Source organism: Protopterus annectens, chromosome 9.part0, assembly GCF_019279795.1.
Source record: "Protopterus annectens isolate FY-2018-M chromosome 9.part0, PAN1.0, whole genome shotgun sequence".
In the NCBI taxonomy this organism is placed as follows: Eukaryota; Metazoa; Chordata; order Ceratodontiformes; family Protopteridae; genus Protopterus; species Protopterus annectens.
The window spans coordinates 182,134,807-182,206,895 of NC_056743.1; positions in this window are offsets into that span (position 1 = coordinate 182,134,807).

Genomic DNA, 72,089 nt, shown 5'->3' on the forward strand with positions numbered 1-72,089 from the left:
AAAGACAATCCTACATATAACCCTGCAAAATGCCTTGACAACATCCCACCCTTTACACTCTCACCCGTTCCTATATCCACAGTTAAAAAACTCCTCCTAAAACTAAAACCTACCACCCTTGCCGCTGACAACTTACCAGCTAACTTCATAAAAATAGCTGCTCAATCCTTATCCTACCCTAGCTCCATCCTTATTAACTGTTCCATAGAGGAAGCATGTCCGACAACTCTGGGAAGAATCCTATAGTATCCGCTTCACAAAGGGGGAAACTCTTATGAATACTCAAACTATCGCCCCATTGCCATTCTATCACCCTTATCTAAAATACTTGAGAATTGTATACATTCTCAAGTAATGAAATTCCTAAATTCACATAATCTCCTCTCAGCCACACAGCACAGTTTCCGGCAACACCATAGTACAACAACTGCTCTGTTTTCCTTCACTGATTTAGTAAATCAACACAGAAATAATAATAACTTTGTATCTGAAATATTTTAGACCTCTCCAAGGCATATGACATGGTCTCACATTCCTTACTACTTGACTCCCTAGCCTCCCTATCTTTCATAATCAATGCCTCAATAATCTGGTTTAAAAGTTACCTGTCAGATAGGCAGCAATCTGTCCAATGGCAAAGTGCAGTATCCCCCTTACTCCCAACTACCATAGGCATACCACAAGGCTCAATATTAAACCCACTTATTTTCTCCATATTTACCAATAATCTTCATAAACATACTAGACTGGCTGTATTTTTTGGTATTCCCAAAATACAGAACAATGAAACTAGACCACCATTTAGACCTATTATTTCCGCTAAACAATCTAAAACGGAAAATATTTCCATTTGGCTGGACAATATATTAAATCCTATAGTCCAGAGGTCTGAATTTTTCATCAAAGATTCATGGAACCTTTTAGAAGTACTAAGGGACATCAAAATAGGTAATGAAGATTTGTTCTTCGGTAGTCTAGATGTAAAAAATCTTTACACAAGTATAGATCAAGAAATAGGCATTGAGTTTATGAGGGAATATCTAAATACACACACCGATTTTTCAGGAACAAAGGTAAACTCACTCTGCACCTTAATGGAGTTAGTTTTGGACAATAATTTTTTCAAATTCAACAATAACATTTACAAACAAGAGTTGGGAGTAGCCATGGGCTCAAGAGTAGCTCCTTCCTTCGCTAACATTGTAATGGCAAATTGGGAGACGAGATTTTTGAAGACACACACATTATTCAAAAAAGTCTCCATGTATCGTAGATACATAGATGATTTATTATTTTTGTCGAAGGGAGGAAAGCATGAATTTACAGAATTGGTACAATATTTAAATCAGACAACTAATTTTTTGTCCTTTAAAATAGGGGATTTTGGTAAAAGCATCACCTTTTTAGATTTGACCCTCAGCATAAACAATGATGTAAAAACTTTTAGTAGCAAAATTTATAGGAAACCATATTTTGCTAATAGTTATTTACACAAAGATAGTTTACATCCAGTACACATGAAAAGAGGTGTCATCAAAGGGCAGATAATCAGACTTAGTAGATTAACATCTGATGAAAATACTTTTCTGAAAGAACTGGCTCTTTTGAGAAGTTTATTTATGAAAAGAGGGTATACAAAGAATTTTTTAGAAAAAATAGAAAGTGAGGTGATACCCCTGAGGAAAGGAGTAGCTAAACCAATTCTGTATTCAGAAGAAATACTAGTAGGTGAACCAGTGATTTGTATGAATGTAACCACTACTGACAAGCAAGTCAATGACTTTTCGATAGCGTTTCCATTACCAATAGTTAATGAAATGTGGAACATTAAATCAGTTATTGAAAATAATTGGAAAGTTATAATGGGTAATAGGGACTTGGTTTCAGTAATTGGACACAAACCCAAATTCACATACAAAAAAGCAACAGATTTAAAACAGTTGTTAGAATCAGGCAAAAATGATAATAGAAATTTGGAAAGGAGTTGTACCAACAAGAAGGGTACATACAGTTGCACTAACTGTAAACAATGTAGATATATGAGCAATACCTCATTTGTAACAGTTGAACACCTAAACTATACTTTTTGGGCAAAGGAATACTATAACTGTAACAGTGAGTTAGTAGTATATCTGGCTACGTGTGTCTCCTGTAAAAATTATTATATTGGGAAAACAAAGAGAGTTTTTAAGCGAAGAGTATATGAACACGTTTTAGCAATGAAAAAGAAAGATAAAAACAATGCATTGGCCAGGCATGCAGCAATATGCAAAGATTTTAAGAAATTTGAATTCTTTATTTTAGACAGGATTAGAAAAGAAATGTTTTCTGGGGACCTGAATAACTTTTTAGAATGTAGAGAATCCCTGTGGCAGTTGGTGTTTGGGGCTGACCAAACACCAGGGCTAAATGAGGTAATAAATTTAAAATGCTTCTTAATTTATAGATAACTGGTCAAATAACATTACAGACCAAGAGGTGTTGATTACAAAGAAAATGAACATCCAGATTTCTTTACATAATAAAAATAAAAAAGAGTTCTTTGTACATGAAAAATAGTATATAGGGATATTTATCTAATAGTAGGAAAGTGACATAACATGTGTATGACTTGTTTTTTAAGAAAAGAATAATGAATGAGTTTTATTCATTAATTTTGTAATTAAATGACATCATTTCCTGTGGAAATAGTATTTAAACAACAGTTTTTTTATACAAATTGTTTCTGAGGAAGTTCACGCAAATAAAAGTGGATGAAAGCGCTTAAAAATCTGATTTGGAGAGTGAGAGTTTTTCTTTCAGAGCCTATTCTGATTATTTGCCTGGTTTTAGTGAGTTTTTCAATAATCTTCATACTATCACACAGCATGCTTCACTCATGCAGTACGCTGATGACTCTATGCTTATCTGTTCTGCTCCAACTCTTGCAACTTTACAACAACTCACCTAGGAATCTTTTAGCTCCACGGAAAGCTGGATCAGACAAATCCAACTTATCCTAAACCTAACAAAACCAAATTGCTACTTTTCACCCCCAACAAATCTATGTCTACCCCTCTATCCTTCATTATATCTTCGAATAATGGCACTATTATCTGTCCGTCTGATCATACCAAACTCCTAGGCGTAGAAATTGACAAAAATCTACTCTTCGATGTCCATATTTCACAAACTATAAAAAAGGTGCACAAAATATGGGAAATCTATACAGACACAAGAAATCCCTCTCTCAACAAGCATGAGTTACCCTAGCCCAAACTCACCTTTTGTCCACTCTAATGTATGCTTCACCATTTCTTACCCACCTTAGAAAATGTGACCTTGCCAAACTCGAATCATGTTATAATAAAATTGCTACATTTGCCAATAATTCCAGCTTTAGAACTCACCACTGCCAAGCTCTACAGGAACTAAAATGGCTAGAATTTCTCCAACTCCTACACAATTCACCAACTAGTCATTGCATGTAATGTGACAAGACATCCTGAAAAACTCCTGCGCTAGGCCAACCTCTTACCATCTATAAAACAAATCGTCCTCTCTGCTCTTACGACAAATCCCTCTTCTGTATCTCAAGGAACAACAATTCTGCTGTAAAAGCTCTATTCTCCCACACCATAGTTAAAATCTGGAACAATCTTCCCTCTGCTCTGACCTCTGCCTCCTTTACAACACTCTTTAAAAACTCATTTAAAATACACTTACAGGCAAACTGGTTGTGCCCTTGTAGTACATAAGTCCTTCTTCTCTGCCCCTCTAGACACCCCCCTTACTAATTGCTCCTACTGTATCTCATACTACAGTCTAGGATACTAATACTGCTGATTGAAATCGTAGATGTAATGTATTATTAACCATGTACTTTTTCCAATAAATAACTTTGTTTTTCATTGTATATATGTTTTTATTGTATATAATTGCTTTGTTATTGTACACTACTGTACACTGAAATTTATTTACTTTTGTTTAAACTTTTACTTAATGCTGGAGCTTTTCTACCCGGGCTTCTGCTGAAAATGGATCTGTGTCCAGTCGGATATATATATATATATATATATATATATATATATATATATATATATATATATAAGATCACTCACCCTTCAGATTTGTAGTGTAACAACTAAACTATAAAACACATCCTCCCCTACAGTGGCTAGTGTGCCAATACTATATGTGTTTTTTTAGTATTTTTTTTATATATATTATGTATTCTATAAATGTAATTAATAAACATTTTTTGTAATAATTATGCCAAGCTGAATGTAAACTGAAACACATCATATAACATATCTATCATATATATATATATATATATATATATATATATATATATATATATATATATATACATACACACACACAAACACACACACACACACACACACACACACACACACACACATATGGATACACTTCATAATCTCGAACTACTGAATTATCGAATTTCAGTATCTTGAGACCATGAAGTTGAAATTCCAAATAACTGAAACCACAAAATCTCGAAACCCAAACTCCCGAAACCACAAAACCACGAAACCCAGTCTCCCGAAACCACAAAACCGTGAAAAGACACTACACAACACATACAATCATAAACATACACATCTCCCGACACTGTACAAAAAGCAATACAACACACAGGCACACAACTAAACAAACACACACACCTACCCTGTTGGGGGCTGCACCCCCACCCCCCCCTACTAATATATACTAACTCCGAGGTTGCATTACACTCCATAATACAGACAACCCAGCACCACACATTCCACCCCCCCCGCACAAACACACATCACAGACATACAAACACCACCACTCCCAACACTAACACACTCTCACTCTGACCTATCTACCCTAACCCACACATAAAACATCCCAACACACTCACAAACACACAATCCCTTCCCAAAACCCTAAAATAAATAACACTCACCTAACGTGCTATCCACACTGTGGGTTCGACATTGTTGGAATCGACATTTCAGGGTTCGCGATTTCCGTCCGTTCGACTTTATAGGCTCGAGATTCTAAAATTCGATATTTCAGGATTTCAAGCTTATGAAGTGTTTCTATATATATATTATATGTAAAGAGTGCAGGTGAGCACTCCCTATTTAATGAAAGTGCTGCTGTTCCTGCCTGCAGCATCTGTCCGCAGGTATGTCATGATGAAGCCAGCTGGCAGCAACCAGGTGGAAGGTCATGGTAAGGGTGCTGTTTAGTCATCCGTACACTGCCGATATTTCATAAGCATTATTTGGTTAAAAATAGATTTTATTTTAAAAAAGAGAATTATATGGGTTTGTTTCATGAGTTGCTCAGGGTGGCCAGGTGTGAGGGATAATTTAAAGGTATACTTCTACAATAATTAAAAAAAATAAAAAAAAATGATATACAGTACATACATTGGGATATATTTAATAACATTAAGTCAGGGTAGAAAATAAAAAGAAATATATATATATATATATATATATATATATATATATATATATATATGTGTGTGTGTGTGTGTGTGTATAGAGACATGGTTGGGCAGGTGATATTGCCTATTTAAGGTGTTGTACTCTACATCTGAAAGGTGTGTTAACATATTACAAAAAAATAAAACAACACATACATAGCTATATACACTCAATTAAGTTATTAATCTAATATTTTCAAATACAAGGGTAACTTTATACTGTGGTCATAAGGAATACTAAGTTATGGGTACTTGCAGCAAACTTTTATAATCTATTTGTATAAAGAATTTTATTAGTTACATAAATAAATGTCTGGTAACAGCAGGTTAATAATAAAACATGCAAAGTGTAAACATATAGAATGCACTATTCCCTTTTCAGCTATGCTGACTGTCGTACTAAGAATGTAGTATACTGTAGTTTTTGCCAGAAATGTATGTTTTTTTACATAGGGAAGACAAATAGAATGTTGAAGGCCCGAGTGTTAGAACACAACAGAGATATAATAAATAGAAAATAGAATAGTGCATTAGCCAAGCACGTTGAGGCAGAAGGGAGGGACCATACATGTAAATTCTTTGTTCTAGAGGTTATTACAGAAGGGATAAGAGGGGGCGATAATAGAACTGAAGCAGCTGAACAAAGGTGGATTATTAAGTACAACACAGACACACCACCAGGCATAAATGAAGCAGCATCATTAAAGCCATTTTTTAAAGCTAGAGCCCTTAGACACTAATCGTACAGTCTGTGTTTTTAAGATTGTGTATAGATATGTTTTTAGTCTTGTCTTTATTTAAAGTTTTGATGAAAATTTTTGATTAATTATGTATGCACTATTATCTATACTGTTTCCATGGATTTTAATTGGTATACTGATTGCTATTAATGATTGATTAGTAAGCATATATAAATGTAGTTAAGTCATTTAGTTGTTGTCTGAGGAAGCAGTCACAGAGATCGTGAAAGCACTTATCTTTGTTTGTGTTTTTATTAAAAGTTTATACTTAGCTGTGGTGGACTAGGCTCTATTTACATTTTTTTTCACAATATACTGTTGGTTTTGATAGAGCCTGTCTTTTATCCAAAGTTCTTGATTTGTTCTTGCCTCCAGGTTTAGTTTTACATTGTAGTGGGGCTTGTACGGAGGTTAAGTGGTGTTATATAATATATTATATTATTTGTGTGATGGTATCTAGGGTGTCAGGATTTTATAATACAGTTGTAATCTTAGTGTCTACTTTTATAACATTTTGGGCATGGTATTTTGGATAACCGGTAGTATGTAATGCTTACCTCAGAATTTGATCCTTAGATTGTACACATTCTTGGTTTTGGCAGACTGGTTATGTATGATATATTATGGCATTCCAGAACCTCCACAGCAGCTCAACTGGTTTTAGTCACAGTGGAATTTTTAACGAAAAGCGGAGCAGGGAAACATCCTGAGAGCTTTACATTCTAGAACCTCACAGCAGCACAGCATCCAAGCATCCATTCTTTTATTATTAACTGGGACTTTGCATGGTTCTTAGTTTGCCATATTTTCCTTTTCCCCTATTTTTTTTTCGTGTGTTATTCCCTGTGCTAATTCCTTTTATCTTTCAGGTTCAGCCATGGTTCATACTTCTCAAGTGAACAGATTTTTGCAGAATGTCCAGATGGGTACTTAAGTATTATCGCAACCAGATTTTCGAAGGCACATAATTTGTTCAGTTTTGAAGAAAACATGTCATTGAACCTAACAAGGAGTGTGTAAAGTCTTAACTACTATTGTGTCATCTTGGTTTTTACACAGGGATATGAATAACGAAGAAATTCATGTTACTTTGGTAGCGGTTTTCTCGACCTTTACAGTTGAGTGCTGCTTTGCAGGCGTCCTTAATGTTACATGTCATGGCAGTCACGTCGTTCCCAAGAAGACAACGAGTTGGGAACATAAGTACACAAAAAAAGACCTTCCTTTAAACCACCTGTAACAATATCTGTAGATGTATTTCCATGAAAACCACTAAGAGAACACCACTGTCACATTTCAGCTAAAGCCAAATTCCACTCCTCTTCATTGTGGAAGACTTAGAAATTTTCACTGTTAAAGCAGGATAACTTTTGAACCTTAGATCACATACTCTTTCCACCTTCCACCCTCAGACTTCAAGCCCCATGAAAATAGATTACACTATGAAGGTCATTACTTCTTTAAACTTGACCGCAAAATCTGCTAAGTGCTATCCACAAAGTTAAACATTAAGCCAAGTTCAAAATCCAACTGAAAAACACCTTTTCAAACAAAGTGCAAATGCTTCCGAATTATTAATATTACCTCGGAATAGTGCATGTCAGTTTTGCAATACTGATGTTCCAAAGACAAATGAAAAGGAGGTAGTAGGGCGATAGCTGTGGAGACAGTGACTGAGAGCGTTAAAGAGTAGAGTGCAAACGGGGACTTCAGACATGAAGCATGCCACGGAGGATAGTAGAATACGTTCTTAGTTAGAACGTGTTCAGCAAGGAAAATTAAAAAGGTATTAAAGTCGGGTTGGTACAATTCCGACTTGTATAACCAATATTCTAATGCTTCCAGACTCGCCCAATGGGGAATGTTGATATACAATGCGGTGACATCTAGGGTACGGAGGAACCACCCTGGCTCAAGCTGCATCTCAGAAATTACCTGAAGAAATTCTGTAGTATCTTGAATACGAGCCCTAACCCATTTCAATAGTGATTTAACATACTGCGTAAGAACTGGTAAAGTGGTTCTGTAATAGAGATCCTACCTGAGACTATGGGTCTACCAGGTGGATTTTGAAGATTCTTATGGATTTTGGGTAGGAAGTAGATGTACTGATTCGAAGGGTCCAACACCATGAGATGATATAAAGTGGTATCCATAATGATTCCCCCATTCTTGGCTGACACCAAAAACCGATCAATTCGTTTTTTAAAACCAGGAGTTGGATCCTATGTCATATGTGTATAGTAGCGACCATCAGTAAGCTGTCTCTTGGCTTCTATATTATATTGGGTCCAATCCAGGGCAACTACCGCCCCACCCTTATCTGCAGGTAATATAGCCAAATCATGACTGTTTTCCATTTCACGGATAGATTCCATTTCAGTCTTTGAGAGGTTATTAGATTTGGCTCTGAACTCCCTAGAATGAAAATGCAGATCTTTAAGAATGCAATTCTGAAACACATAAGGACATTGTGAAGCATTGGTGGTGTAAAGTTGGATTTGTGGCATCTGAAACCATCCTGCGATTCAGAATTAGATGCTGTCTGGAAAAATAACCTTAAGTTAAGTAATCTACAAAATGAGGTAATATCTTGTGCAAATGTATCCTTAGAGACATATAGAAACCAGGTATAAAATTAAGACCTTTATTCAAAACTTTAACTTGGGTGGGTGACAGAGAGTTAGATGAAATATTCAATACATTATTGTTGTTTATTTATGAACCATCAGTTTCAACAATCCTTCCATATTGTTTACCTTTAGAATGTTTCCTTCCTCCCCTCCTTATCCTACACCTAAAAGGACCTGTGTGTTACTCCTTTTAGAGACAGGGGAATCTGGGGCGTGCCATGCATCAGGCCCCAAACCTGATGAGGACTCCTCACCTGAGGTGTCATAACTTGATGAGGAAGGTTTCTTTAAAATAGACCTTGGTCGTTTCCTTTTGGTAATCTTTCTATTAGTTTGTTCAAACCTGACGTGCTTATTGTTGGAAAATGGATGCCCACGCTCATAGTCAGCTAGATCCCTATGAAACTTCATTTTTCCATCTTTCAATTGTTGTTCCAAAATTAAAAGATCCCAGGTTTCTTGAGGCCAATACTATAGGATTGTCGTCCTTCAAATTTCTTAATATCTTCACACATTTGGGTGATTTCCATCATGTCCTTATCAATAGTTCTCTCATAATGGGCAGCTAGACCTTCCACAAAACTCATGGAAGCTCTTTGTTGAGCTGAAGCCCATTGATCTGTTAATGTTATGTCAATGTTATTAACTAATGGCTGTATAGTACCCCTAAGGCCCCTTGGTGAAATGCCTTTGGCCAAGTAAGCTTTAAAGAGCTTTTATTTAATTTGAGAAATTGTGCCTCACATGTACTATCCAATTGCAAATCCTCTGACCCATTGTTCTGACTACTTATGTTACCAAGACCAAATATGGCCAGATTGTCCCGGTCTGAGGATACGCCCTTTAACAAGTTGGTTAAATCCATTGGTGATCAATAAATTTGTAGAATAACTATTTACTTAAACCATATCTCTACCCTATTTGAAATACAGATATAAGAAATATAAAAAAAATCAAGGAGAAAATTCCCCAACTAGAGCAACCAAAACCCTTTGCTTGATCCAAAACAAATTCCAAAGCAGAGAACAAGAAGTATTGTTTCCAAAGATTATGAATAAATGAGTTCAAAATGTATCTCTCCCAGCCAAGTAGGAAAATCCACAGCAATGCTACATTCATATAACTTACCAACTATAATGTTAAAACAATTTATTTATTTATTTATTTATTTATTTATTGGCATTTGTTAACCGAGTTAGTCCAACTGGGCTGGACAATATTAGCCCCTGCTGTTCAGTCCCTTGACTTCAAACATTGATTATTCATAACCAGTGCTAAGTCCATTTATCCATAACTTCTACCTTAAAAGATAAAATGAACCATACTAGGCCTTGCTGTTACTATATATTGGATGCCATATCAGGAGAGAAATAATGGAGAAGGAGGCATCTATGGGTATTGAGGGAGGGGCTGTTAATACAAAAGAAACAAGTTTCCGATGGGCATTTAATCAGGGCAAACATGTCTGGCCCACTTGCAAATATAACCATTGGTGTTCAGGATGTGGTGCTTGTTGCCTAAGGACAGGTTGAACTTTTCTACATCTCAGACAGATGGAGAGATTGGTTAGGGGTGCAACACTTCCTTTCGTGCCAAGCCACCTTTTCATGGACACAGGGGGACTTTCGTGAGGGACACGAATGTGTCTGTCTTTTGGCTTTTCCCGGTTAGGGGTCGCCACAGCGGAACTCCGGTCCGCTAATGATTGGCAGTAGATTTTTATGTGCTGGCTTGCCGGGCCTAACACACAACCTTCAGCGAAGGAATACCCATTCATGCATGTCAACACACAGAAGACGCTCTAACTGAGAATTGAACGTGGTGTGTCACTCTGGGCATATTCCTCCATTTGTCTAGATAAGTTATCTTGTTTACTGCCAGATTACCTGGATCAAAGGGCATCAGCCACCCTTATTAAAGGCTTTTCCAAAGGTTTTCCTATTCACTCCACAGCCCCATTAGATTCCAAGTTAGTTAACAATTTGTTGTCTATCAAAGGACACAAACACATTGCTGCTAGGCTAATAGAGAAAGAGCAATGAGCTGGAAAGATAATTGGCCCTTTTTTCTCCCCTTCATGTTTTTTTTTTAAATTTCCCCGATTGGCCTAGTTCCCAAGAAACATGAGGATGAGTTCAGGTTGATTCATCACTTGTCTTACTAAGCAGGGGGTTCGGTCAATGATTATGTTGGCACAAAACTGACCAACATACACTACTCTTCTTTCAGTTAGGCGGTGGATGTCAACATGGGCTATACTGACCCTGACTCTGTAAAATGGATGTCCGGTCTGCTTTCTGCTTTCTTCCCATTAGACAAGAAGATTGGCCTTATTTAGGCTTCCAATTCAATAGGAAGATATTTTTCAACACTGCAAAACTAATGAGGTGTGCTATGGCTTGTGCAACATTCAAACTATTTAGCACAGCTTTACAATGGTGTTGACAAAAGCGGGCCCCCTGCCAGTCAGCAGTACACTACTGAGATGACTTTTTGATAGTGGGATAGGGTCAGGATGGTGCTTTGGAAGGGATGTCCATTTTCAACCAGCTTTGCACTGAGTTCATAGGTTCATAGGTGTGTACTAGGCTAACGGCCCTGGACCCTTTACAAGCCTAGCCCATAGGATTACCCTGGCATCATGCCACCAGACCTTAGTTCCTAGTGCCTCTGTCAAGTAGAGCCACTGGAGTGATCCCCGGGGTGAATTTTCTATTTCCCATCCACTCATCAAGATTTCTCTTAAAGAGGGCTAGTGAGGTGCTCTGCTTGACATGTATGGGAAGTCTATTCCATAGCATGGGCAGTCTCTGGGTTATGAACCTGTTCCTCCAGCAAGTTATGTTGATTGTGGTAATGAGATTGAGATCTCTGAAGTGTGTGGTGTGGAGGAATTGGGTTTTCTTTATATGTAGCATTTCTAACAGAGCTGGGTCAGACATGGCTTTGTAAGTCAAGCAGAGATTGTCTCTAAGTAGGCAATATGAGACAGAAAATAGTTGGAGTTTTTTGAGTCTGTCCATATAGGACAAGTGTTTAAGGCCTAGGATCCTCTTTGTGAGGTACTTTTGGCCTCTTCAGTTGTTGCAGGTGTCCAGTGAGGTACATGCCATTGTACTCGATGGTTGGCCTAATGAGGGAAGAGTAGAGGGAGACAATGACCTCTTTCTTTCTGGATGCAAAACCTTTAGTAATGAGGTGTGCCACATAGAAGGACTTTCTGACCACAGTGGCAACATGGTGGTCAAAAGAGAGGTTGCTGTCAACCTGTATTCCCAGATCTCTTATAATGCCTTCTGTGTTCAGTGGACTACCATCAATGTGGTAATTCAAGGGAACTGGGTTTTCCCAAGGGGGATGATGACACTTTTTTGGCATTGAGCTTAAGGCCATGGTTCTGACACCAGTCGTTGGTGTCATTGAGGCCATTCTGTAGGATGTCAACATCACTTGAGGAGTTAGTAATAATTCCCAACCTGGAATCATCTGTGAACTGTGTCAGCCAAAGTCCCTTCATGTTGGCCTGGACTTCAGATAAGTAGATACCAAACAGGAGAGGACCCAGGACCAAACCCTGTGGGACTCCACTCATGACTGGTTGGCAGTCTGACTTGGAGTCAGCTGCTTTCACACTGTGGGTTCTATCTGTGAGCCAGTTTGCAACCCAACTAGCGATATAGGGGTTGATGCCTGACTTAGTGAGTTTTTCTATGATTCCTGAGTGGGGAATGGTATCAAAGGCCTTGGGCAGATCAAGGTAGGCTGTATGAACCACCTTGCCTTCATCCACAGCTCTGGTGACTGGCTCAAAGAAGTTGACCAAGTTGAGCAAGCATGATCGACCCTTCACAAAACCAAACTGTGTAGGATCCAGAGTTTGAAGATTCCCTGTATCCTTGTTTATAAGGTCCATGATGATGCGTTCCATAGCTTTGCATATCAGACTTGTCAGGCTAATTGGGCGATAATTCCCAGGGTCTGTAGTCACTCCTCCTTTGTGGAGAGGGATGACTGTAGCAGTGCGCCATTTGGTAGGGACAAAGCCTGAGGTGAGGCTGTGATTGAACAGGGAACACAGGCGAGGTGCCAGTTCACTCTGTAGTTCATGTAGAACACAGCCAGTGATATTGTCAGGTCCCATAGAGGCTGTATTCTTGGCCATAGACAATGCTGTTTTAACCTGTGCAGTAGTAATACAGGGTGCCTAGCAATCTACTGGTATTGTGATTGGTCCTTTGTGGGGAGAGGGGTAAAATTAGCACTGAATCTGTCGGTCAGTATATTGGCAATATCTGTTGGCTCAGTATAGCAGGTACCATTGTGCAGTAGCTCAGAGCAAATCTGGGTATTGCCGTGTAGATTTCTTACATAACTATAGAAGGCATTGTGGTTGTCTTTACTATCTGGTGCAATTCTGTTTTCATAGCTAGCTTTAGAGGATTTGATGAGGGATCTCAACCTTTTGTTGAGGCTGATAATGGAGTTTTTCCAGTCTTGGGACTTTGCCTTATTCCACATCAGTTTCCTCCTTCTGTTGTAGAGTTTGTTTATGGCAGGGGACCACCAGATTGGCTTCCTTTTTTTTTGAGGAGAGCGTCTTAGTTCTATTGGGTATGGTGAGATCCATGCATTGCTGTACATGTTCGTAGAGTGCATTGGTGTATGATTCAGTGGACATGCAACTATTCTCCACTTGCATGGATGCTGTGAAGTTAGCCACCTCTGTTTTTAGGAGCCCAAAGTTAGCTTTGGAGAAGTTTTTCATGATGGTTACCTTTGTGGGGGTGGGTGGGAGGGATGTGGATTTCCAAGGTGATTAGTTTGTGGTCAGATCTAACCAGGGAGGAATTGACTATTGGTGTAGAGCAACAGTTGCCCATGTTAGTAATGACCAAGTCAAGGACGTTGCTTCCTCTAGTGGGGGTAAGAACGAGCTGGTCCAGGGCATTGGAATTAATGAATTCCAGGAAACGTTGGGCAAGTGTATTGATACATGAGTAGTTTTCCTAATTAATGGAGGGATAGTTGAAGTTGCCCAGTATGAGTGTTAGGTTGGACCGTAATATTCTCCAGGGTGCTTAGGAATGTGGAGTGTGAGTCTTGGTACATGGTTGAGGATCTATAGCAGGCTATGACCTGAATCACTGTCTTACCCAGTGTTAGCTGCACCTGAAGTATCTCAGATGCGTTATGTTGGGCTACCAGTCTGAAGGTGTGCACATCCTTTATGAATATGGAAACAACACCGCCTTTGGAGCTTCGGTCTAAGTTCTGGGGCCAAAAGGTGTGGAATGAGTTATAGCCTGGTAGTGCAGGGGTGCTTTCTGCTGCCTTGAACCAGGTCTCTGTTACAGCACAAATGTCGATGTTTTCCATTTTAAGGAGTGCTTTGAGTGAGTGCATTTTGAGATTTAGACTTCTAGTGTTGAGCAGCATGACTCTCAGATTGCATTTGATTGTAGCTGTTACAGTGGTAATTTGGTCTTTGGAACACTGCCTAAAAAAGGCACTATACTTGGGGGTACCCTTGGCCGATGACAAGTCAGAAGGACCAAGTCGAGTCATGACGTTTTTGGGTTTAGACATAGACACCTCTGTTAACTCCTTCAAGCTTCCTCCACCCAAACTTCAACAAGTCCGGAAGTTACTTTGGAAATTCTTGGGTTCCAGCAAAGTACAGGTAGGAAACATCATGCAGTTTCACAGTTTGGTGAAGTTTGCCTGTAGGGAGGTTTCTCCAGGCAGAACTTTCTTATGGTCAATATCTGATTTGTTGAATGGTAACAGGCCCGGCTGACCAGATGGGTGAAGGATGATGTTTAGTTATTGTTTACATTCTTGATCCAGTTTAATGCAGTGTCATTTTGGCCACTGCCACCAACCTTGTGGTTTTTACTAATGCGGCTGCAGGGTCCGGTGTGAGGAGATATTTCATGGGGAGCTGGTTGCTGAAAGGTGGCCAGACAGTTGGCCTGTGGAGGGAAGAAGAAACATTATGTTTTTAGAAATTTTTCCCATTTGCGTGGCAGTATTAGTAGGGAAGGATAGCTTATGCGACAAGAGGATCATTTTTCAGTCAGATAATATTGCAGTGGTTCATGTTCTCAAAAAAGGTTCTTCCAGGTCTAGATGGATTCACTTGGTTATCAGAGTTTTAGTTTTGCTGACTCTACAGATTAATTTTCTATTTTCATGTGTTCATGTCAATGGTCATCTTAATCCTATAGCTGACAGTCTTTGCTGGTTCCAATTTTCCAGGTTTCACCTCTTGGCCAATGGTTACCACAGCTCCTGTGGGATTCTGACTAATTGGAGAAGACTAGCATTATTGGTTTTGGCAAATTCTTGGGCCAGCAACACTAGGAAAGCTCACTCATCATCCCTCCAGTTTTCGGGGCATTCTACAGGTCTTTGATCCCTAGTCCCAGCCATGGGGAATACAGTTGTTGCTGCAATTTTTAGTGGCCAGGTCCACCGCAGGGATTCACCGAAAACTCTTCCAGTACTCCTTGCAGCTTTGGGAAGGTTAGAGTGTTTTTTTAGGCCTTTAGGCTGTGTAAGGGCACTGGGTTATGGGGAGGATATGTAAGGGCTTAGAGAACATGCAGGGACCTTTCCATCATTCCAGAAAACCAACTGGGAGACAATTGCACTGTTATTCAAGGTCTTTACAGAACCATTGGTAAATTTCACTTGTTTGTCACTATAGCTGCATTGTTCAGCTCTTTGTATGTAGGTGCTTTCCCTGCTTTGAACTTCTCCTTTACCTTTGCTAGGAGGATATTGTCATCCACAGAGAGTTTGCAATGATTTGGTTAAAGAAATCCAAGAATAATCAAGTTGGTAAAGGTCAGCAAGTGCACCTGGATAAGATCAGTGGGTAGCCACTTGCCCCCTGCATTTGGTCAGATTGCTATTTAATATTACCCCTTAGAGAAAACCTCTGGCTTAGTTTTCATGTGGGCCTTGGGTAGGCCTTTTAACCTGTCAGAGATTAATGCATTTCTTAGGCAAGCCTTGGCAGAGAAAGGAATTCACCTACAAGGTTCCTCCTCCCATTCCTTTTGGAGAGTTTGTACCTGAAATTTGACCATGGAAGGGCACTCTGTGCAGGTCATTCAAAAACAGGAAGCTGGGTCTCTGATGCCTTTTGTCATACATCAGGAATTATTTTTTTATTTCTGTTGCAGGGAAGGAAGTGATTTAGGTCTTGGCCCATTCTTTTATTCAGAGACATCCATCCGAGCCTTGGCCCACCTTGCTGATCACTCAGGTTCCTTTTACAATAACTGGTGGACAGTTCATTCTTTTGATTTCCCTGGTCTTAGCTAGTTTGAATTTTGGGAAATCTGGCATAAGATTACCATGGAAGAAGCCTTGCTCAGTATTGTGATAATTCACCTCGTGGGAAATGATCTGGGTCAAGCTCCTAAGAAGATACTTTTGGCCAGAATCTTATCTGATATGGACCACTTGCAGCAGCTATATCTGAAGGCAGCTTTCTTTTAGTCTGTCTACCTCTCAACCTCTTAGAGTAAGAAATCTGGACAAAGCCATGAAAAAAGTGGTACAAATAGGGACAAGTTTTAAATATTGCTCTTACAAACTTAGAAAGCTAGTAGAATAACAGGGTTTGCATTAGCATGAATTTTCTGAAGGGTATGAAGTCTAAAACTCAAATGTCCGTCATTATTTTTCGAACTTCAGTCTTTAATGATTTGCCACTAATTTGCCAGAAAGCCACAATTTTATGAAAAATGGACCAAAATAGAAGGCAAAAAATCTGGACATTCTGTGAAAATCTGTACAGTTGAGAAGTACATGACTGTCATCAACCCTAGACTGTACTGGAAGGGTGCTAGAAGGCCTAGTGCCATTGAGAGAGCCAGGCATTTTATCAACTACAGAGTCAAGTGGGCTGCTAACCAAATTGGTTTCCAGGTGATTGAGCACAGTGATATTGACAGACTGGAGCATGAGTTCTATGATTTGGACAATGTTTCTTTAAATAACATGGATTTTGATTTGTTTAATTTTAATATGGTTGTTGCTATTCAAAAATCTTTCAAAGTTTAACTTGTTTTCTTTCATAACCCATAATTATTTTGTGAGGCTATTGATTTGGGGGAGAACAGCATTGCATATCAGGTTGGAGGTGGCCTTATGGCTTCATCTCCCTTGTGTTTCCCCCATTCTTGTTTAGCGGCCTTGGCTCTCTTCAAGTTTGACCCACATTTGAAGGGTGGCCGCATCAAAAGGTATTTGGCTTGTAAGTATGTGTTAAATGGGTTTTTCACCAGGTCTGAGGTAGCTAGGAATACACAACTGGTTTTCTCTGAAGTGGCAGCCGGAACAGGTAAGTGTATGCCAACCAACTTGAGGCGATGGTTTGATAGCATTTTTTGATAATGTTGCATATGAATTTTTATGGAATCACTATTGTTTGTCCTTGATTGTTATATAATAAAAAGTCACAAAGTCATTCTGGTGTGTTTTATAACTCGGCTCAATGGACAGCTGTGAATGGATGTAAGACTGGTACATAAGTTTATAGTCTGTGCATTTTGCGAGATTTTTCCAGGAGAAATGAAGGTTGTACATAGTCATAAGCCATAGTGAGGTCAATTAAATACTGTACCTATATGTTCGATTTTATCCAGGTTAGTTACTATGTGGTTAGTTAGAGAGAACACGTCTGCTTATAACACTATACTTCATCCTGAAACTATATTGCTGAGAACTGAAAACATCAACTGTCTGTACTTGTATGGAGAGTTGAGCAGCAAGGGGATTCTTCTTTGGAAGAGAGATTTGAGTGTTAATGCTTTCCAAAGCTCAAGAAAAGTGCTGTATGAATGTTCTAAAGTAACTATATGATGAATTGTCTGTGATAAATATGCCAAAACGTGTGACGAAACTCATCAAATTGTTTCTTTGAACTAGCTGTTCATTAATTCATAATAATATTTATAGTTGTTGAGTGAATATCCTGGGGATTTAGCCATGATGCATATATAGTAGTGATATCTAGGTTATGTCAAGTATTCAGGTACAAGCATCTGTTCTGGACACTGCATGCATTAAAAATCATGTGTGCACACCTTTGTATCCATAAGGTGCTACTGTAGGACATGGATAAATCTGATATGCTCATCTAACAAATCATGTGTACAAAAGAGTTTTGAGATTGTATGGCTCTTTCATTAATAGTAAGAAGATATTATTCAGAGGTAAGGTCTTTGTTGGGGTTCAACTTAAGTATATTTTAATCTCGCATATTTAGGCCAGGATTCAAAAATAAGTGGCCACAGAAAGTGAATGGAAGAACTAAGATAGGGACAGAGAAAGGTGGCATAAAAGTTATGACTGGTGTTTAAGGTAGTAAAATATTCTGACCAAGTGAGAGAGCAGAATCAGAACATGAAGAGAGCAGGCATATTGTAACAATATATGATAGTATCCTTTTAAGAGGTTAGCTTAGTAAGGCCATTCATTTCTTTAAAACTAATCTGCCATGGGAGAAGGTGGGGACTGAGCATAGGGGACAGTTAACTCTGGGATTTTTAAAAATGTTATACACTTAACAAAAAAAATAGCAAGTTCTCCTTGAATGAACTAAACATGTTTGTTTTACATAAGAAATATGCCATACATCTAACTATATATATCCTCACACAATGGACCTGGATACCCATTTCTTGAAATGAATTTAATAATAAATAATAAGACATGGTCATAAAAGCTGGAATTTAAAGACATAAAACAAGGAGCCTACTGAAGTACTAACATTTCCAGAAGAGGTTTCTTGGCTACGTATTACCTTATAAACAAGCACTTTAGAAAGTTGTAACTACTAAACAATACTTTCCTTCCTTTTAAAATACTAGCAGCAACTTTTGAAATCAAGTGTAAGTTGAAGACAAGCATAAGAACCAGCCTTACTAAAACTAAAATAACAAACATGGTAAAGACTTGATTTCTGTAATAATTTCATAGTTGCTGTTGTTAATGTATTAGTACAGAACCATGCAATGATCATGTAACATTTCACAAGGGTGGATTTCCTAGACAGTATTTTGAATAAATGTGTGCAAATGAGGTTTGGTAACAAACCAATTTGTCCAGGGACATCTTCGGGGGGGTAGATAATATTAATGGGAATTAAGAGGGTAGGAGGGGAGGAAAGGGTTAAATGGGAATGGGGGATGATTAGGATAAAATGAGGTAAATATAGGGAGGGGCTTAAGGGGTTTTATGCAAGTGTAACTGGGTAAGGAATCTCATTTTGGCATGAACTTGCTACCCCCCCTCACTCCCCTTTTTGGTGGAATGGTGTGGGACTGTGGTTGTTTTATCAGTTTGGGTAGGGAAGAGAAAAGGGACAGGTTTGCCCTCTTCTGTTCTCCCTCTGGTGTTGGAGGTTCATTTCAATGAGTTGGGAAAGGAAAGAGAGCAGTTGGAGGCTGCTTGATAAATAAATAAGCGAGCGACGGTAAGGATGCTGCTTATTTGATTGGATGTTATTTCAATAAGTGGTAACTGAAGTGAGTGGTGGGCCGCTGCTTGATAAATAAATAAGTTAGTGACGGTAAGGACACTGCTTATTTGGTTGGATGTATAATTCAATAGATGGTAAATGAAGTGAGTGGTGGGCCGCTGCTTCAGAAGTCAAGTAAGCGAGTGGTGGTATGGACGCTGCTTACTGGGTCAGGATGAGCAAAGTCACGCTGTCCTGATTAGCATTACATGGATGTTTTATGCTGTAATTAAACTCAGCTAAACTATGTTTCAGCTGTAATTAATAAATATTGGTGAACAAAGTTATGCTTATGGAAGTTTAATAAAGGTTGTCAAACATCATTCGGTGTGATGAGTTTATTGAAGGGGACTGGGACAAAGTATTGAAAAAGGGTAAAGTTATATGGAAATGTTAAATGAAGTAAGCCTGAGCTAAACATTTTGGAAATTATCAAAACTATTTAAGCATTCAGAATGTGCATTTTAAGGACTGCCATGATTCAGACTGTAATGCTATTTGCCTTTCAGATGTCACATTTCTCTGTAGGTTGACAAAATTATGTTCTGGAACCAAGCAACAGGATAACAACAAGGATCAAAAGAAAAGAGTCACAGAAGCCACGCTGAAATTGTGGACTCAGAATTTTAGGTGATTATCACACGATAAATATTCGCAGAAACTGTCAAAACTCTAAAACCAAAAGTAAATACACTTGTTTCATTTAGAGTTAATATTCCACCTGTCCAAGGAAGACTGTAATGCTATGGTATTAGATGGCAAATATGAGTGAAGGATTGCTGCGTGTGTGTACGTGTGTGTGTGTGTGTGTGTGTGTGGGCTTCTGAAGACTAAGATTGTCCTACACCCAAAATAACAATAAAACTAATTAAAACTAAGAAAATAAAAAATATTATTACAAGGAGTTAATACATGAAATTTGGGCAGACCTGTGGTATTGTCAACTAACAGGGATTAGGTGCTTCCCACTTTCACTGTAAACCACGAAAGTCCAGAATGGGTGAGTGGGTGGGGAGGGATGGTACAATTTAATGACATTTGTGGGTTATTCCACTGTGGGATTGAAGGACTTTGAAGTTTAGCTGGCATTTATTTAAGGATCATACAGATGTTAGATCACAGTCCATGCTATATGGTTTGCACTGTCTGTTGCATTAGTGTATGGATAAGTTAAAGAAAACATAGATAACTATAAGGGGAAACAGGCATGCTTTGTGTATGCATTTGGTTGAAGTCATTTGTTCATTCATAATAAACTCATTTTAGGAAAGTAATATTTAAGGAACAAGCCATTTCAAGAAAACTGCCAATCAGTATGGACGTTAGTATAAAAGTCAGTGCAGATGGAAATCAGTTGCACCTTTAATCAGCATTATAAAAGCATTATATATGTTTGACAGTCAGTGAGATTCTTGTTTATTCTCCCAGCATATAAAATAAAATTTCTTTCTACCTACCCTTTCATGCATGCAACAGCAAGCAATATTATGATGAATGTAAGGGCGAGAATACATCCTAGTGTGATCTTTAGCCATACTGTGGAAAGAAAAGAAACAACACAATTGTTTTTCTTGGCTGCTTAGGAAATGTGAATATATATGAAAAATGTACAGCAAATGACCATCAAACATATGCAAATAATAGTAATAGTAATAGTAATAATAATAAAAGTAATTATGATGATGATGATAACATTAGCGTTTCTTGCAGATTGCAAGCATACAGGTTAGAAACTCCACAATACAAAGCAGTTGCATTATACTGTATGAAGACCTCATAGTCCTATTGTAAGCACTGCTATAACATGCTAAGTTTTTTTTTACATTATGAATTTGTGACATATATGCAAGAAAATCCTCAGGAAGACCTTGCATAGTTGAGGAATGAGGACATAGGAAATGCTAGGACATTAACAAAAATTTGCATTCAAGCAAGACCGACTACCAGATATTTTGTGGAAAATATGTGTTGCTTAAGTAGCGGTTGTATGCACAAGGTATACAACACAGCTGTCACTTAATGTGTTGCAAACCATACTCTGTGTACTCAGATATGTACATATTATTTCTGATTATTTCTCAGACACATTAATGATTATAATGTTAGAACAGGTCTATAATGCTCCAAGCTTATCCTAGCAGTACAGGAATGCATAGCCACTGCTTAAAGAGGGACTCTTCATTTGAACATTGAATGTTTCATAAGAGTTGGGAACAGCAGCTGAAATCATGTATACTTTGAAGTGTATACTGGCAGCTTTCTAAAAGATGCTTGTATTTTTTGGTCTATACTAGTTCGTTGAAAGACATCTCCATGAAACACCTCTCCATCGACATGAAACCATTGAAAATCACTTCCACGATTTGAGAATTTTTCCCAGGACAATTAAACAATTAATTGTCCAGCAGCACAACAGAACACACAACACACTAAATAAAACCCACCCCACATCCCCCTTAACTATATATACCAACTCCAAGACCGCACTACAGTTGAGAAAAGGGCAAAGTTGTGGAGTTGGCCAACTGCTTCCTCACCCTGGAAAAAAATCTGCTATTCACAGAAGTGAATTTCAACAGTTTTGTGTTGATGGAGATGTGTTCAATGGAGATATCTTTCGACGAACTAATATAGACCCGTATCTCTTATTGTCACATGGGGATGGAGGCAACAATAAGAAACTAAGTACAGAATGGAAATTTCTTCCATCACTCCAACCAACTAAGGACCTGACATTGTGATGTTCTAAGGCAAAGTCAGTGTAAACTTTATTGTTATTCAGAATCACACAAGTGCAAAAACTCAACAAAATTCCGTATCTTCATACTCAAATGTGCAGATATCACATACACTTAATACGACAAGATATTAATACATATATAACTACTTACTATATACCACAGTGTTCTAGACAGATAATCCTAATATTGCACATAAATTAAACACACTTTAACATTTATTATACAGTGATCTCTTTTCTTGCTTGAGTATTGCACAGTACTGAGGTAAGACATTGCATTAAAGACTTACATTGATTATTGCCCAGAATGAAACATTCATAAGTATTGCACTGTGACTGAGTTACAGACTAGCATTAGATATTGCACTACAATGAGACATTTCTCTGGCCTTACTACTACCCCTGATGATCAGTGAATTGGCTCAACTTACTGAGTATTGCACTAATATTAGATTGAGACAGGCAGTCAAGTTATTGCACAATTTGAGATAGTCTTCCATATTGAACTGATGGCCCAGATGGTCAGTACGGAGCATGATTGCTGCCAGAGTTCAACAGTCTGATGGCCTGTGGGAAAAAGCTGTTCTGAATCTTGTAGTTTTGCATCTTATAGTATGGATGCACTTGCCAGATGATAGGTACACAAACAATCTGTGAGCAGGGTGAGTGCATTCCTTAATTATTGCTTTGGCCATACCTAGACATCTGGACATGTGCAGATCATGGATGGCTGGTAGGGTGATCTTGATGATCCTTTTGGCTGCCTTCACCACTCTGTGGAGGGCCTTGCCCTCAGAGATAAAGCAGCTTCCGCACCACACTGTAAGCTTGTTTGTCAGGATGCTTTCTATTGTAGCCCTACAGAAGGTTGTGAGAACTGTTGATGGTATGTTTGCTCTCCTCAACCAAGTCCTTATCAATATACACCCCCAGAAACTTTGTTCTACTCACTCTCTCTACTGTTTCTCTGTTGATGGTTAGAGGAGAATGTTCCTTGTAGTTTTTTTTCTTGTAGTTCAGAATTATTTCTTTTGTTTTGTTTATGTTTACTGCTAAGTTGTTACTGTCACACCAGGTAATCAGTTGTTCTTCCACAGTCCTGTATGCTGCCTCATCATCGTTGCTGATGAGGCCCACCACTGTTGTATCATCAGCAAATTTGATGATGCGGTTAGTGTTGAACCTCATTGTGCAGTCCTGTGTTAGCAGGGTAAACAGCAAGAGACTCAGTACACAGCCTTGAGGAACTCCAGTATTCAGAGTGATGCTGCCCGAAGAGTTATTTCCTCCAGACACTTTCTGAGGTCTGCCCGTGAGAAAGTAGAGAATCCAATTACAAAGTGGTGTGTTGATCCCTAGTTGAAGCAGCTTCCTTACCAACTGTATAGAGATGACTGTATTAAAAGCAGAGCTGAAGTCAATGACTCATGTAGCTGTTTTTACTTTCTAGATGGCCCAGTGATATGTGAAGTGGCAGTGCTGTGGTGTCCGCAGTAGAGTGGTTTGCTCAGTAAGCACACTGCAGTGGGGTAAGATCTGCAGGTAGCTTAGATGTTACTGCTTCTTTGACCAGCCTCTTAAAGCTTTTCATCACAATTGAGGGTATGTCTACAAGGTGATAGTCAATGAGGCATGATTGTGGTAACTTCTTTGGTAGTGGTATTATTGTCATATTTTTGAAGCATTTGGGAACTATTTCCTGACTCAGAGAGATATTAAAGACATCTGTGAGGACATCTGTTAATTGAATTGCACAGTCTCTTGAGTACTTGCCCAAAGATATTGTCAGGCATAGCTGCTTTTCTTGGGTTCACCTTGTGCAGTGTCCTCTGGACATCAGCTGGATTGAGGATGAGCCCCTTTTGTTTTGACCGGTGGGCATTTTCATCACTGTTGTTTTGTTCCCTTCTTCTAATCTGCTGAAGTAGACATTGAGCATGTTAATTAATTCCTTATTGTCCTCACAATGTGAAGATAAGGGCCTGTAGTCTGTTATTTGATGGATACCTTGCCATAGGCACCTGGAATCTTTTTGGTCAGAGAAGTAACTCTGGACCTTCCTACCATAGGCACATTTTGCTTCTCTCACTCCTTTGTTCAGATTTGCTCTGGCTGTTCTGAGGACAACCCTGTCCCCAGAATTTAAGGCTGCATTCCTTCCTTTCAGGAGTTCATACACCTCGCTAATCAGCAATGGTTTCTGGATGGCATGTATGATGATGTTTTTGGTGACTGTTACATCATTCACACATTTTGAGATGTAGCCCATCACCACCTCAGTGTGCTCCTCTAGGTAGCTACATTGACACTGTCTTGTGGTTTTCTTGTTGGGTTGATTGCACTTTTCTCACATGATGTGCTATATGGTCATGACCTCTAAAAAAATGGGAGTTACAACAGATCACATGTCTTTTCTAAATACCATGCCCAATTCTTGGGTGCATTTTACGGATGAACAAAAGCAAGAATTCTTTCTGTTTCTTTTAAGATATTTTGTGACAAATATCAGCTCTCTAGTTACATTGCTCTATATATGGAATTCTGTATTGTTTGACAGAGTTTTTCATAATATTTCCAGACTGTTTCTGAGTAAGCAATATGCACATGTAGGATTTCTCACGTGTACCAGCTATCAGTTTATATAGTTGCAGCTACATTTCAGTTAGCCATGTACTGTCCTCTCTTCCTCTGTACATACACACACACACACACACACACACACACACACATATATATATATATATATATATATATATATATATATCTACACATGTATGGGTCTACTTCTAAATTTTGAAGTTTCAAAGCGATGGTAGAGACCATAAGATCGAAGTTTTGAAACTTTGAACCGTCAAAATGGAGATCGCCATACAGCTCAGAATGATATAGTTACCATTTTCCTTGCTGTAGTGTGGTATATTTAATTAGCAGGGGGGGTGTGTGGGTGCGAGGATGCAGGGGGGCTTGACCCCTAAAAAAAAAAAAAAAAAAGATTTTTTTTGTTTTTTTGTTTTTATTTAAATTTTGAAGTTTCAAAACTTTGATCTTATGGTCTCGACCATAAGAAAGTCAATGTTTTGAAACTTTGAAATTTAGAAGTAGACCCACATGTATATAAGTGTGTATGTGTGTGTGTGTGTGTGTGTGTGTGTGTGTGTGTGTGTGTGTGTGTGTGTGTGTGTGTGTGTATTTGTATATATGTGTATATATATATATATATATATATATATATATATATATCTAGAGAGAGAGAGAGAGAGATTCACTTTAGGACATCGGAAGCCCATAACACTGAAATCCAAAACAATGAGACCAAAATCTTGAAAATTCAATACACTGAAAAATCAAAACAATGAATCCCATAACACTGAAAAAATATAGGACTCCAGCATTTAATATATGCCAACACAATTACAGAAACAAATAAAAGACTAACCATATTACACTTCTCCAAATATAAGTAGGGGGGTAAGCACCCCTGCATCCCTCATGTGGGGGTCTGGGTCCCCCACACCCCCTGCTACTTAAATATATCAACTCCGAGATTGCACTACACTACTTGCTGTACTACAACATAACACATCTTAGTGTAGTGTGATCTTGGAGTTGATATGTTTAAACAGTAGGGGTTGTTGGGGGTGCAGGGGGGCTCCCCCCGCCGCTTATATTTGAAGAAGTGTAATATGGTTTGTTTTTTATTTGTTTCTGTATGTAGTTGTGCTGGAAAACAGGGTCTATATTACAAGATCGAAATCCCATTTCAGCGAACACGAGAAGACCGACACATATAGCGCGAACTACGGTAACGGTGATTGTTCCAAACCGCGAAATATGAAATGTCGAAGTGTCATGGTAGGCCCATCTGCAGTATAGCTCCATAAGGTAAGTGTGCGATAGTTATGGACCTTAGGGTTAGGGTGCGGGTTAAGGTAAGTGCATAGATAGGTAATGTATGTAAGGTTTAGTGTAGGGTTAGAAGTAGGGTTTTGTTAACTGTATGTGTGTGGATTATTTGTTTTGTTTGGGTATATGTCTGTAGGGTAAGTGTGCGATAGTTACGGACCTTAGGGTTAGGGTGAGGGGTAAGGTAAGTGCATAGATAGTAATGTATGTAAGGTTTAGTGTAGGGTTAGAATTAGGGTTTGGTTAGTGTATGTATGTCTTTTATTCATTATGTTTGGGTGTGTAGTATGTAGCGCGCGGTGGTGTTGGCCGACTATGATGGTTCGAGATTTGAAAATTCGCGGTATAGGGGGTTCATCGTATTTGCAGTTCGGGCTATGTGTGTCAGTGTTGTGGTGTTCGATGATACGGGTTTTCGATTACGTAATATAGACCTGGAATACATTACATGTTGCTCTCCTATGTTTTTTCAATGTTATGGGATTCAATGTTTTGAGTTTTCAGTGTTTTGAATTTTCAAGATTTTGATCTCAATGTTCTGAATTTCAGTGTTATGGGCTTTCAATGTTCTAAAGTGAATCCGTATATATATATATATATATATATATATATATATATATATATATATATATATATATAGATATATAAAATGCATAGGTATATTTATGCACACACACACACACACACACACACACACACACACACACACACACACACACACACACACACACACACACACACACACACACACACACACACACACACACTTGTATCTCTCTCTCAATATATATATATCTAGGGTCTACTTTAGAACAGCGAATGATCAGGTGATCGAACGCTGTTAGTTCAAACACTACATGTCGAACCGGCAAAATAGTGAATGGCCGGAACAGCAAATTTTTCCCAGGGAAAGAAATCGCTGGGCCAGCCATCCGGGTTGTGCCGTTTCCTCCACTGTAGTGCGATCTCGGAGTTGGTATATTTAAATAGGGGGGTGTGGAGGGCACTGCCCCCCCCCCCATGGAGGTGTGTGTCCCCACTTTATTAAGTGTTTAGTGGGTTTTTTTTTTTTTTGGGGGAACAGCAATTTTTTTTCCATGGGAAAAAAAAATCTCTGTTCTGGTTGTTCGCTGTTTTGCATATTCGAGATTTAGGGGTCGATATAAACGTTCGATCATCTGATTGTTTGTTGTTATAATACAGACCGTATATACACACACAAACAAGCACACACACACACACACACACACACACACACACACACACACACACACACACACACACACACACACACACACACACACACACACACACACACAGATCTTCACTCTTCAACCACCCTGCTTCATTACAGATCATCAGACATTCTTTCAAATAACTTGCATAAACTGTTATGTTTAAGTGCTTGTATATTCAATTATTTATTTACCACTTGTGGACCAAGTATGTGGGATGGGTTATTAACCATTTTCAGCCAAAATCTGACCTCCATAAAACAGATCAAATATACACTAAACAAAGGCATGTACTAAAATAAACAGATAATAACAAGCATACAACACAAAAGGATAGAAAGAAAGAAGCAAAATGAATAAGGTACACTAGTCATAAATATTATCATTAGAGAGACTGAAGAAATAGTGACTGACTGTGGCTCACAATAATAATGCACTGTCTAGGAGAATATCACTGGACAGAGCCATAGGTTCAAATTCCTCAAAGACTGTCTTTTGTCTGACAGTTGGCAAAGAGGGTTAAGGCCGTAAGTTGTAGTTCCTGTGGTATAGAGTTTGATTCCCTTCAGCTCTTATTTGTCTACTGCAGGGGTTCCCAAAGTGTGCGCTGCGTCACCCTGGGGACCCGCGGCTTCCTCATAGGGGTGCCATGAACAAATACCCTTCATGTTGATTTATTTCTTTTGTTTTTTAATTTTTGCGCTGTTTGAGCTGATGTCATCACATGCGCGATGACATCAGCTCCATCAGGGCTACCAGCCTGTTGGAACTGAGCAAGGAGCTCACGCATTTCCAGTGTCTCTGATTTTTGTAGAAAGCAATAGTCAACATTGCAGAGCACTAAAGACTGTGAAATATTAACTTGGCTGTTCATTGTAATGAGATGTATTCATATATCACTGGCATGACAGAATCCACCAGGAAAATATAGGTACTGTGACTCGGGACCTTATGCTAGGATTTTAATAGTATATCTGGAAACAGTTTTGTCTTAAATGATATCTAACATATAGTTAATATTCGAGGACTGCCGGGCGTCCTCACTGCAATACATTCAGTACACTGCTGGTTTGTGGTTGGTGAACTACAGTTTTACACAAACATTCAGGTGGGAATCCAAAAGTTCTGCAAGCCCTGCACAATTAACATACCTCTGGACATTGTGATAATTATCTATTAAATCAGTCAGGAAGGCGACATTTAACTCGTCCTCGTTACAAGCAACCCAACTATACAACAGTAAGACATCGACTAAAACAATTTTAAACTAAAAGTACAAGTTTCAGACTTACTAATTATATTAAAATGATCGAAATATGAATAGATATGTGCATTAAAAGGAAACAACTTATAGCTTTGTTCTGTAACACACGCATGCAACCAAAAACATTGTTGGGAAGCCAAATTAGGCAAGTATCTATCTATGAAATTATCAAGGCTTGCAAATAAACCAAGTCTTCCATTTCGGAGGATAAACAGGATAGTTAAAACAGCCCTCTCTGGAAGTTCATAACTTTTTCGGAGAGAATAATGAAGCCTGTTTTCTAAACCCAATGAAGAACCCAGTACTAATTCCGAACGTCAGAAAAAAAATGCTGCAGCTATCAGATTCTCTTGGAGTGGTGATAGTGAATAAACACAATCAAGCCTAGGTGTCCCAAGAAAGCAGCAATGACAACCTTTGGATTGTAAACATTACAACTATATTCAGTAAGACCAATTTCTCTTTCACAAATAAAGTCATTCACAGACTCTGATAACAACACCATAAATATTATATTTAAGCTTATTATACAGTTTAGCATTTGCAACAAATTCGCACTATTTTATAGTAAAGTACCTTTCATGTTTTTTGCCTTTTTTTTTAATCCAAGACATAATTCTTACAAGCCGCCAAGGTAAGGTGTGCATCGGTAACCACGGTAACCGAGGTCTACCGGCATAGGTTGACTTAACAGGCGAGCACTTCAAGTCTCCCAGAGCTATTTACGATGAGCACCAAACTGGTGCGTAGGAATTGGATGACATAGCAATGATGTCGGGAGTCTACGATCCTGATTCCTGGTGTGAAGCTGTAGAAGCGGAGTCTGAAGGATTGTACCATGGAAGTTGGGAAGAGTACCGCGGTGGGGTGATAAACGCATTGTGAATGGTGGGGATCACAGTGGAAGAAACACTATCTGTTATTGGTGAACTGGCGTAATTTAACACGTCGTAAGTATTTCCAAATTTGGTGCATCTTATCGGCAGGAATTTGGCATTTGGTAGGTAGTTTTAGTAGTATGGAAAGCTGCAAAAGGAAACCAGCCAAGCGTTCTCAGGATGCCTGACTGAATTCCACTTGTATTAATTTCTGATAACATTAGTGTACTCTCTGTTTACTTGTAGTTGTGCTGAGTGACTATGTAAGAAACGAGGAGCCCCTCCAGGTACCCCCGCTAGGCATCAATATGTCAGGGATTGAATGTTTGTGTTGGACTTCAGCTGGAGATGCAGTTGTTTTGTTGGCATTGCGGTCTGATTGTATGAGCTCGGTTTAGAAGGATTGCATTTTCCTGGATTGCAGCAGCTGGGTGTTTGAAACTTGCAGGATATGCATGCATTTCCTGGGGATGAAAAGGCGGGTTTGCAACAGGCTGGGATCCTCATTTGTGCGGGAATGTCAAGAATGCCTGGATCCACACTGCATCAGTCTGCCTTTTTAAGCCCAAGCTGTAGGTCTAACACACGCACTTACACACACAGCGCAGCTGCAACTTGAACAATTTAAGCTATCCAGCTCTTGGTATGCATACACTTGGCTTGAGCTGGACTGCTTAGCTTAAATTGTATGTATTAGTAATAATCTTGCTGTGTTGTTTTTGACTATACTGCTTGAGATGTGATTTTTAGGGAATATGTGATATTTGACATAATGCCGGAGTGAGAGGTTAGAACTGATCAGACAGTGAGATGGTTTTATTTAATGTGGACTTAGTACTTGAGAACCATGTTCTAATCCGCCTATCAGCTGTTGATTGCTGGATGTTACTGCCTGCTATGGTTAGTTTTTACTGGGCATGTCGGTTTCCACATAAACTTGCATCTCATCCGTGTGTTGGTATGTTTTGTTGGTAGTGTAATGACAACAAGTTTAATACAACATCCTGAAATCCCCAGCTCTGTTAAAGTGAGAAAACTAAGACTCTGGATCATTTGTCAGTAGGTTCCCAGACACTTTAACTTACCTGCATGTTAGGTGAACAAAAACAGTTGTGTTGATTTCTTTTTAAGACAGAAAGAAACTGTGTTGGTGTCTAGCATGTTTATAGTATAATTAATATGCACTTTACGCGTGCCGCTGGGGGCACCTTGGGAAAACCTGGATTCAGCAAGGGTGCCGAGAATCAAAAAAGTTTGGGAACCACTGGTCTACTGTGTAATCTTGGGCAATTCACTTAGACAATCAGTACTTGGGGAAACTGGGAATTTGGGCTCAGTTCCTCAATGGTCCCCTGGACTGTAAGCCTAGTAACTATCTATGAATCATTACACCATAAGGTCACTCAATTTATTTGCATAATTTACTGTTAGAGAATTAACATGGCAAATTGTTATGATGTTATCCATTGACCCTTTAGTATTTGCAGCTGGATTTGTCCATGAGATGCTTTTTAGTTTCATTTTTTAAGTCTTTTATAGTGGACATTGGTTTGACTTCACTTGGGCATTTCTTAAGTCCAGATAAACATTAGAGTTAGGGGCAGAGAAAGGATTAGGGTCAACATGCATTACTGAAGTGGAGCAGCAGGGCATTTTTGAGCTTTGCTATCAATGATGCAAGTTTTTGTACCTTTTCAATATATGTGTTTGTGTCTGCAATGGTTAGAATTTCTATTTTTTTTTTATTTTAGTGTGAATGTGAATGGGGCTAAGATATATGATTGTCTAGGTTGTCTGAATAGCTGATGCCATACATAGGATAGTGATAACCATGTTGCCAGAGTGGTTAGAAAATCCTTCTATGTGACCCATCTGATCACGAAAGGGTTCGCATCAAGATCTAAGGATGTAATGGTGCCCCTCTACTCTTCCCTCATCAGACCCATTATTGAGTACAATGCACCAATTGGAATGTACCTGGCTAGACATCTCCAGCAGCTGGAGAGACCACAGAGATACCTAACCAAGAGGATTACTGGCCTCAAAGAGTTGCCCTATGCAGCACGATTGAAAAAGCTAAGACTGTTCTCTGTTGCATACCGCTTTCTCAGAGGCAATCTCTGTCTAACGTACAGAGCCATGTCCAACCCAGAATTGTTGAACATGCTCCATCTTAGCAAAACCAAATCTACTCAAGCTACACGCTCTAGGGATATAAACCTCAACACAACAATGAATAGAACATGCTGGAGGGATAGATTCCCTTCGCAGAGACTTCCCTTACTATGGAACAGGGTCCCGATCTACATAAGACAGAGCCCCTCACTATCACTCTTCAAGAGGAACCTTGATGAGTGGATGGGTAACAGAAAGCTCACACCGGGGATCACACCAACAGCACTACTAGATAGGGGTCAAGGGTACTAGCTGCTAGTACAAGGGTCTAGGGAACTACTAAAGGGGTGGTGAATACCGCACAACGTGGCTGGGCTAATATATGCCTTCGGGCAGATAGCCTAGTACCAACCTATGAACCTATAAATGTTTGAAGATATGTATCAGATGAAAATAAAAAGTATCCACATCCTGTTTTGGATAAACACAACCTTATCAGTATATGTTGTTTGGCTAATTACATATACATGCACTTTTTTGTATTTGCCTTTAAAAGAATAAACAAGCATAAATAATAGAACTTTCTCCTTTATTGAAAATATACCGAAAAGAACAGGGTGATGGATAGAAGAACCTTTGTGGCACACAATTTATAACTCAGTCCCTTCAATTAATCCTGACTCCCACACTGTCCTGTAGCATCTTCACTGCAGCTAGTAACTGTACTAGTTTAACAGGCATCACATTATTAGTACTAGTACTAATACTAATGCTAGTACTACTAGTAAGCCTTCTACAGCAGGTGCATGTACAATTACTTTAATGTGTGTAGAATGTTCAGTCTTTAATACTCACAAATGTTTTAACCTTGCTAACATGACTTTCACATTATTGCTCTTTTATGCAGTTGCCTTCTTATACTTTGAATTAACTAAACAGAATCATATGCAGGAACAATAACATGTGCCATATAATTACTTAATTAGCTGACTGAATTGATAAATTAGCAAATGGGTTGGAACAAAAAACCTTTTTCAGCCAAAGCCTAGGTACAAGTGAGATAAAACACAGTAAAGTTCACTGGAGACAACAGCTATTACAGAATAAAGAGGATAATGCTCCAAAGAACTGAAATACAGCTTTGCGACTTGTATAGTATGTAAGTAATTGCACGCTTCAAAGCACTAGAAACCAATGAATTGTTGCTTCTGTAATATAGATCTAAAATAATTCTACAAAGCTTTAGGATCAAAGGAACAGGTGCCTGGTGATCAGGCAGAACAGTTAAGATGTCTGGCAACATAATGACAGAGTTGATTACATAATGAACTGGAGGTTAATTTATCAACTAATTATTAGTTTATATGCTTTTTATGAACAAGTATCTTTGTATTACTGTAGTTACAGGTGTAGGTATTTGTTGATGTAATATATATTTCACAACATATATTTCTAGGAGTTACGTATTTGTGTTTACTTATGATTTTGGTTTGTTGGTGTGGTTCGTATGTTGTGGTTGCTTATGGCTGCTTATCTGTTTGTGTATAGGTGTGTTTTAATTGTGATAATGTGCTATATATTTATTTGAGTTGTGTTTGTGTATGTGCATGTCATGCTTTGTGGCATTGTTCAGTCACTAATCTATAGTGATTCATGTGTGTGTTTATGGGTATTATGTATGTTGTGGTTAGTCATGGTATTGTGTTTTGGTCGAGCTTTTTATTTTGTGTTTATATTTTATACTGGGGATATGCATGCTATGTTTTGTGTTACTTTGTGTGCTTTTTCATGTGATTTCTGCATTGTGTTGAGATAGTGCATCGGTGGATAAATTTATCTTTATATATTTGTGGAACATGCTTCATTTACATTAATGATTTATAGTATAATGTACTAGGTGTATTTATTTCTTTATGTAGTCCATTTTTTATTTTGTACTTCAATGTAGTGTATTTTTAATATTCTTTTATTGTAAGTTCTGAAAAGATTATACAATGTATTGACTGATGATTATTATTATTTCACCACATTTATTTATGTATGTATAATTATACTGAATTTCTTTAATTCCTTTTTACAGGTTGATATACAATGTATTGACTGATTATTATTATTATAATTTCACCACATTTATTTATTTATGTATAATTATAACAAATGTATTTGTTTAATTCCTTTTTACAGGTTAATTTTTTGTTCTGGCCTCCTACTGGCTATCACATTTCATTTCAGTTTACCGTTCAACCTGACCTTTCTTTAGAGGGCAGAGTCCTACATCCAATTATTTCTTCCTTAGGGTTAACGTTGAGTCATGTGAGTGGAGTGTCATCCATGCTAAGAAACTGAGGGTAGGGGCTGTTCTATAATAGGACCTATCCATTCTTAGTGAACTGCCCTCTGTGATCCAAGGGGTGGTCTGCAATGGGCATATGCGAGGGCCATACCTGCTGCTAACACAAGAGATACTGTCTCAGTGGTTTGTTCCCCTTTTAAGGGAGAGTGCCTCAGGTGATCTCCAATTTTCACTTGAAATTCCACATAGAGTTCTCAGTCAAGGCATGACCTTCCCAAAAATCTCCCTCGATGACATGTGATCATGTGATCAGACTCCACTTGACCTTTCTCAGTCAAGGCATGACCTTCCCAACAGTCTCCCTCAATGAGATGTGATCAGGCGCCACTTGACCTTTCTCAGTCAAGGCATGACCTTCCCAACAGTCTCCCTCGATGACATGTGATCATTCTCCACTTGACCTTTCTCAGTCAAGGCATGACCTTCCAAACAGTCTCCCTTGATGACATGTGATCATGTGATCAAGCTCCACTTGACCTTTCTCAGTCAAGGCATGACCTTCCCAACAGTCTCCCTCGATGAGATGTGATCAGGCTCCACTTGACCTTTCTCAGTCAAGGCATGACCTTCCCAACAGTCTCCCTCGATGACATGTGATCATGTGATCAGGCTCCACTTAACCTTTCCCTCCTTGTTGCTGCACACTTCCCAAGCTGCTAACTGAATCAGGATCATAGTAAAGGTTTTACCCTTTTGTGGCATGGAGCAGGTTTCTGCTTTCATTTCTGTAATTCCTTTTCATGTTTGTTTTCTTTCATACAATCTTTTCCTAGATTTTTGTAACTTTGTCTTCCTTACTTCTACTGTTTTATATAATCTGTTTTTTTTTTTGCCTGTGTTTTGTCATTTATTATTTATTTTCCATTGGTTGTTGCAGCTCCTTGTATGGTAACTGCATAGTCTCCAATTATTATATATTGAATGATACAATTATTATGCGAATTTTAATGGTTCTTGTTATGGTTTGATGTTTTAAGGGGTTATTTTCTTAACAAGTGGTTGTGCTCTGTATATTTCTGCTGTTATACTACTAAGTCTAAAGTTATTGTAAGTCTGGGGTATATTCTGAGGTGATGCAAATTTGTATTTAGTGCAGAGACCATTATTTAATGTATTTTTTCATGTATATAATAGTTTCACAATTCTTAGAGAATGGGAGGACTGTACATCAGCACCCTGATTGGAGAATGAGCGTTCTCCAGCAGGGTATTAATGTACAAGCAATGCCCACTGAAAAATGAGTCTGCTTTTTCACGACAGCATATCAAGCTGCAGTGGAGCTCAGACTGCAAAAAAACTAATGTCCACCATTATTTTATGCTCGATAAGCAGCACGTTTGCTGTTTAGCGAGTGTAAAAAAAATAAATAGAAAAAATGTGTGTGTGTGTACATGTATGAGTGTGTTTATGTCTGTGTATGTGAGTGAATGTGTGCATGAAAGCAGAAGTGACTGTGTGTGTGAGAGATCGAGAGAGAGAGTAAGACTGATCTTGTGTGAGTGAATTCATGTATGAAAGCAGAGGAGACTGTGAGAGATCGAGAGAGAGTGATTGCGGTCTTCTGTGCATAGCTCTCAACTGTCCAAATTTTCACAGAATGTCCAGATTTTTGCCTCATATTTTTTGTCTGTTCCTCATAAAAGCTGTGCTTTTCTGAAGTTTTGTGGCTAATCAGTGACGAGTGAATTCACTAAATAATGACAGGCATTTGAGTTTCAGGCTTTATATCTTTCAGAAAGTGCATTGTAATACAAGACCTTTTATTCTAGCAACTTTGTAAGTTTATAAGAGCATTATTTAAAATTTGTCCCTATTTTTGGGGCTTTGCCCCCTCCCCCATTATTTTTGGCTTTGTCCAGATATTTTGTGCTAAGAGGTTGACAGTTATGCTTGTGAGAGTGAATGCAAGTATGAAACCAGCGGAGACTGTGTGTGTATTTGAATGTGTGTGTGAAAGCAGAAGAGGCTGTGTATGAGAGAGAGAGAGGGAGAGAGATATAATGGTCTCTTTGTAAAACTGTTGTTTTACTTATTTATTTTTCAGTACTATATTATTATTTCTTTAATATATTTTTGATGTAAAATGCTTCCTCCAACACCATTAACATATACTACAGAACGTGTGAAACATTAGGCAGAGGAACTATTTTACATCAAAAATATTTATATAAAAATAAAATAGTACTTAAAAAATAAGTAAGTAAAATACAACAATTTTATAGAGAGCCCAGTCTCTAAGTGGAATAATGCCTTCCAGGGTATGTGTTAATGTGTAATTAATGCCCTTCCATGGTTGTAGAGGCTGGTCAGTGATGCTGGGCCTCATAACACCCCCAGGTGGGCATTAATTGCACATTAACACACACCCCGTCAGGCATTATTGCTTGCTTGGTGTTGGTATTTTTTTCGCTTCATTTTGATGTATTTAAATATTTTATAGTTTTTTATTATCTCCATATTTTACTGCTTTGTGTCCCAGTTCTTTTCTTTTCTTTGATTTTTGTTTTGTCATTTTATTTAGTAGTTTATCATAGAGTTTTTTGTTTTTGTTTTTCTACAGATAGTTTACATAAAAGCTGTGTCATTTCTGGGGAGATGTGTATAGTTTTCTTTTGTTGCTGTGATGGTGGTGTGGGTATTGGTGTTGGCTGTTGTTGTTGTGGGTTTGGCTGTTATGTATTTTGTTTGTTTAAAAATCTTTATTCCAAAGACTCATAATGAATACAGTGAAAAGATCAACAATAAACAACATACATTATAGGAGAAGCAACTGCTAACAATAGCCACACAACATAAAGAAGTATGGCCATATTTAGAGCTAATAATAAAATATCTAAAAACAAGGAACCAGTCTTACCGAACTAGAACTTAAGTATATTGAAGGACACTTTGAGTGGATTTCTCTTTTTCCAGGCAATAAAGGACCTTACCATTGACATAATATATGTCAACCACTCTGTGATTTCTGACGCTTTTGCTGAGAAAATCTCTTCTGTCATGGACAAAAAATGTATGTATGTATATATATATATATATATATATATATATATATATATGTATCTACGTATATCATCTCTCTCTCTCTCTATATATATATATATATATATATATATATATACATACATATATATATATATATATATATATATATACATGGATTCACTTTATAATATTTCAGTATGTTGAGACTATAAAGTGAAATCTACAAAATAGCGAAAGTGCATAATCGTGAATCCGCATATGTTGAATTCGCTGTTATGGCTTTACATTAAGTGACGTGTAGTGTATTGTGTAGATGGTGTCTGGTGTAATGTGTGGATTTAGGTGGAATTTAAGGTAAGTGAGTGTTTTGTAAGGGTTTTGGGTAGGTGTTTGAGTGTATGTGAGTGTGTTTACAAATTGTATGTGTGGGTTAGGGTAGGCAGGTAAAATTATGAGTGTTTAAGTGGTGGATGTGGTGGTGTTTGTATATGTGTGATGTGTGTATGTGTGTGTGTGTGTGTGTGTGTGTGTGTGTGTGTGTGTGTGTGTGTGTGTGTGTGAAGGACTGTAGAATGTCTGGTTGTGAGTTTACTGTCTTTTTCTGTTTGTGCAATCTTGGAGTTAGTCTATATAAGTAGGGGGTGTGGGGTCACAGCCCCACACATGGGGGGGGGTGCAGTGGGGCTTGGCCCCCTGCTTATTTGTAGTGTAGGTTTGTAGATGTGTGGTGTTACGTTTGTGTGTGTGTTTTTTTTTGTAATCTGGTTATTGTGGTGTATGTGTGGTGTGATATAAGTTTTGCGGTTTTGGGCTGTCGGTGTTTTGTGGATTCGATTTTATGGTCTCGACATACTGAAATTCGACATTTCAGTATTTCGAGATTATAAAGTGAATCCATATATGTATATATCTATATCTATATCTATATATATATATATATATATATATATATATATATATATATATATACAGGTTTACCATCACATTACATGAACCTTGGAAGGTCAAATGTCATGATTCCAAGGTTTTGTAATGTCGATTTGTAAATGTTCGAATCTACAACAGTGAATGCTAGTGCGCACTCACTGTTGTGGGTTTGATGTTTTGATTGGCAATTGGAAATTTACCCTTTTCCTCATTGTAGTGTGATCTCAGAGTTTGTATATATACTTATCAGGGGGTGTAGGTGCCCCCCTGCAAATTGTTAGTAAGGAGTCACTGGAAGTCCAAAAAAGTTGGGTAATGTCAATATTATCGACTGTTGACTTATTGACATTACAGCGTTCCGTGTTTTGATTAGTCGATGTTTGGATTTTACGATATATATATTCATGTATATCGTATAGAGGGATATCTCCATTTAACACCTTCTCTAGGCAGTTTCTCAACTCAGCCTGTATCTTTTGGACCATCAGAAAGTGTGACGCCCGTGCCCTGGCCCAGCAATCAAGGAGCCTCAATCCTCACTACTAACACCAGTGAGGATTGTCTCATATAGGAGGAAAGGATAACCAATATACACAGTAAAGTGCAATTTCCTTTAAGAGCACACAGAGATCACAGTCAGTCTGGGGCTGGTTGCTCCCTTGCTCTCCAGGTCCCCAATAAGACTCCTCACTGGCACAGCTATAGGGTCCAGATCTCAGCCAGCTGGGCAAGCTAAAACCTCCAGCACCCTCTCTGTCCAACCAGTGCTTCGTGTCCCTGCCCAAGTAGCTGACACACACACACACTTTGAGATAAGAGTTTATACAACCACACAGACACTTCTGGGGAAGGCTGGCACAGGTTCTCCACCTGTTCCCCTTTTACCCAGACTATACGGTAGAAATCCCTGCCACCACCCAGGTAATATTTATCAGTTACTCAAATGCTCTTAAAAGGGTGTCTAATTATTACTGTGCAATAGTATCATCCAATTGGTAGTATAACTAAATAGTCAAGGCTTATTAGAGTGACTTGGTACAGTAACCACTATAAATATGCAATGTACTCTAGAGCTTAAATTATCTCTACACAAAACAGCCACAGTTGAAAGGTTTTAAAATATTTAATAATAAATAAAAAAAACACAAGACAATATGTCTTACTACACAGTGCTAGTCAAGAGTTCAGAGATCACAGAGAAATACTTAAAATAATTCAGTAGTACAGTTCTGACATCACAGAAAAACACTTAGTCTAATCTTTCTAGTTTCTAGCTACTTCTAAGAGAAAACACAAATCTAAGATAAACTTACTTATAGAGCAAGACAGTGCTGTGAGTTGGATGGTCAAGACAAAAATGCTTAATAATCTCTGATTCTCCCTGTTTTTAAAATCACATTCCTGGTTCCCATTACATCATTCTTCATACTTCCCTGGGTTCCCAGGCTACAGAAACTACATTTACATTCTTAACACCACCTTGTGTTATCTTGCAGCTGATCAGGAAGCAGAGCAATAAAAATACATTTGCATGTTTAACTAGCAATTTAACTCTTAGTTAAAACAATAGAAAGAATGTCTTCATGTAGCCGGGCTGGAGCTGACTTTAGATCAAAGGATCACAGAATGTTTTACGTTGGCAGCAGAGAGCACTGTTGTTTCATTTTTTTCAGTTCCACATCTAACAGCAGTTTTTTCCAATTAAGACAACAAGCATGTGTCCTACATTAATATTTAAAAATGACAGAATTATCTATAAAATTTTATCTGGCTAGGCTGGCAGCCTTCACAGAAAGAACCAGAACTTATGCAGTACATCTACAAATTCTTTCACACATATAGAACATGAATGAACAACTTGTTCAGCTTGTTTGAATCCAGAGTCAAGCAAACAATAGCCTTCTAACCAAAATAGGATTGACTTCCCACACACATAAGACCACTTTGTTAACTTGATTATTACTTGACACATACATTTAGCTACTACCATGTCTCATTGTGATTCAAAATGATGATTATGAGCATTGTCAGTAAAGACATGTTTTCCTGAATCCTTAAGCAGCAGGCAATTGTATAGTTCTGACATTTGAATACTCTCCTGGAGAGTTTCCTTTGCTTTGATATTCTGGTGTCCTTACACTAATCGAAGCAAGGGGTAGTGCTAACTTATTTTTTAAAGGGGACTTCATAGCAGAATGCCTAAAACATAAATATGGTCTTTATTCAATAAGCCGTACTTGTCTTGAAGATACCTGAAAGAGGTGAAAACCATCTTGCTTTCGATTACCTGCATAATGCCTTTTAGCTAATGAATACCTTTAAGACCCCAGATATTTGCTGTAATGGGACAGTCCCCTTGCTTGCATCATAGGACAACTCCAAGGTAGAATCAGTCCTATTTTTCTGAAGTTAGGATATGATTATCAAAGATCTTCAAAGCAGCCCATGTCTCAGACAGACAACTGATTCCAGTTGTTTTTAGTTTCATAGTAAAAAATGTTCTCATATCAAACAATAGCTCATGGCAATTCATGCCTTAGCAGAATGGCCTCTAGTTTGGCCCATATCGGAGGGAGGGGTCCTATTGTTAACAAACTGAATAAATACAAATCCTGCAGTGTAAAGCAATCAGTCTGACGTCTCGTATCCTAAATATCTTTGTGGAAGTCTTTCAGTCCATGTTTGGAATCATTGTGTAGTTATCTTTTTTATGTCAAGGGCACTTCTGCAGCTCTGGAGTGTATCTATGCAGATATCAATGCAGTGTTGCTATGAACATCTTAATGATAGTTATATCGACCCCATCATTTGAATGCATAACTGGCTGGTGTTCTGTCCTGTTGTCTGTTGAAATTGTTATTTGTTCTTTTGTTAGTGTTTTAGATTTATTCATGTTTACTGTGCAAATTTATCTATAAATATGTTTTATTATTTATTAGTATTGTATATTTTAAATGTTCATAGCTTTGGTAGTCTCATTATTTTTCTCATTGAAGTGAACGTTATATATTTTATATTATTTTGCTTGTTTAGTGTTTTCAGGTTTTGTTAGGCTGTTTGTGGTGCTGCTCATTTGTGTTGTACATTGTAAAATGCTTAGTTTTGTGTGTGTGTGTGTGTGTGTGTGAGTGTGTGTGTGTGTGTGTTTTATTTTTGTGTATAGTATGTTTTTGCCATTATGTTCTGCAGGGCTTTTTTTCCATTAAAGTGTTTGGATTTTTTTCTCAGTAATTATTTATTTATTTGAAATTTGTTGACCAGGAAAGTCCACTGGGCTATACAGAGCCCGTTTTCAGTGGAGGCACAGGGAGAAAAACTCAGTACACTAAAAAGAGAAATATGTGCAAATGGTAATATACACTTAAGCAAATTAGATTACAAAAAATAAACAATTAGCAAACTGGTAAACACACGAAATAGCGCTGTCAGATTACAAAAAACACAACCAAAACAAAACAGAGAATAAAAAAAATCAACATAGTAATTTTGGCATGGAGGAAATTTAGGTAAACATTTTAAAAGAAGAGAAAAAGAAAAATATGAGGTGTTAGTGGTGGGCCTTCAAGGGGGCTGAGTACAAATACATTTCCAGGAGGAATACTCAATCTACAGCCCCTCAATAGAGTCTAAGGGGCTGTAGATATGGTTTGGTTCATTAGGATGATGTAGTCTGTATCTTTTTAAGGATGTAATCAAAGTATACATTTTTTAAAATATTTATATTACATTTTGTATAAGATATATGTTTTTATTTTACATTCCATTGGGGGTCAAAGGTTAGGACTTACATTTCTTTCTTTATCTTAATATTTCTATCTATATATACATACATACATGTTTATTGCATGGAAAGGTGACAAGGAAGGTCTGGAGGAGATTGTGAGACATTTTAATAACAGCAGCACATTCTTAAAATTTTCCATGACATGCTCATCACAAGAGATTGATTATCTTGATGTGAACATCAGGAAGGTGGAAGGTAGTATTAGCACCAGCATGCATAGGAAGAAATGTTATAGACCCTCCTATCTACACAGGGATAGTATGCATCCCAACCATATTTTTGGTAATATTGTCACTGGACAGGCACTTAGAGTATCAAGGCTAACAAGCGAGGACCATAATTTAGATAGGAGCTTGCATGAACTTAAAGCTGAATTTATTTCTAGGGGCTACAATGAAACAGAATTGGAAGTGGCCTGTCATAAGGTTCATAAAGAGATGGAAGGGAGGGGCAGACCCTATTATGCTGAGAATAAATCCACGACAAGGACACATGTGGGCCAAAATATATGTCCACCTATAGTGTTTCCATTTGCTAAAGGAGTAGATGAGGTGAGGAACATCATTACAGGCAATTGGCGTATTTTGGAGACAGATGCTAGGTTTTCGAAATTTTTGGAAGGAGGTCCAAGATTTGTATATAGCAACATGAGGAACTTGAAACAGAGACTGTGCTCTCAGAGAGCAAGGGATCCATGTTCTATAAGGATGAATGGTACAATAATTGAAACTATTGCCAATATATTGATGAGTCAAGATATTTCCGGCATCCTGAAACACGTCATTTATGGAGCATTAAGACTAGTGCTAATTGCTCCACCAGGAATGTTGTTTATTTGGCCCATTGTTGCAGATGTTTTAAGTTTTATGTGGGGAAAACCAATAGAAGTCTCAAATAAAGGATTAGGGAGCACCTCTACTGCATTCATAAAGGCCATGACTATAGTGCTTTGGCCAAACATGCTTTACAGACAGACATGACTAACACTTTTTTATTTCAGGTTTTACATGTTGTATATGATGATGTACTTGGAGGTGATTTTATAAACTGTACGGAGGTGGTTGAGCTGGAATGGCTATTGAGGTTGGGTGCACATCAGGCTATGGGTCTTAATGATAATGTACCCCTTAAATCAGTGCTGAAGGCACAGAGACTAAGGCATTAGGTTTTTTCAATAGATGCTTTTAATTTATTAATAATGTTTATTTCATTTTCTCAATTGTGTAGTCTTTTGAGTAGTTAATGTGCCTTATATTCATATAGGCTTTGTATTGGCAAAACTGTTATACATTTTGTACTCAGTAGCTGATGTGTATGCAAAGTACTTTATTAAGTTTTTATATTTATTTTTGTTGTTTTTGTTATTCTTACCAGTCACATTATTGTTCCTATTTTATGCAAGAATCACTGATTGTTTCCATATGATTCTTTATACTATCTTGGTTCCATGAGTGATTTGTAAAGGGATATATTACTTTAAGATATGAGTAGCAGTGAATGTCATGTGATGTTTTTTAAAAAACCTAAATAGGTTTACTTTGATACATTGCAGCTGTCTGATGAAGTGGTCTTTTTGGAACCGTGAAAGCGCTTACGTATTTATGTCAGAATAAATTGTATATACTTTTTAACCTTTGCGAAGCTTTGAGAAATTGTTCTTTTTATAACATTTATTTCTGGTGGCTGTTGGGATTTGGTTTCTAATATATATATATATATATATATATATATATATATATATAATTCAGATTTTAAAATGCATTTACTTATAGTCATAAGATTACACCACTGGCAACTCCTACTTAATGATACTCAATTTAATTATCTAAACAACCAAATTTCATTAAAGAGTATTTTACATATTTGTTTTCAGTGTTAAGGTAAAACATTTTAAGTAATATATTTTAGAACATGTATTAAGTACTTCCAGTTTGGAAACAAACTGATTATTTCATTGTTGTGTTATTTGTTTTTTTAATAAACATATATATGTTTGATGTAATCTTATGAGTGTAAGTAGATGTATTTTAAAATGTGAATGTTACTTTTTTTGTATTTGATTGATTGTCATGTGATGTATATCTAACTGCAGAATTTAATGTTATTAAATGGTTCTGATGATGCTCCAAATGCTTGAATCTTGTAAAGAAGAACTGACAAAAAGAAGCAGAACAGTATTTCTTTTTGCCAGAACCTGAAATGTGTGGTGATCGCAGCACAGTGGGAACTGAAAGATTGACCCTTTCACCACTGAGGTGCCATCTCAGACTTAGAATATATAAGTAGCAGGGACTGTGGGTCTTGGAAAGGGGCTTGCCCCCTGCAAAAACAGACATTTTTTTATTTTTTTCAATTTTACAAGTTTTAAACAACTAGGATTTTGAGTTTTTACTACAGAACCATATGCACATATATAAAGGTTTCCTTACTTAACACATATATGTGCAATATCATACAATACCAGGCTTGCCCCTGCAGAAAACATTGTTTTAAAACTGTATGCTCTGATCTTATGTTTTTCAGCATGTGCAGTACCTTGTCAACATTTTTTTCAATTTTTTGAATCTGTGTTAGTGATGAAAACATTTGGGTGTTTCAGCATTAAGTACAGCAATACACATGCACACACACACACACACACACACACACACACACACACACACACACACACACACACACACACACACACACACACACACAGGTTTCCACATGTAAGCATATATATCCCTCCAAAGGAAAAAAAATCCAGCCCCTCAGAAAATCAGTCCCTGGAATTTATTAATGCCTACACTAAGTGTACACTGTTCTGAGGGTGCAGACAACACAAACATAACTCACACCTTCTTACTCCTAATGTTAGTTTGTTTACTGAATTTCTTGCAACCTTAAATATTGAAGGAGATTTATACAGGTTACCACAGAGTGTAGACTATATGTACACTTACTGCAATCTTTCTGATTGGCTAGAAAGCACAAAAATGTGGTAGGGATGTTCTTGAATACAGATTGTGTACACTTAGTGTACACTTAGTCTAGGCATTAATGAATATGACCCAGTGTTTATTCTGTGGAAACCCAAAGTTTTGCTAGCAGTGCTTTTTTAATACAATAGAATATATAGACGTAAACTTTCATTTAAACCAAATAATGCCATGTGATTACATACTAGTTCAGTCATTAAAACTCTCTGCTTTATAACAGAGCTTCTGTGTCCCTAAAATATCAATGTAATTAATATGAATATAGATGTAATAAAATTCCACCTATCGTGTATTTATTATGTCAGGATTCAAAACTCCCCAATCAACCCAGGTTGAAATAAGGCCTCTAAATTAATAATCTTTCCTCTTTTTCCTTACTATCCAAAAGGCTGCCATGTTTACAACTCAAGGGAAGATTCCCACACACTCTGTCTATTCCCATGGAGGAAAAAATAGCTCCCTCCTGGACAAAGGAGTGATTAAAATAGGCACTCCTATCTCTTTGACATCTGATATCACTGACATGCAATGCAATTAATTGTATCTTTCCAAATACAGGAAGCTTGCCCTATATAAAATGCTCTGCACATACTCACTGCTAAATAAATAACACAGTGATTATCACAAATGATATATTGTCTAATCTGAAAGATCCTTGGTGAGTTTATTGGTGTAAATAACATTTATAAATATAGTCATGATATCTACATCTTCCACAAAGGGTGTTACCATCTCTGTTGTTCCCGGGTATATTTCTATACATCCCAAGCCATCTGTGGAAATGTGATATATTATCCCAGGCTTTTTCTTTTCTTATAACAACAAAACAGTCATCTGATATTACATTGTAATAGACTTTGTCAACCATTAGAATGTACTAATGTCTCTGAAGAAATGTTTCAGTTCTGCAACTTCTAATACCATTTGTCACAGTGAATCCCAAAAGGACTTCCTCAGTCTGACTTATTTATTTACATTTGTTTAATGGGAAATTCTGACTAGACGCAGGTCCTTTTTCAGCGGATGCCCAGGGAGAAAAGCTCCACATCATGTACATGATAAATAGAGATACAAAGTTGCAGCAATAGTAAACAACATTACATGTTGTTGGCTTTAATACAATAACAAGATATTGATTATCAACAGTATATACAGTAAATGTTGCAAGTTAAGATAGTTTCTTGTCATTTATAATATTAGTAGCAAAGTTGTCAGACAAGATGTTAAAGTATGTAAAGACAAGTAACAATTTCTGACTGTGGTTAGTAGTGGCAGTAGTATAGTTGGGTTAAGAGTCTAGGTGGGGGGGGGGGTAATGGTGGGGGTGTTAGTTTGGATTAGAACAAGAACAAAGCCAGTGAAAATTTAAGTGGAATTTGAGTGCAGTCTTGAAAAGGCTGCTGGAAGGTACAGTAGGTATAAAGAGTGGAAGATTGTTCCAAAGTTTAGATATGGTACATGAAAATATGGCTTCTCCTGCTGAGTTGTTGGGTTTGATAACAGTGAGTTAATTTTTGTTGCTTGATCTTAGGGGCGTAGTGCGGTGATAGGGTTGGAGAAGGGTTTGAAGGAAAGGGAAGTTAATGGGGTGGTTAATAAGTTTATGAGCGAGGGTGAGTTGATTAAAGTGAAGGAGTTGTGGGAGTTCTAGCCAGCTTAGTTCTTTAAGGGAGATACAATGATGGCTGCAGTAGGTGGTTCCAGTGGCAAATTTAGCAATGTTGTTGTAACAAGCATTCAGCTTGTGTAGGTCTGTCTGTCTAAGGTTGTTAAGTATGGGGGATGCATAGAGTAGGGTTGAGATTAGCTGGGAATTGGCTATGGAGATTCTAGCCACCTTGGTTAGGAATTGGCGGCTTCGATATAATGCACCAAGTTTCTTGTGAACTTTTTTTATTGTGAGAGATATGTGGGTGTCAAATCTAAGTTTGTCTATTTCCACACCAAGTAATTTTGTGTGTTCTGATGGAGAAATGATGGTATTGTCTTTGGCAAGACTGTTGAAGTGGGGGTTGTTTTGGGTGGCTTTGTAAGGTTGGAACAGGAGACGTTTTGTCTTACTTGGGTTGAGTAGGAGCTGAGCATTGAATAGCCAGCTTTCTACAGAAGAGAATGATTCCTGTGTGATTTGTTGTAGTTCTAGTAGAGTGGGGGCAGAGCAAATGAGAGTAGAGTCGTCTGTGTACTGTATAAGACTGCGTACTGTTTAGACTTGCGTCTTTTACCTAAATAGCAAAGCTCCATTTAAAATTTGGCACCTCTGTCTCTGCTTTGCAACATTAATAGGATTGTACTGTAAAGTGTATCTTAAAACAAACTTCTAGTTAATGCTCAGAGTAATGTATTATTGTTGTAAAGCCTTTGTAAACTATCCCTCCATGCTGTATTCATTATTCCATAAACTGCTGAATGAACTTAAATGAATAACAAATTTCCAGCTCCTAATATGTACAACTGTGAGTAAAGGTGAGTGAATATATGTTAATGTGCATTGGCAGTCACCTAAGGTATTTTTTATTTTTAAGACTTTTCTACATCTGTGCAAAATCATATTTTTTTATTTCAGTGAGCTGTATTCAGATTAGACAAGTTTGCTTAAGTGATAACAGCTGCTGTTTCAAATAAATGTTGTTACTTACACATTTGTTCTGTGTCCTTTGCTGGAATAAAATCTGTTACTGTAAAAACAAGAAAGAATGAAGTGTTTATATGTTGCCAGTTATATAATAAACTTAGGTACTAGCATACAGTTGTAAATTGAATTGAAATGGCTGATTATTGAAATATAAGCAGAAAAGCATTAACAGTATTAAAAAATCTGAATCTAATTCTTTCATGAATACTCATAGTTTAGCAGCTAAGTAATCCACCTTGTGTATGCATGGATTTGATCCATATAACCTCTGTTTGCCCATCATGTAACTTACAACAAATCAGTTAATGAGACCAGACTTGTAAGTTATATAAAAAAGACAGACAGGGTGTTACCAAGCTTCTAATGCATACGTGAGTACAAAATGCCTTATCAGAGTATGTGCAGTTTATGGCATTTGTAACAGAGCTATAACATTTATATTAATCCATTATAATTAGAAGCTGATTTTAATCTTGTGACTGTGTCTCATTAGCCCTCCTCTGATACTCTTATCACTCATTCATTCCCCATCACCTATAGGGGGAATCACTGGTTTTCACCCCCTCTTTTCAACAGTAGTCCCTCCCTATTGGATCGTTGATGCCTGAAGGAAACAGACAAATTGAGAGGAGGCATACCTCTCAACCTGCTTGGCACAGAAATCTTAGACTGATTGCTGTGTATCTTGAGATAAATAAATAGTAAGAGTACAGAAACACCTAAAAGCGGATGCTGTGGTGCATGATCAATGAATGGACACATATCAGCCTATAATGCAGTGCACTGTGAAATGCATGAAATGAATCGGTTGGGTCCTTTGAAATAATTCAGACAGCTGACACTGAAGCAAAATCATGTTATAAAAGGACCAAAAATGTCTTACAACAGTCTTAGCATATGGGGAAAGATATATATACTCTAATATAGAGGATTATGATTGGGTCATCAATCGTAACTCACTTATTATGTGTTCAAGACATTAATGGCAAGAGATCTTCCTGAGAGCAAAGAAATATGATTATAATCCTTTGCAGTACATGGATGTTTATCTTCTTCTTGTACTACAGATTAGTCAAAAATAAGGTTACAAAAAAAAATGATAAAAAATAAAAACACAGAATGTTCTACTGGCATTGACTAAACCAGTACAGCAAAGAATTGAAGTGGCTGACATCCTTACATAGTCCTTGTGTAAGAGGAGCAGTTGTAACCAAACTACATTCTGTACTTTACAGACAGCAAGCAGAAATAGGAGATACAATAAAGCCTTTTCTTTTCCTGCTGCTTCTGTTTACTGGTCAGTGCTGTATGATGTTCATCGTGCTATACTGCTGCAGTCATTACACTTGGGTTATCCTGCCATCAGGCGGGCCCTCGGTCGGCCGAATTCCAAAGTCTTGGTCCAGCGTCGGTTGTCGTCGCTTCTTCCCTGACGTCAGAGCGGCAGGGGTATATAAGAGGCAGCCGACGCCATTTTCTCCAGTCTTTCTTGCCGCGCGGTGCCAAAAGCAGAAGCAGTTCGCAAGTGCCGGTCAGCCAGCTCCTGACATTTCCGAAAAGGATTTCAGCCGAAGTCTTCTCAAAGCTAAGTACCCCATTGGGGAAACTTTTCTTGTCTCAGACCGATGTCAGACAAAGTTAATAATTGCATTTCTTGTGGGAAGCAAATACCGCATAAGGATTTTCACTCATACTGTATTCCTTGCCTAGGCCCAGACCACGACGTCTCGGGCTGCTGTTTTTGTGCTAGGTTCAATAAACGCACTATAAAACACTGGGTGGAGTTTGCCCTTCATTATTTTGGCAAAAAATTTAACTACAGCATGTCGTTGGATACTCCGACACCGGGTTTTTCGAAAAAAAACGCAAAGATAAAGATAGGCATCCGAGGCCCAAAACGGATACCGAGACCACGCTAAGACCTGCCGCTGGATCTCCGGTTCTCAGTGAGGCGCCTTCACAGCCCCTGACTACCACTGAATCTATTTTACCAGCGAGCACACTATCTGAAGCTGTAGGCCCTCCGGAGCCGATTACCTCTCTAGACACCGATGCCACACTTGGCGGGGAACCAGAAAATTTAGCTAGGCCTTCAGTTTCTGAAGGTGTTTTCAAGCCTACTTCTATTACCATTAAATCTTTCTCAAAAACCAAGGCCCTTATGAAAATTTGAAAACAGGGCCCTCAGACCTCCTCGCAGCAACCCTTGCCTAAAAAGCAGATGCTCAGGATGGCTGAAGATTTAATTACTCTTATCAGGGGTTCTCAGCCCCCCTTAGAAAAAAGACCCAGGTTGGAGGAAGACTACCCTTCCTCAGATCAAGCTTCCATTACCTCAGGTATTTCTGAGGACCAGGATTACTCCTACTCTCCCTATGAAGACTCTGATGCAGAGGAATCAATTCCTTCGGTTTCCCCCGCAGAGGACTATTCCTTCGGGGAAACCTTGCATACCTTGAGGGAACACTTCCACTGGGAAGGACAGGATTACTCAGATTCTAAGAAAAGGCTCCGGGAGTTTCTTCTTCTTCCTCAGCATAGGCCCCTTGCTATTCCCCCTGTTTTGGATATTTTGGATGATGTTTTTGCAGAAGCCAGTCTGAATCCAGACTCCTTGCCTCCTGCCCCAGTTAAACCAGACAGATACTACCGGGTCCCTGATTCCCACCAGTTTTTATATAATAGCCCTGCTGCTGACCCAGAAACCATCTCACAGGGTCCAAAGGGGATTAAGGCCTCTACTGCTAAAAATCCTTTACCTTCAGATAGAGATTCCAGAGCATTAGAAAGATGGGGGAGGAAGATGTATACGTCTGCCACCTTAGCCATGAGGGCATTAAACTGCCAATTTCACATGCTACAATACCAGCAGTTTCTGATCTCCCAATTGAAACTTAAGATGACACAAACAGATCAACCAGATTTTAAAGAGATGCGGGATTTGTTGCATGGAACAGAACAAGTGGGAAAGCATACTTTACAGTGTGGTTTTGATGCATTGGAGGCCTCATGTAGAGCAGCTGTCACCGGCTCTGTGATACGTAGACATGCTTGGCTAAAAGAGCAAACCTTACCAGATCATGTAAAAGCTAAGTTATTGGATGCACCATTGCAAAAAGATGTATTATTTGGTGTCAAAGCAGAGGAGGTTTTAAAGAAAATGGAAGAAAAGGCAAAATCTATGCAAACAGTTAAAGATTTCTTGCGGGTACAACCTCCTCGCTTCAGCAGGAACTGGCCATCAAAAAACTGGTCCTTTCCAGCCACTGACAGACCCCAAAGGGGCAGGTACAGATGCCCCAGGGGCAGAGGACAACCACAAGGTTCTTTCAGGCCTAGACAATGGCAGACAACAACTCCAAGAGGTGGAAAAGAAAGGCCTCAACCATTCAGGAAACAGGCCCAATGACTTTCCCCTACGCCTGCCAAACAAACATTCAATGGCAGCACCTTTGGCCAGAAAACTGGCCTTATTTTCAGACAATTGGCACATTATTACACAGGACAAATGGATTCTGGACATCATAAACAGAGGCTACAGATTCCACTTTCATACCCTTCCAAAAATGAAAGGCATGCCAAACCTGCCACAAAATCAATGGGCAGAGGCACAAAAACAAATTTCCGCTCTCATGGATATGAAAGCAATTCAAAAATTACCTACAAAAGAACAAGGCCAAGGTTTTTATTCAAGACTATTTCTGGTACCAAGGAAGGACAAAGATTGGAGACCCATCTTAGACCTATCTATTCTGAACACGTACTTAGAGGTACCAAAATTCAAGATGCTCACATTACAGCAGCTTCTTCCCATGCTGGGCAAGGAGTCTTGGCTGGTAACATTGGACCTCAAGGAGGCATACCTGCATGTCCCTATCAGACAAGATTGCAGAAGATACCTCAGATTTCTTGCAGGAACAACGCATTATCAATTCTCTGCATTGCCCTTTGGCTTATCTACTGCGCCCAGAGTATTTACGAAATGCCTGGCGTCAGTAATTGCATTTTGAAGACTACGAGTAATACAGATCTACCCATATCTGGATGACTGCCTGATCCAAGCGGACAGCAAGGACATTTTACTACAGCATCTGGCGTTTGTAATAAAGATATTAAATTGCCTAGGGTACACAGTAAACAAAAAGAAATCAAGACTAATACCCTCACAACAAATAATATTCCTGGGTGCCAGCTTAAATACAACAGCCCAGATGGTTTATCTCATGCCAGACAAGCAAGGGCAACTGTCTCAATACTTCAGAAAAATGGCAACTTTAACCCAGCTAACTGCAAGGAAAATCCTGCAGGCTTTGGGGTTCATGGCATCCTGCATTCTGCTAATACCATTTGCAAAGCTGCATATGAGGAAACTACAATGGTACCTGAAAAACTTAAGGTCTCAACACAAACAAAGCCTGGAAACAATTATACCACTCATTCCATGCCTTCAAAAGGAATTCTTGTGGTGGGCTCAAGCATGCCAAAGAAACACAGGTCTCCCCTTCTGCATGCCTCAAGCAAGACAAACCATCACAACAGATGCTTCAGACTATGCCTGGGGAGCACACATGGCAGATCAGTGCATTCAAGGAAGACGGCCTCAAAAATAGATGCACCTTCACATCAACCAAAAGGAGATGCTAGCAGTGCAAAATGCTCTTACAACCTTCAAGGACCTATTGCATCCAGGCCAACTATTAATAAAAACAGACAACACCACAGTTATGTGGTACATAAACAAGCAGGGAGGCACACATTCCTACCCCCTGTGCAGACAGGCAATGACCCTGTGGAACACAGCATTGGCCTTACAGGTACAACTACAAGCGCAATTCCTGCCAGGAAAGGAAAACATACTGGCAGACAAATTAAGCAGAAATACGACAGATCCTCATGAGTGGGAGTTACACCCTCAAGTATTCTCAATGATAACACAAAAATGGGGACAGCCGGACATAGATCTATTTGCCTCCCACAGCAACTACCAGCTGAAAAAATTCTGCACAAGGACCTATTATCCACAGGCCTGGAAAGTGGATGTTCTATCTTTCAGTTGGACAACATTGACAGCCTATGCCTTCCCACCTCTACCTCTACTGACAAAAGTATTACTAAAAGTCAGAACAGAGAGGCCACAAATGATTCTCATTGCTCCGGACTGGCCTCGTCAGCACTGGTACCCGCTCCTAAAGAACCTGTCTCATTCACCACCTTGGATCCTACCTCACTTCCCACTTCTGCTGTCCCAGCAAAATTACAAGATCCTCCACAGTCAGCTCAGGACACTAAATCTAGCTGCATGGAAAATACCTTAGCTTACCAATCTATACTCCTCTCAAAGGAGGCCCAGAATGTCATCTTGGAGGCCAGGAGACCCAGTACCAGAAAAGTCTACTCAGACAAATAGAAGCGATTTTGTGCATGGAACCAAGCTAAAGGCCAAAATCCTTGGATATTAAATATACCTCAGACTCTACAGTACCTAGCTGAGATGTTAAACAGTGGCCTTTCCTTCTCATCCATCAAAATCCACGCCTCAGCTATTTCAGCCCAATACAATATTGTTCCACCCTTATTCTCACATCCTTTACTAAGACAGTTCCTCAGAGGGGCAAAAAATATAAGACCCCCACGAAAACCACCAGCTCCAGCTTGGGGTCTTAATTTCGTACTGGAAAAATTGACATTGCCTCCCTTCGAACCTGCCTCCTCAGCAGAACTGCAATACTTATCATGGAAAACAGCTCTGCTTTTGACTATTACCTCAGCACGCAGGGTTTCGGAGCTACAGGCCCTTATGTCAGTGCAACCTTTCCTCATTTTCCATCAGGACAGAGTCTCTTTACGAACCAACCCTACCTTCATGCCAAAGGTAGTATCCAGTGTGGCTTTGAATCAGGCTATCCATTTACCTACCTTCTATCCAAACCCCCAGAATGAAGGAGAGAGACTACTTCACTCCTTGGACATTCACAGACAACTTTGATACTACTTGGACAGGGCAAAGTCATTCAGAAAATCTGAACAACTTTTTGTGTCGTATGCTGCTGGTGTTCAAGGAAAAGCTATTTCCAAACAGACTATTTCAAAATGGATAGCCCACTGCATCCGCTTTTGTTATTCATTTAATGGGAAAACAGTGCCAGGATACATCAGATCACACTCCACCAGGGCAACAGCTACATCAGCAGCATACCTCAGGGGGGTCCCAACTAAGGACATTTTGGAAGCAGCTACTTGGAGTTCAGTGCACACTTTTACCAAGCACTACCACCTGCCACTGTACTCTAAATCTAGAGCGGGCTTTGCCACCGCAGTCCTGCAGGGCATTCTAGCCCCTCCTTATTCAGCTTGATACCAGCCACCCTTCCATAGCTTTGGGATTCACCCAAGTGTAATGACTGCAGCAGTATGGCATGATGAACATAGTACAGTTTTGTACCTACCATAAATGTAGATGTTTGAGTGCACATACTGCTGCAGTCCAGGTTACCCTCCCTCCATTCCCTCTCAGGACAGGGCTTATGACAAACACCTCTAGCATTCTTCCAACTTGGGGTATTCCTATATGGTGTATTTGCTTGCAATTACTGATTGGCTTTATCTACTCATGTAAGTTTGCATATCTTCATGTATTGCCTGCCTATTTGGGGGCACCTGACATCTGGGGCAAGAAAAACTGAAGAAAATGGCGTCGGCTGCCTCTTATATACCCCTGCCGCTCTGACATCAGGGAAGAAGCGACGACAACCGACGCCGGACCAAGACTTTGGAATTCGGCCGACCAAGGGCCCGCCTGACGGCAGGATAACCCAAGTGTAATGACTGCAGTATGTGCACTCGAACATCTACATTTATGTTAGGTACAAAACTGTACTTTTTCAGTGCTGACCTGACCTTAGCAGCACCTAGGGTGTTAAGTGTTAAGGTCAGACCTCACACTGTAGCAGTGCCAAACCAGCATGTTATCTGACCTTTCTTTGAAAGTAATCAGGACACTTCATGTACTACAATGTCTTTATTCACAGCAGGGGTCCTGCTTGTGCCATCATAGAATTTTACTCCAGAGCAGGATTAAATGAATGTTATAAACTAATAATACTCTTTTTTGGTACTGAAAGTAAGAATAAAACATCAGTAAAATCCAAGTGCAAACATCCTTTGATAAACTTTCATTGTAATAATGTGCTAATAATTTATACCAGTTATGCAAACTGTTGCAAAAAGCACTTGCAAATAGGCGTGTCTTCGCTGAAGGTTGGGCATCATGCTGGCAACTCGGCACCATAAAAATCTACTGCCAATCGTTAGCGGACCGGAGTTCCGCTGTGGCGACCCCTAACTAGGAAAAGCTGAAAAGACAAACAACAACAACAACAATTTATCCTAGCTTTAATGTCTGCATGTGCTCTGTGATATTTTGGAGCATCTATTTCCAGGTTATGCTCTCCTTAAAGTTACTTTTAAAGGGGACATGGACGGCCAGAGTCTGCATTTACCAGTCACTGGTACCACTGGAAAGGGAAACATGTCAGTGTAAAAATGCAGATTCCAACATTACCTTGTGTTGTGGGTGGTGTGAATAATTAATACTCTTCTGTGCATGTGCTACATATCAGCGGGCTGTGTCCATGTAAGTGGAGGGTCACTGCTCTGCATAAGGACATGACGCAATCTATCAGAGTGCTGCTGCTTGTATCTCATTTACATTCACTTGCATATACTACAGTGTCAGGGGATGGTAGAGGAACTCTTTGATCTATAATGCACACCATTACAATAATTATGCAAGCAGAAGTCAAAATGGAAAACAAAGCAGGACATAGCATGCACTAGTCAGTATAACTGATCTGAATATATTTAGGATCTCATCCTGCTATCATATGTGGTGGTGAAATGATAGCAGTGCTACTTGTTGGATAAGCAGAGCAAACAATAGATTTGCAGAGGGAACTTCTTCATTCTGTAAAGAACTACTACTGGTTTGAGGGATGCCATACAACGTTCAGCATTTACTTAACTGTGATTCTATACTCAGTTTCTTCCTCCTTTTTCTGTCATATCTGAATTTTCCCTTTACATTCTGTTTTATTTTTTGATCTCCCCATGCATACACATTGCATATCTTCCAGCTGACCATATGCTGCTTTCTGATCTACTTTTCTTGACTTCAGTGCTCCTTGTCCCTGATTTGTGAATAACATGTCTCACAGACAGAAGTTGTTTAACATTTTGTCAGGCACTTAGTCGTCCTTACAAAAGTAAAACATACAAATGCACGAAAAGTATCTACTGATACCTGTTAAAATAAGAAAAGTAGACTAAAGCTCTGTCTAGACACTTGTAACTAACAAAGTAGACTTTAAAGAGCATAATTAAAATAAATCAAGTGAAGAGTGAAAAAGCAGTTAGGGTGTCAATACAAGGCTATTTAGTTCTAAGGTGCTGGGGACAGGATGCCAAACAAAACAGGAAGACAAAATAACATGACAAAATGGTGACATCATTTTTGGAAGAAGCATCCTATTTAAAGCAAATAAGTAAAACATTTCATAGATACTACACCACTATGCTGTTTGGGAAAGCAGACATTCTAACAAAGATCTTAGAAAATCAGTACATTTTATTTATTGTTTGAACACATCTCTCCTTTAAGTTCTGCCTCTTTAATCTTCTGTTTAGACTGTATAACTTTATCAGCTGTTGTTATAAAACTCAGATTTTTTTGTTTTATTTTTATGTATTGTATTGTATTGTTTTTGTTTTATGAATAATTGTGCTGTAGTTAATTTTTTTCTGACCTAATTTGAAATGTCATAGTATTCTGTTATGTGAAGCTGGACCTAACAACTGGTACATCCACTTACTAATATCTTGTTATATGGTTGTCTCTTGCTGCCTCAAAACAAATGTTTGTAATAACATGTAGAACATGTTAGTTCAAGAAGCATATCATTAACTGGAAAGGCCAAGGCAATGGACATTTACCTCATGCTGGGCCTTGCTTAAGGCCAAACACTTTAGTACTGAATCATTCTGCTCTCTCCCAGAGTTCCTGTAGCATTTCATGATATTATATGGGCGATCACATCTGGGGTATTATTGTTACTGTCATGAGCCTTTTGTACTTACATTTAGGGTTAAAGCAGTACACTGCTGACATATCACTGGGATTATTGACACACGGAGCTCTTTGCAGGATTCCATTTTCCAAGACTTTAACCACATCTGTATCAAGATTCCAACCATTCACATCAAGAAATTTTGTAGTGCTAGGGTGTAAGAATCAAAAAGAAATACATCTGGAATTATTGTATTATTCCCAAAAAATGTTATTCAGCAAAACAAATTTTTATCTTTGAATATTATAATTAAATGCTCTGCATACTTTTTTCCCTGAGTTTTTCAATTATCGTAACAGCAGAAGTAAAATAAGGACATTTGACGTTTGCCAAAAATGTGTGTCCCTGTTCAGCTGATAAGTATGAGGCTTACTCAAAGGAGGATGTACAAATACCGGTTCTACAATATCTGCAGGATCATTAAAATCCTTTAAATCCAGACAAAATTATGCTTTGCTGAAAGCATCAGCAGACCATAAGTAGGCCAGCTTAAATTTACAACAAATGTAACAGATGTTGTATGGAATATTTTGAAATAGAACAAGATAATGTTAAGCAATTTGAAATTTTACAAAGTAATAAGCAGTGACTACAGATTTTACTTCGGCACTCAGTGAAGCCTCACACAAAATACTGTTTTTGGGATTTGGAATCATTAGCACTATTATATACATTCACAATACTATACAATTATTACATACGTAACATCTTATTACATTCACAATACTATACAATTATTACATACTTAACATCTTATTACATTGACAATACTATACAATTATTACACACTTAACACTTATTACATTGACAATACTATACAATTATTACATACTTAACATCTTATTACATTCACAATATTATACAATTATTACACACTTAATATCTTATTACATGCACAATACTATACAATTATTACATACTTAACATCTTATTACATTGACAATGCTATACAATTATTACATACTTAACATCTTATTACATTGACAATACTATACAATTATTACATACTTAACATCTTATTACATTTGCAGTACTATACAACTATTACATACCTAGCATCTTATTACATTTAAAATACTATACAACTGTAAAATACCTAACATTGTGTTACCTTTACAATATTATACAACTATTGCATACCTAACATGTTATTGCACTTACAATAGTATACAACTATTACGTACCTAACATATTAATACTATACAACTATTACTTACCTACCATCCTATTACATTTACAATACTATACAACTATTACATATCTAACATCTTGTTAAAGAAGCAGATAGTGAATTAAATAACCTCTTTCTCATACAACAGATGTGAAAAATGTGTTTTTAAAGCAACTGTCTTTCAAAATGCTGGTTTCTGAAGTAGGAAGGGTAAATGATACTGTGCAAGTGTATCAGTCTGTTAGCTGAATATGTGCCTCAGTTCTTTATGGATGTTTATCCATGCAAAACACAGGGAATAAGGGCCAAGGATAAACATATGTATGTATTTATAGCTATATTAGAGTGGAAGCTCTGCTTGAATACACTAGTTCAACAAATTACAGAATTCCTCAGTGTGGTATAACTGTACCCATTGTATTTTATAAGTCTGCATAATTAATGTGAATCAGCAAAGACTCATTTGTACTTTGTTGTCCATTTGCTACATAAAAGCACGTCTTACAGCTTCTCCTGTTAGGGGTGGCCACAGCGGATCACCAGTCCACAGACTGATTGGCGCTGGGGTTTTTACGGTGTCGAGTTGCCAGCCTGGTGCCCAAACTTCACAGAACACACACACACACACACACACACACACACACACACACACACACACACACACACACACACACACACACACACACACACACACACACACACCTACTGCATGTCTTTAAAACTCACTTGACCACAGGGAGGACATGCAGACTCTGCACTTAAGGTGATCCAGATGAGAATCGAACTGCAGGACCTCTTGCTGTGAGGCAACAACTCTAACTGCTGCACCGCAGTGGCCATAAAATGCATAAAATGCTGTTCACATCACTGTACATCAGTTATTGGGGAATTTACTATTTGCTCATTTTTTAAAGAACAAGCCTTTAAACCAGAGACAACAGGAACACAATTTTTAGAGTAAAAGTTATCTTGAATTTTGCAGATTGTGTAATCTGTAACTTTAACAAATATTTGTGTGAGGTAATGAATCTGAAATAAAATGTAATGTTCTGCATGAGATTATGAAATACCAATGTATTTGCCATAGTACCTTCTCAGGGCATATCTTTTGATTTCTACCAGTGCATTTCTTCTTTAAATTACTTGCAATTAAATTTATTGCAAAACTTATTATATTCATGCTGCTCAGGCAAACATAATGGCCTTCTTTTTGGTGAGAAAAACACAGAAAATATGTTTACGGTGAAACAGCAAATGAAAAGCACAAGATACAAAGAAGCAAAGCAACTAAGTTTTGCAGGACATGCATGTGGCATTAAAAGTGCTGACTATATGTTTACTGCAATTTTCAAAAGAAGAATATAGTTACTTAAGGACATAGAGAAATATTTCCACTTTTTGACATTAAATGTCAAGGAATCATTATCATTCACACAGTTTTTTGAAAATCTAGAAGCTATTCCAGTATTGGCTAACCTATTGTCAATGAAACAGGGTTGCCTAATGTACACAGACAACCCTCTCCTCCTCCCAAGAAATTCCAACACATGTGAGAGATGCAACCATATAGCCAAACTGGAGGCTAAGCTCTCTCAACTCAGTACTGGCGTAACCAGTCAGGAGGAGAAGGAAACCACACTCACTACAATTCCAGTCTCACATAGACCTACCACGACAGCAAACCAAACACATAAACACACAAAAACATACTTGGAGGCTCTAAATAAAAATCTGCCTAAGCAGACACCCAAGCAACCGCTACCCCAAAACAAAACACATGCAACACATAGCTCACAAAGCCAGTGTGCCGAACAGTCACAGCCCTTAAGGCTATACAACACACCTGATACACTTGTAATAGGTGACTCTATCATCAGGCACACTGACGTCCCGCTCACCAGGCTGAAAAAGGAGAAGGTCACGGTGAGCTGCCTATCGGGTGCTAGGATCCGCCACATAACACAAGCACTCAGGTCACTCCAAGGCAAGTACAAATATGACTCAGTCATTGTCCATGCTGGTGTGAATGACCTGAGACATACCTCCTTGGACTACATGAAAAGAGACATAGAGGAGCTCTCTGGGCATGTAGCCCAGGCCGGTATGACCCTGACCTTGAGTAGCATCTTACCCTCACCAAGAATGATGCCACAGTATGAAGACAAGATTATCAATTTCAACAATTGGCTTAAGTATTGGTGTCATTCAAAGGGGATCCAATGCCTGTCAGTCTGGGATGACATGCTCGACAAGCCACGATGCTTCGCTAGGGACAGCTTGCACCTGTCACGCCTGGGCTTTCGGATATTGGCAAAGGCTCTTGCTACCCCCATAGTGCCTTTTTTAGGCAAGGCTCAAAAGACAAACCCACCTCCATAGGTATCACAAGGGATAAGAAACTAAGAGTAATGCTACTCAATGCCAGAAGTCTAAACCTCAAGATGCACGCACTCGAAACTCTCCTTAGCATGGAGAACATCGATATCTGTGCAGTAACAGAAACCTGGTTCAGGACTCCCGAGAGCACCCCAGCACTACCAGGTTATACCTCATACCATGCTTTTCGGCCCCAAAACTTGGACCGAACCACAAAAGGAGGGGGAGTATCAATATTCATCAAAGATACCCACACCTCCAGGTTGGTGGCAAAGCACGAAGCATCAGAGACTATCCATGTGCAACTAACAGTGGGTAAAACTGCCTTCCAGTTTATAGCCTGCTACAGACCACCCTCCCAAACCCAGGAACCCCACTCGGCCTTCCTGAGAACATTGGAAAATATGAAGGTCTCTCCGAACACCATTATATTGGGCGACTTCAACTACCCAAACATAGATTGGGAGCATTACTCTAGCTCCAACACCCTTGTCCAAAGGTTCCTAGAATTCATAAACTCAAATGCTATGGAACAACTTGTTACCACTCCCACAAGAGGGGAAAACATACTGGACCTGATCATCACCAACATGGGGACTCTATGCTCCAGACCAGAAGTGTATCCCTCACTGGTAAGATCAGACCATAAACTGATCTCACTGGATATTCACATCCCGACCCCACCCCCTGCCCAGGAAACCACAGTGAAAAAGTTCTCTAAAGCAAATTTCACACTCCTCAAAACTGAGATGGAATCCTTCAAAGCCCCCGGGCCTGTGGAAAATATGGCCCAGACCGCAGAATCCTTTATAAATGCATTCTATGAACACCTTCAGGAATGCATGGATCATGCAATCCCAAATAAAACCAAGACCCAATCCTCCAAAGGCAGACGACCTGTCTGGTGGACCCCAGCCATAAACAAACTATACAATAGAAGGAGGAAGCTACTACATGATAGAGCAAAATCCCAAAAAGGGAAGGCATCTCTGATCAATATTAGCAAAAAACTAAGGGCACTCATAAAATCGTCAAAGGCCAACTTCGAGAGAAAAATTGCACAGGACACTAAAGATAATCACAAGGCTTTCTTTAGTTATGTTAGGAACCTGGGTGGGAATTCCCAGATATGCTCAGAATTAGTCCAAAATGACAAAAAATACACTGATCCCACAGACATTGCCAACATCCTAGCTGACAGGTTCAGCGCAAACTCCCCCCCCCCTCCCCACCAAAAGGGCAAATATCTATCCCAGCAGAGTGCTGCCCCCCCGACATCTCAGATGCTCAGGTGGGAGCCACCCTCTCCAAAGCAAAAAACACAGCATCAATGTGTATCCCAGGCTGCATCCTACATGAACTCCAAGAAGAGCTAAACCCAAACATAAAACTACTGTTCAATCTCAGCCTTACTACAGGATATGTACCCAAAGAGTGGCATACAGCAACAGTGGTCCCTCTCCACAAAGGTGGTGCCTCAATGGACCCTGGAAACTATTGCCCCATAAGCCTGACTAGCTTGGTCTGCAAAGCTATGGAAAGGATCATCATGGACATCATAAATAAAGATATTGGGGACCTACAGACACTGGATCCTACCCAGTTTGGCTTTGTTAAGGGCAGATCCTGCCTCTTAAACCTGGTTGACTTCTTTGAAACAGTCACCAAGGCCATTGACGAAGGGAAGGTGGTCCACACAGCCTATCTGGACCTCGCAAAAGCCTTCGATACAATACCCCACTCGGGCATTATAGATAAGCTCACCAGCTTAAATATCACTAGATGGGTTGCAAACTGGCTCAAGGACAGAACCCACATGGTTAGAATTGCTGGAGCCATGTCAGACTCCAAACCAGTTACAAGTGGCATCCCACAAGGCTCAGTCCTGGGACCTCTCTTGTTTGGTATATATTTCTCGGAGGTACAGGCCAACACGGAAGGACTGTGGCTGACCAAGTTCGCAGATGACTGCAAACTGGGCGCCATAATCGACTCTCCGAACGACACAAGCATCCTCCAAAAGGGCCTCATAGAAACAGACAACTGGTGCCAGAGCCATGGCCTCAAGCTAAACGCCAAAAAGTGTATAGTCATCCCCTTTGGCAAAAACAAAGTGCCCACAAATTACCACATAGGTGGTAATCCATTAAGTACAGAAGAAGTCATTAGGGACCTGGGGACCCAAGTTGATAGCAATCTCTCATTTGACAACCACGTGGCCAAAGTGGTTAGAAAAACATTTTATATAGCCCACCTAATCATGAAGGGATTCACATCTAGATTAGGGGAGGTCATCGTGCCTCTTTACTCATCCCTCATCAGGCCCATAATCGAGTACAATGCCCCTTTTGGGATGTACCTTACCAAACACCTGCAGCAACTGGAAAGACCCCAAAAGTACCTCACCAAGAGGATCAAAGGGCTCAAACAGATGCCATATGCTGCCTGGTTAAAGAAACTCCAGCTCTACTCAGTGGCATACCGCCTGCTCAGAGGTGACCTGTGCCTGACGATAAGGCCATGTCCAACCCGGAATTAAGGGACATGCTGCACCTCAAAAATCCAAATCCCATCGAGCTACACGCCGAGAGACTTGAACCTCAGCAATGAAATAAATAGGACATGCTGGAGGGACAGATTCATAACCCAGAGGCTCCCTTCACTATGGAATAAAATCCCAGTCCAGGTTAGGCAGAGTCCCTCATTGACTCTCTTCAAGAGGAATCTTGATGAGTGGATGGGAGATCATAGGTTTACCCCGGGTATCACTTCTGTGTCACTGTTAGACAGAGGCACAGTATACTAACCTCGAAAAAGGGCATAGCAAAATTAATTTAAAATGGGTGGCGAAAGCCAAACATACTCTGGCTTGGCTTATAAATGCCCTAGGGCAGATAGCCTAGTATGAACCTATGAACCTATAAACCTATATGTGCCACAACAACTCACGTTTGAATAGCAGCTTGCAATCTAGAACACTCCTAGTGATGGGAGTAGTGAGGTAATTGCATATCAGACTGCAACTGAACTTGGAATGGGGGGCTGGAGCTAACTTGTGTTATGTACAGTAATATATGTTATGCTGCCCCAAATGTCATACCGGGGCACTAAATTAGAAACAACTGAAGCAACATCCAGCAGCCGATGGTCAGCTGGAATGTATGTAAAGTGGTTGGAGTTTGAATAGTAGTTTAGGGCAGGAGGATTCATCAGGAAAGGAATGGAAGGGAAGGATTTGACAGCTTTTCTTCCTAGGTGGAGGAAAGAAAGGGTTTATCTTGTTCTCAGAAGTGTGTAATGGTTGATACAGGTTCTAGCACTGAGCAGAATGATTCCATTGACTATCATGGTGAATAACAATGCTTATAAATCATTCCTAAGCAGCAGCTGTTGAACAGAAGTAGAAGTGGTGGCACTGAAAAGTGCTGCACTCGGCTGTCCATCAGAAATGCAAGACTCAATAGTGTGAAGCCTAAGTAGAAGTGGTGGCACTGCAAAGTGCTGCACTAGGCTATCCATCATAAATGCAGGACTCAATAGTGTGAAGCCTAACACCTTTTAAAGTAATATAAACAGATAAACATCAAACTGTGAAACCCACTGTTGTAATTTTCATGTGTCTTTGATGGGAATTTCACCCCCTGCTACATTCTTCTGACATGGGGCCTTCACTCCCTCACCTGTACTACTTATATATACTAACTCCGAGAATGGTGTCCCTCAGAGTGTGAGCTACTGAACACTGTACTTAGTATATATCCCCATAATTTGTAGTTGGAGTTTGGCATGTCCAAGGATTGCAGTTATGGTCCTCAGAAATTCAGCACACAGCCAGAGCAAGCTTTTTATACATCTGGACTGGAGATTAGGTAGAATGTTAAAAAGAATCTATCTATTAATGTTCATAATTATGTTCCAGATGCCGGAACACTCTTCAGGGTGTGGCCCTGCCATTAGGATACATTTGGATATTTCTTCCCTAAGGAAGACCCCACTTGAAAGGATTATACAGAAGTACCACCTGAAATTTCAGGGAACAAATGGGACAGTGTGATGTAGGAAATTCCAAAGTGAACCTTCAGTTAGGCAGATGGATAGAAGTGAAAAAGCGAAAGGAGTAGTTTTACTTTGAGACTCTCCTCTTACAGATATTAAATGAATCTAACTTCTCCTTCTGTGATAAGTTATACCATTTTCCTTCAAATTTTGTACAGAAAGTGGAATAAGAACCTCTGACCTTTCTATAGTACAGCGCAGTTGAATTTCCTCCAGAAAACAAATTAGTACAAATTATGTGTATATTCACATATTACTATTTATTGAAGCGTATGATGTATGCTACTTACATATTGAATGACAGTAATTTGGTCACAGCCTCTTCTATTTGGTTTTTGGATGCCACAGTGTCCCCGACAGACCCACAGAAGAACAAAGCATCATGAAAAGAAAACTTTCCATTTGGAAGAAGAACCTCATACACATTGGTAAAGAGTACTGCATAGAAAAAATATGAAAATATCTAGTTAAATTAAATTCATCATAACACACCTAATGTTAAAGGACATTATCTACATTTTCTCATCACTGTTTTTAGAAAACAAATCGACTATTTATTATTTCAAAATTTAATTTATTCTATGGATCTGAGGATTATCTAACAGCATATTATTAACAGCATATGAGTGTCCTAGTCTTAACCTGATGATGTTTCTTCCTGAAAATTGTGTTTCTTGAAGAAAACATAAGTCAGGAACAGAAACTTACAAATCAGCTTTTTGACAATCAGTTTTATTAGATGCGCTCCCAAAGCTGGGGTGACTCCCATGACATACTACTGCAATCATAAAATATCATCCCTGAAATAACTACAATTCATAAAAGATTTATATTGTATGTGGTGATATCAGAGTGATAGCCATCCTTGGGAGGAGGGGTTGGTGTGTGCCCTGCTGCAGAAACTTCACCTTAAGTTAACCCTGCAGGTATGTCGTCCACACGAGAAGGTGGGGCACATCTGTAAAGGTGAGTATCATTTTCTAGCTTGGAATACATGGGTGTAGACAAGCATGCCTCTGTACAGAAGCAATGCATAGCAGATCTTGTACCATGATTGCTGGACAATAAGTTGAATTCTAGATCATAAAAATTCAGGAGATGCTGCAAGAGTGCAGCCCATATTACCCTGATTTTCACCTCCTGAGTAGTGTGCTTGGATGTTAGGAAACAGGTGGAGGACTAATCCATTAATGGAGGATGGAGAGGGATTGATTGAATGATTGATTATATACATTTTTGACTGGGGGAGAACACTGGTCTGTTTGGACTGTTTACAGGTTTAGTCCAGTAGCTTAAAAAGGTAAATCAAAATACAAATTTATATTACAGTTTACAGTAAAGCAAGAAAATAACAGAATATCAGTGGACATGAAATATAAAATCTGAGCACAAGATTTGTATTATAGAATGTTTTGTAACAAGAAAATAACAAAGAATCAGTAGTTATATAATACAGAGTTCAGACTGAACCAATGAGCTTAAGAACGGGGACGATAAATTTCATCAGGAGAGCGAAAATATAAGGAGGTAAGGAGAGATCAATACCTGGAGGGAGATAAAGTATCTAGCAAAAAATAGTTATGTGAAGACGTAAAAAGATTCCACCACCAAAGGGAGAGTAACTAAATATTTTGCCTCTGTACGGCATATCTACAACATAAGTATATAACTAAACAACTACTCAAAGATAGAAACAAGTTCTGGACCTACTACAACAGTAAAAAAAGCCAGAGCTCTTTTGAAACCTATCACCACTTAAGAAACAAAGCCAAAACCCAAATCAAAAAAAGATAAGAGAACCTACTATAATCAAATTCAAAACATCCATCATAATAATCCACAAAAATTCTGGAGTAGTATAAAAAAAACTTCTTCAACCAATACAATCCTCAACCCTATCTCCCACCACATCCAACACCATAGATAGCCTGGCCACTCAGTTCAACTCTTTCTTTATAAACTCCATCCTATCTCTCTTAAATAATACAAACTACACCCTTCCATACATTCCACACCCATCCTGTATCCATTCCACTGCCTTCTCTCTAGAGCCCATCCAAACATCTACTATTAGAAAATTACTACATAAATTAAAACCCAGAAACCTCGCAATTGACCATTTACCTAACAATTACCTCAAGTTACCAACTGATTTCATTGCCTATCCTAGATCTGTATTAATCAATAGATCAATCAAAGAACATCATGTTCCCAAACTTTGGAAAACCTCATACATCATTCCTCTACACAAAGGTGGTGTATCACATGAATTCTCAAACTATAGACCAATAGCTATCCTCTCTCCCTTGTTTAAAATCCTCAAAAATGTGTCCATACTCAGCTTATGGACTACCTTACCCATAACAAACTGCGAACAGATTCCCAGCATGGCTTCAGGCCTGAGCATAGTGCAACTACTGCCCTAATAAGCTTCACTGACATTATTAATCATCTAAAAAACAATGGCCAACAAGTAACATCCATCTTCTTAGATATGATCAAGGCATTTGACACTGTTTCACATCAAAAACTCCTAAATGAATTTGCATCATTCAGTCTGTCTGACTCTGCTCTATCTTGGTTTCACAACTATCTCACAGACCGATAGCAAGCTATCAGATAGAAAAATTATTCACTAACTCGTGTCAGCAGGATTCCCTCATAGATCAATCTTAGGCCCATTGCTTTTTACAGTCTTTGCTAACAACTGCACACTGCTACCAACCTTGCAACCACTATTCAATATGCAGACGATTCAACCCTAATATGTGCTGCCCCCTCAAAATCCTTCACAGATATAAAATCTTACCTCTCTAGTCAACTTATTTTAAACCCCAAGAAAACTAAACATTCTTTTTTCCAACAAAAGCCCAACAACACCCTTTGCTATCTTCTCAGTCAATAACACCAAAATAGAACTCACACCTCAAACTAAACTACTAGGAGTCACTATTGCTAGTAACCTTAGAATTGGTAAACATAGCCCTGAAATTATTAAAAAGACCCTTATCAAACTTGGGACTCTCTACAGGAGAAAACAATTCCTCACCAACTCCAGCAAACAGGCCATTGCTAGGACCCATCTTCTTTCCATTCTATTATATGCCTCACCAATCTTTACAAACCTCAGAAAATCACACATAGCCAGACTGGAGGTATGTCATAACAAAGTAGCCAAATTCTTCACAAATTCCCCACATAGGCCCCACCACTGTTTAGTACTCCAGCAGCTCAGCTGGCTTGAACGACACAATCTCCTATACCTCCATCAAATAACCACTGCACATAACATCATTATTAAACCAGAAAACTGTCTTGTACCCCACAATCTCATCTATCCATAACCTCAGAACCCTAAGATCCACAGACAAAGCCCTATTAACAGTCACCAATTCTAATAACAGTTTTGGAGATGCCCTGTATTCTAATCATATTCGAAAAGCCTGGAACTCCATCCCCTAGAATATCCTTAATACTAGCAACCCTGCCAGGTTCAAAAACTTCTCAGGACCCATCTAACCAATAGCTGGCAATGCTCTTGCACAGCCCCTGGCTAATCCATCAATGAACTACGTCTACTATTTTCTATTTTTATTCAGCCACCTTCTCTATCTCAACTTCCTCCACTAAATTCACCTTACCTTTCTTTCCCTGATCTTCCCACTATCTTACCCCATTAGCTCCTGTCCTTACTACTGTTTTCTTCATTCTGCTAGTCACTTCCCCTCATTTCCCTCCCTCACTACTGGGACCTACCATTTCCCCTTTTCTGTGCAACTTTCCCTTCTCAGGTTAACCCTCTATACAGTGACCAGCCATTTTATTTCTGTGCTACTTATCTTTTAAAGCTCACCGCTTAACAACTGTAGGTCCTTAAACACCTATCTTTAATTCAATACTTAAATTATGAATTACTATCTTAGACTATAAAAACACATTTTTACTCTGTTGAACCATCTATATCAACCTAAAGCAATCATAGTTAACCCAATATCTATAGTATAAGCCATTGTATTGCAAGTATTTAAATTGTTCAGTTATTAATCATTCCTCACCTTTAATAACATTTGCTACTTCTTGTCTTGTGTGAATTTTTTTATCAGTATTATTATTAGTGCTATATATGTGTTGTCTTTATTCATTTGTTATTATTTGTATTATTATTACATGTATCTTAGCAGATTATGTACTGTATTTTACTGTTTAAGTCTATGCAGCTTTTCTCCCTGGACCTCTGCTGAAAATGGGCAGTTGACCCAGTCGAACTATCCCAGTAAACAAATGTTAAATAAAATAAATAAATAAAACAAATTATTGGAAGTAAGATTAAGATCGGTGAGGGCATGCAACCCTGGTGTACTTGTGGGAGAAGGAAGTGAAATGAGAGGGTGATAGGATTAGGTGATTGCCATTGTGGTGTAACATGTGCAGAAGGCATTTTTGAGTTCCTTTCTAAAGACTTTAAATTAGGAGTATAATCTAACAGAAGACAAAAAAGATTCCCAAGCTTAAAGACCTAGGTTGGAGAAGTTGTAGTGTGAGGATTTTATTTTTTTGAAGGAGGTTATGTTGGAGGAAGGGATCTCAGGCTGTAGTCTTAGGTGCATGAAAATAAATCACTGGACAAGAATAGCAGGGAGCCAAGAAGAAGTTTTATCCTATATGAAGTGAGTAATGTTATGTCTTGGGAGGGAGTGCAATAAATCTATAGATTATGTTGATGGATGGTTGTAAGGTGAAGAGTTTTTCTTGGTGGCTACTAGGAATAACCTGCATTTGAGTTGTGAAAGGAATATACCTTTGCCAATGCCCATTGTCCTTTAGGGGATATAAAGTGAGGCATTTTGGTTGCTCAGAATAACTGTAAGTTAATTTTGCATTGGTTTTTTGTACATTTGATGTTGAAAGTTAAGATGCTGAGGTAGTTAAATTCCTGGATAGTGGAACTGATTGTTGGCATCAAGGGGTTAGGTTGAGAGATTTGTGAAGTTACTGAGAATTTTTGACATTTTTTACCAAATTGCCTACTTTTTATCTTTTTGTTGTTTAAATGTAGTTCTTTCTGTGTTATTCGGTTATTAAATAGGTATATATAATCTTGTACCTTGAATTTCTCCCACTCTGTAATCAAAAGCTATCTATAGAATGTCATATTGTTGGCAGAAATGATGATACATAGTTGTGGAAGATCAGCAGGAAGTGTTAATGAAAAAAAAGAGATGAGTAGACAAGAGAGGGCTGAGCCCTAGACTACACCTGAGGATAGTTGGGGTTGCATCTGATAAAGAATTAGCAATTTTTATTTTTGAAGTGTTTTGCCCAATTGGAAGTTTGTTATGCATCGTAGAGATTGGTTGCTAATTCCAGCAGAGGTAAGTAGGAGAGGATAGTTAATGAGATCAAATGCTTTTGTAATGTAAATTAAGACAATATCAGATAAGTTACCTTTGTCATAGATTTGGAGGATGTCATCTGTAAATGTGAATATAGATGTGTGTATACTCCAGCCAGTCCAGAAGCCATGCCACCTGGAAGAGAATATTCTGTAAGTTTGGAGATAGTTACACAACTGGGTATAAACAAGCTTTTCATATATTTGCCAGGGGTGGCTAAATGGAGATGGGGTAGAATTCATAGGTGGTTAAGGGTTTAGGTGAATTTTCAGGGGTTGACATAGTCTTTTTTCCAGAAAAGATGGCATTATATTACTAGTAAGGCATTTACTATACAGTATTTTGAGTAGTTCCACAAGAAAGTTTTGACGATGACAAAAAAAACATGGTAGATACCATCATAACCAGTGTGTGTGTGTGTGTGTGTGGGGGGCATTATGGGGTGGGATGTTGTTGACAGTATAGATTGGAGTTTGGAGAATTCTTTGAGTAAATCATTGGCATAACATTGAAGAGAGATAGAGCATATAATATCTGTTTTTAAGAAGGGTGGAAGAAGGTGCCCAGCGGTTTACAATTTTCAGAAGTGTTTTGCATTATTTAGGGAAGACTTTTTTTTAAATAAGTTTTTATTGGATTTTTAATTTGTAAAATAATCACAACAATATTTACAGTCAGAGATTTGTGAACATTATAAATGAAAAAAAAATTCAACTAAACTTCGCACACAAAAGAAAAACATAACTATTTACAGGAGTGACCATTAACCATCAAGTCATTCACATTATTATACATTACATTAAGTCTAAAATGCAGTTAATTTTGCTTGTCAAGCAGATCTCTAAGTTTTGTCCATACATTTTAGCAAGAGGTAATTCTGGTTGTTCTTGACTTAATTGTAATGATTTCCAGGTGACAGACTTCAGTAGCAATATTTATTCTTCTTTGAAGGAGGGTGTATATTTGTTCTTCCAATTCTGAGTTATAGCCTTTATTACTATAGATAGTATAGACCACAAAATGCATCATTTCATTTTTTAACACATATAGGAATAGGAGTGTTAAAAGGATTAGTGATTTAGATAATACAAATTTATCTCCAAAAAACCTGTAAAAAAAGATTGTTATTCCAATAAGGTGTTAAGACAGTACAGTCAAAAAACGTGTTGCCAATCTGCATTAAGTTCATGTTTACATCTCCATCAGACTTGTTTCTGCTTGAACGTTAATTCAGCTTTATGTGGTGTGAAGAAAGATCTATGCAAAAATTTCCAACTAAAGAGATTCTATTTAAGATGAAGTTGTATGTTTAGAAGGTATTAGAATTAATTATTTTATCTTCTTCACTTAGGGGTCTATTATTAATTTGGGTAAAATAGTTCCAGTAACTGTCATTGCAACTTTTTGCTTCTCTCCTCACATCTATCTATATATTTTAGATAAGAGACATTGCCCCAATGTGTTGTGTTGCATGAAGAATATTAGATATTCAGTTAGTTTTGGGATATGATCTCTCATCTTTGGTTGCATTAACTTAATTTCCCCTTCTGCATGTTGTCTATAGTATTGTACATCTAGCCACATGTATTTATCTAAATTATATTTGTTCTTAATATAATCAACAGAATATAGCTTTTCATCTTTCATTAACTGAAAACAATATAGCAGATTTTTCTGTTTAAATGTGATCATTATTTCTAATTTTGAGGTGGAGATGTTATTTTTGGTATATGGCATTGGAAATATAAGGAAGATCCATGCTTTATATACTGCGTTTCTATATATACATTTTTTAAAAGTGTTTAATATAGTGGAAATGAAAAAGGAGTCACTTGTTTGGTGACATTTCCCTATAAGGTAATCCTTTAATATCCAGTGTAGACTGTTATTTAGTATGAGTTAATTATTAGAATATCTATTATGTCTAGAGTTTATAAAAGTATTTCCTAAAAACTCTTTCCACCTAGCTATGTGTTATTAATCCAAAGATAATTTTTTTTATAAATGATGATAATGAATATAATTCTAGATCTGGTAGCCCTATCCCTCCTGCTGCCCAGTCTCTCATATGATGGTTTAAAGGAATTATTGGTTTACTGGGATAACAAAAGAATCTCAAAATTTAACTGTTAAATTCTTTAATACAACTTTTTGTGGGGAGTAATGTTAGTGATTGCATAATATATAAGATTTTTGGTAAGATAATAATTTTGATTATAGATAACCTCTATTCCATTGTGAAGGAAATTTTAATCCATTTGTCTATTAGATTCTTTATATTGTTTATACTGTTAGTATAATTATACTTTATTATATCTTTAATGTCATCTGTTATAATTATTCCTAAATTCATTTTCTTCTCTTCAACAGTATATTTAATTAATTTATTTTTGATCCTATTCTTATTTGTATTTATAGGTAGGATTTTTGTTTTGTCATCATTAAATGTTAACCAGATTTTCTTTGAAATACATCCATTGCTAAGAAAACTGCAGATGGAGAATTATCATTGTCATTTAATGTCAGTAACATGTCATCAGTAAACAGTTGAATTTTAGTTTAAATTCTCATTTATGCTAATACCTTTTATATCTGTATTTGATATGAGAAAATTAGTAAATATTTCCATAATTAGGGTAAAAAGCAGAGTTGAAAGAGGACATCCTTGTTTGGTTCCTTTCAAAATTTGTATAGAATCAGAAGTAAAAGTACCTATTTTAACATATTCAAAACAATCATTATAAATAAGATTAATAAGATGTATGACGTTACATGAGAAATTATATTCTTCTAAAAC